The 72,089-nt window shown below is 34.9% G+C and overlaps 1 long non-coding RNA gene across 1 annotated transcript; it reads left to right on the top strand.

The window, feature by feature from the left end:
• Positions 1–21,606: 21,606 nt before the first annotated feature.
• Positions 21,607–37,705, top strand: LOC131414962 (uncharacterized). The gene is made up of 3 exons (XR_009222275.1): positions 21,607–21,728; positions 35,568–35,631; positions 36,215–37,705. It is a non-coding gene; the product is annotated as an uncharacterized LOC131414962 (long non-coding RNA).
• Positions 37,706–72,089: the final 34,384 nt, after the last annotated feature.

Raw genomic sequence — 72,089 nt, 5'->3', positions numbered from 1 at the left:
CAGCAATTCTCCCTCATTCTAAAAAGGAAAAGTATTTTGTTCTTGAAGCCGATTCAATTAAAATAAAACACACGAAAACATTAAATTCTCTTTTCCTTGGTGCCAGAGTTGCAGGAAGACTAAAGAGATACTTAACATGGGCAATATTTCGGCTGTAAAAACTAATCTGCTTTGGTAGTGGTGTGTTCAGGGGAAGCTTCAAACCCACCAATCACATTAGAGTGGCCCAAATGCACGGCAGATTCAAGAAGCACAGTGCAAACAAGAACATTTGTTAGCGATTTCCTCACTGTCAGAAGCGCTGTCATAAATACGGATAAAATATTTGAGAGGAAACTGGAGAGTGAAAAGGGAAAATTGAACGCTTCTGTTTGCTAGTATACTTACAAGCAAAGACATTGAGCAAAATGAAAACTAAATGAAAATTGATTTTAAAATTCTAGTTCCTTTTTTGAAAATTAGATCTGAATAGTAGTCATATATGTGTATCTATATGTGTGTGAGTAAACATATAACAGATGTGTTTGTGTATATGTATGTAGATATAATATGTATGTATTTATATCTACACACACATACATACATGTGTGTATATATAATATATACATGGGTCTGTCTGCGTTTATATCTACATATGCGTAAACATTTAAAGAAACTGGAGGTTAAGTGGGAGTTCCTTTTGTTTGTCGTAATGATAAAATGAAAGGAAACCAGTTTTCTTCTTTGTTATGTTGAAAAATGATGTTTTTCAGATTCTCATTTAAAACAGGACAATAAATTCTTGCTCTGATTTTTTTTTCCAATTTTTTTTTTTGTGAGGAAGATGGGCCCTGAGCTAACATCTGCCAATCCTCTTTTTTGCTGAGGAAGACTGGCCCTGGGCTAACATCTATGCCCATCTTCCTCCACTTTATATGGGACACCACCACAGCATGGCTTGACAAGCAGTGCATCGGTGCGTGCCCGGGATCCGAACCGGTGAACCCCGGGCCACCGCAGCAGAGCGCGTGCACTTAACTGCTTGCGCCACTGGGCCAGCCCCATTTTCCAAAATTTTTAAATCCAAGTGGACCATAGAGCAACCTATACATAACTATTTGTTCTCTGATAGAGAGTATGGGAGCTCTATATCAGAGAGCCAATTCACTGTATGATTTATTAAATGTTCTTTGGTAGAATTCTAAATATTTCTTTAAGATAGCATTTTGAGGTTAATGGGAAATAAATACTGTGAACTCTTTCTCAATAGCTTTGTTGAGATATAATTGACATACAACAAACTGCACATTTTAAATATAAGATGTGATGTACATATGGACCTGTAAAACCATCAACCCAATCAAGACATTGAACACATCCATAACCCCCAAAGTCTTCTTGTGCCCTCTCTTTCCTGCCTCTTCCTGCCCTAGCCTTCAGGCAGCCATTGACCTTTTATCTATCAATATAAATTAATTTGTATTTTCTATAGTTCTATGTTAACGGAATTATAGATTATGAATTTTTTAATCTGGCTTTTTCACTTAGCTTACTTATTTTGAGATGAATCCATAATGTTGGATGTGTCAGTAGTTGTTCCTCTTTATTGATGACGTATGGACATATCACAATTCGTTTACTCACCTTTGATGAAAATTTGGATTAACTCAGGCTTCTGGCTATGACACATAAAACTGCTAAGAACATCCACATATAAGTCTTTGTTATAGACATATGCTTTCATTTCTCTTGCATAACACCTTAGATGTAAAATAGCTGAATCATTTTGTAAGTGTATGTTTAACTTTTTAAGAAATTGCCCAACTGTTTTACAAAGTTGTTGTTCTGTTTTACATGCCCACCAGCAGTGCATGCGAGTTCAGTTTGTCCTCATACCAACGCTTGTTGTGATAGACTTTTTAATTTTAAGCATTCTAATACATGTGTAGTGGTACATAGTTGTGCTTTTATTTGCATTTCCTTAATGAATAATGATGTTGGATATGCTTTCATGGCCTTTTATTTCTCCCATATATCTTCTTTGGTGAAATGCCTTTCAAACATTTTGCCCATTTTTTTATTAGGTTGTATATTTTATTATTATTGAATTTTGGAAGTGTTTTATATATCCTGGATACAAAAATTTTATCATATGTATGAAATATTTTCTCCCAGTCTAGGGCTTGTCTTTTCGTTTTCTTCAGAGAATCTTTCAAACAGCAGAAATACTTAATTTTGATGAAGTTCAATTAATTTATTTTCTTTTATAAATTATACTTTTGGTGTTATTAACTGAGTTCTTTGCCTACTTAAAGGTCACAGTAATTTTTCTTCTGTACATTTTCTAGAAATTTTATAATTTTAGGTTTTAGGTCTATGATTCATATTGAGTTAATTTTTGCATACATTGTGAGTTATGGATGGAAATAATTATTTTTGCAAATGCATATCCAATTGTTCCAGCACCCTTTACTGAAACTACTTTACTTTCTCCACTAAATTGCTTTTGCACAAAAATTAATTGACCACATATATGTGGATGTATTTCTGCATTTTCTATTTTATTCCACTGGATTGTTCATCTATCTTTATCCCAGTAGCATACTGACTGCGTTACCGTGGCTTTATAATGAGATTTAAAATTAGTAGTGGATATACTTCAACTTTATTCTTTTGTTTCCAAAGGTTTTTTTTTTTTTTTCATTTCCATATGAATTTTAGAGTCATCTTGTCAATTTAACAAAAAACAATATCTATGTGTGGAATTTTAATGATATTGCATTCAATTTATAGATAAATTTGTAGAGAACTGACATATTAACACTATTGAATTTTTGGATCCCAAAACACACTATATTCTCCATTTCTTTTGGTCTTTTAAATTCAGAAATATTTTGTAGATTTCAGTGTATAGGTCTTGCAAATCTTTGGTCAGATTTATCCCTAAATATTTCTTATTTTTTTATATTATTATAAATGCTATCTTTTTAAAATTTCAATTGCCTATTAATCATTGATACTATATAGAAATATAATTTATTTTTGTATACTGATTTGTATCCTGAACCTTACTAAACTCACTTTAATTCTGGTTGCCCTTTTGTAGATTCCATCATATTATTACATATACAGTCATGTCATTTGCTAGTAAGTACAATTTTATTTCTTCTTTTCTAATCTGTGTGCTTTTTTTTTTCATGCCATATTACACTAGCTAGAGCCTCTGATGCAATGTTGAATAGTAGTGGTGAGAGCAGAAATCCTTGCATCTTTTTTTTTTATCTTAGAGGGAAAATATTCATTCTTTCACTATTAAGTACGGTACTAGCCAGAAGTTTTTCACAGATGACTTTTATCATGATGGGAAAGTTCTTTTATATTTCTAGTTTGCTGAAAACTTAGTTACTTTTTTCTATATCTATTGAAATTATCATAAAGCTTATCTTTTTTAGTCTGTTATACAGTGATTTACATTGATTGATTTTGGAATGTTTAACCCTGCATTCTTGGATAAACTGAATTTATTCTCATGATGCATTAGCTTTCTATATATTGTTGTGTTTAATCTGTTAATATTTTGTTAAAACATTTTCCCATCTTTACTTATGATTGATATTGGTCAATAGTTTTCTCTTAATGTCTTCTTCTGTTTTTGGTATCAAAATAATCAAAATAATTATCAAAATTATTGGTATCAAAATAATACTGGTCTCATAGAATGATTTGAGAAGAATTTCCACTTCCTTAATTTTCTGGAAGAGTTTATGCAGAGTTCGTATTATTTCTTCCATAAATGTTTGGTAGAATATCCCAGTGAAGCCCTCTGGGCCTGGAGTTTTCCTTTATGGGAGGCTTTTAGCTACAAATTTAATTTTTTCAATAAATATAAGGCCTTGGGGGTTAACGGTTTCTTCTTGAGTCAACCTTGTGTCTTTCAAGAAATTTATCCATTTAATTTAAGTTGTGGAATATATTGGTATAAAATTGTTTATAATATTACCATATTTTTCTTCTAATATCCATTGAATTATAGTGATGTTACCTCTATCATTTCTGATATTGCTTTTTGTTTGTCTTTTTTTCCTAATTAGTCTGGCTAGAAGTTCATCAATTTTGTTAATTTTTTCAAAGAATCAGCCTTTGGTTTTATCAATTTTCTCTGTTTTTCTGTTTTCTTCTTTTTTTCTTTCTCACTTTCTCTCCTTCTGATTTTTATTCTTTCTTTCTTTTTTTTTTTTCCTGCTTACTTTGGGTTTTGTTTGTTGTACTTTCTCTGCTTTCTTAATGCTGAGGTAATCAATTTGAGATTTTCTTCTTTTCTAAAATATGTATTTAGTGTTATAAATTTCCCTTACGTGTGGTATTAGCTGCGTCCCATAAATTTTGATATGTTTATCTTTATTTTCATTCAGTTCAATTTACTTTCTAATTTTTCCTTTAGGTATATGTTATTTAGTTTCCAAATATTTGGAAATTTTCCAGATATATGTTATTGATTTCTAATTTAATCTCATTTTTATCATAGAAAATACATTATATGACTTGAATCCTTTTAAATTTATTGATACTTCTTTTGTGGCCACAAATAAGTTTTATGTTAGAAAATGATTCCTGTGCTTGAAGGGAATGTTTGAGTGCTGTTGTTGGGTGTTCAAGTCTTCCTCACGTATAGTGATTTTCTGTCAATTTGTCCTACTAATTTGTGATAAAATTTTTCTCTTTCTGGCTGCTTTTAAGATTATATATTAAAAGTGTGATTATAGTGTACCTTGGGTAATTTTTTCATTTTTTCTTGTGCTTTGGTTTCTTTGAGTTTTTTGGACTTGTGGTTTTATACTTTTCATCACATTTGGGAAAATTTTACTAATTATTTCTTTAAATATTTTTTTATGTGCTATCTCTTGCTTTTAGGGTCTCCGATTGTGTATGTATTAGTATGTTTGAAATTTTCTCACAGTTCACTCTTTATGTTCCTTTAATTCTTTTTTTGTATTTGTGTTACATACCTTTTGCATAGTTTCTCTTGCTATGCCTTCAGGTTTATTAACCTTTTCTTATGCAATGTCTAATTTGCCATTAATCCCATTCAGAGTATTTTTCATTTTAGACATTATAATTGTCATTTCCAGGAATTTAGATTAGATCTATTTTTACAGCTGCCATTTATTTACTTAACTTTTTGAACATATGGAATATAGTTATGATAATTTTTTAATGTCCTTATCGCTAATTCTAACATCTGAGTCAGTTCTTAATCAAATTATTATTGCTTCTGTGCATGACTGGTAATCTTTCACTGAGTTCCTGATGTCATGAATTTTACCTTGCTGTGTTCTGGATGTTTTTTGTATTTCTTTAGCTTTGTTCTGCTATGTGGTTAAGTTACTTGAATACAGCCTGATACTTTTGGATCCTGCTTTTATTTTTCTGTTGGCTTTTAGAAGCACTATTCATTTTCAGGCTAATTAGCCCCCAGTACTGAGGCAAGGCATTCTTGAGTACTCCACTCAATGCTTCGTATTATGAGATTTTCCAGTCTGGGCAGTTGGAATAGGCACTGTTCTTGGCATTGTAAGAGCCTGAGCATTATTCCTTCTAATATTTTCAGATGTTCCTTTGCTAGCCTTGGGTAATTTTCTCACACATATGTAGTAATCATTACTCTACTGAATACTTGCAGGAGACTCTCTGTAGATGGCCTCTTTGATACTTTGTCCTGCAAAATCTAGATACCTTGTTTTCCCTAAAATTTTTTGTTTGTTTAACATAGATCTAAAAACTTAATATGATATAGTACATGGGTTAAGTGATATAAATAAAATTACCAAGGCATAACAAATAGATCAGATTTGTTTATTTAGTCCCGAATCACTAAAAATTTATTAAGGATATTAATATCAATTATTGTTTAGCTGATTTTTCCCAATTAGCTAAATTTATAATCTATTTTAGCAATAGTTTTCTTTTTTTGTAACTTTTTGTTTTTCATTTCTACTCTCCACAAATGAATACTCCTTGATATGTGGAAGAAAAACTATGATTTTTTTTTGACCTTATAAAATGTATTAATTGACACACTAACTGCCAAAACATTTTTCCATAGCCTCCTACCAGAAAAACTACATTAGATACACTTCTGTGGATTGACAGAAACAGATCCATATATTGAGCCTATTTTGTCATCTAATGAGAGACTTCTTTCCATCCAAGAGGGTGTCAAATTGGTTTCAATCTTGCTAAAGACAGGTTGATGTGAGACCTGTCTACAGTTCTAGCTGAGAAAACAGAAATTCATATTGAAACCATTTGGGGTGCCTTAGCATGACTTCAGTAAAACTTATTCAGTAAAATAACCACAGACAGAGTGAGGAGAATATGCTCAGGGAATATATTCACTGAGTTATTGGTGCAGCAATCCAGTAGTCTCTATGTCATGGGTTCACTCTTCCTAGCAAAAGTGGGGAGAGAAAACAGCAGCAACAAAACAACAACAACAAAATCTGATTTTGAGAGAGGTTGTGAATGTCCCTTAAGTGCTGTATTTGGGACAAAAAAAAAAAAGAAATCCAAGAAAGTAGGGAACATTCAGAAGACGTAGAGCAGAGGTCAAATCATAAGGTACTGGAAGATAATATGAGAATTATAAAGTATACATGTATTATATACCAAACATGGATTTTCAACATTTTGTAAGATTCAATGACAATGTAAAGAAGAATAATTTCAGTTGAAGAGAGCAAATGAAATGAATATAAATGGCATTTTTTTCTACACTGATAAGTAGGGCATTACATAATTCATCACGAGAACCACTTTTATAATCCACATAAATGAGTTTTATGATGATAGAAAATCAGAGGTATGTGAGAAATATTATAATTGGAGTCAAAATAATTTTGCCATTAACATCTGGTTTAGTTTACTGATAACTTAAGTTCATAGAGATGAGGAACATATGCCATTCAATAAACATTATGAAAAGTAAAAGAAAAACTAAGTTGAAAGTCATTGGAGAATAGTTCTTTGATTGTTTGCTTGGAGTAGGTATAAAACTCAGTGTAATGAATCTTGTAAGGGCAGAGGGAGAAAAGAAATGAAAAGGCATCATATTTTACCAAACAGCACCTTGATAAGTTCCAACATAAGATTTTTTTTGGTAATAATCTTATTATTGCTTTCAAAGTTTACAGTTTAGGACAGACCAGATGATACCAAGTTATGAGACGAAAACTGATGAGAAATAGCTAAGGAAATCAGAAGAGTGACAACAGTAATTGGATTGCTTTCATTGGCTGTAAAATTAGAAGACACTTTGAAAGCATAATAAACATATGAATTATGTTTTGAGAGATTCAGGCTGGAAGTTATAACACAATAGAGCCAGAGAAAAGACCTTGGGATTGAAATTAATCAAAATAGATCAAAGTTCTCTGGCATGGTTTTCCTTTTCTGTTATCAAATAATTTTCATTTATACCTTTATATAAAAGTTGATCCCAGACTTTTAATCAGGCCAAATTATATCCATCCTTAGTTCTAGTGCTTCCTATTAGTTTCTTGAATAGAAAGGAAAAGAAAATATAGGAGAGCAACCACAGACTCTGCTTTATATATTAAACATTTTAATATTGATAATTATGTTTTGAAAACTAAGACAATGTAATCATTAATTCCCACAGGTTTGAGCCCAACTTGTTGCAATTAACTAATTTGGAAACTTGAATCACATTTTTATAATGACAAGAGTCTATAATGATTTTACAATTTTATTCATTATGGTTCTTTAAGTTGCAAGCAACTAATGATAAGAAAGGACGAATAGCGTTGGTTCCTGATAGGGTAATAAATGCTAATTCTTTTCCTTAAATTCATTAACACATGCTTTAGAAGGAGTACCTATCTCAATAATTTTTCTAGGGAAAGGGGACAAAAAAATAGCTTCCTGAGAGAGGCATGCATCATCATCATTGTAGATAACAAACTAGTCCATAACTTTAAGGTAGAGGCCAAGTTCTTCATTAAATAATTCAATAAATAATCATTCTTCTAGGTGATTGGAATATAGTAGTAAAAATGTACAAAATCTCTGTGTTTATGGGGCTTACATTTTACTTTTGGAGACAGAAGTTCAATAAAATGAATCCTATAGTTCTGTATATAGAAAAAGCTACATATAGAAAACTATATTCTAGATTTCTCATATAGAAAACTATATGAGAATTTAGATAATGATAATTCTGAAGGGGAAGAACAAAGTTGGGAAGAGGCATACAAATTGTTGATGTGGGAATGGAGATTCAAATTTAGATAAGGCAGGCAGGGCAGGGCTCACTGAAAAGACCACATTTACATAAAGAAATAAAATTAGTGAAGGAATAAACCATGCAGATATCAGAGAAGAACATTCCTGAAAGAGAGAATAGAAAATGCAAAGGCCCTGAGGCAGGAGGTGCCTAGTATGTTTTTGGAACAGAGATGAGGCCAGTACAATTAAAATGGAATAAATAAGAGAGAGAGTAGCAGAAGATAAATAAGACAGGTACAAAGGTATCAGTTCTGTAGAGTTTTGAAGACAAATGTGAACTTAGACTTTCACTGTGAATGATGTAAGATACTGGAGGGTTATGAGCAGAGATGTAGCATAATCTGATTTAGTTTTTGACAAGCTTACTCTGGCAGCTGAATTGAAAATACACTGTAGGAGGCGTGGCAGAATGAAGAATTCCAGTTAGGAGGTTATTGCTGAAAACCGAGCAACAGATAAGGAGAGCTTGGACTCAAGTAGCAACGTGGGAAGCAATGTAAAAGTGATTGGATTTTAGATATATTTTAAAGATAGAACCAACATGATTTACTGATGGAGTGGGCATGGAGCATGTACAAAATAAAGCAGTCAAGAATGGCATCAAGTTCTTTGGTCTTGACAAGAGATTTTCACATATTGGCATATATACGATAACTATTCTGATTCAAAGCTGATTCAGCTTGAACTGGAAAAAAATTCCTGATTTAAGGCCTGTAAAACATACATTGTACATCTGCTTTAATCACTAAAATAAGAATACATATGTATCCTCTTACAAAGCCAGTAACACCCTATTGGTAACACCCTGTCGGTAACACCCATATTTGTACTCCTAACATAAGTTCCCTTTCACATCACGGTCATGTTGGCCTGCTAAGTTGCAACTAAATACCTCTTTGAAACTTTGTAAATGTATCTTGGGTGTGTTTAATGTACATTCTTTGTTCTAAAATATATAAGTCTGTAATGGAAACCATGTTTCTCTGGAACGTTTTCTTTCTTTGTGAAGACTGCCTTCCCAGATTATGATCCTTTCTTTGGCTCAAGTAAAGGTCACCTTATTTCTCTAATCCATAGATTGGTTATTAGTTATTTTGCGTCAATAGTCTACACATCAAGAAAAATGGAGCTGTCATCAACTGAGATGGGAAAGATTGAGAGAGAAGCAAGTTGTGGGGGAGGAGATTGGGCAATAATGATAAGAACAATTTTTCAAGATTGGACCATGTTCAAGAAAGAAAGAATGGAGAGCAATTGAAATAGTAGAATAGACTACTTCTTTGAGTTTTGCTTTAGAAGGAAGGAGATGGGTGAGACTACAACTGGAGGTAGGAATGTAGATGAGGTTGTATTTTTTTGTGTTCTAAGATGGGAGGTATAACTGGTATATATTTGCAAATAGAATATCCAGCAGAGTTAAAAATGATGATGCAGGAGAACAGGAAAATTGCTGGAACACCATGACTGACTCAGTCTTTAGGATAATCCCCAAAGTAAAATTGCCACATGTTATATTCATTACTTGCAATGTTTAACATTATAATCTAATTTACACAATAATTTGGGTAATAATATCAATACTCATATAATAGTCTAATATTAAAATAAAATTAACAGAGAACTCAGAGGGGTTAGAAAATTTTCAAACAATACTTATTCCTCTATTAGCCTTTAGGAAGCAACTTAAGTCAAGATAACTTTGAATGGCCAGTTATCTGCCTAAAATCTTTCCTAGGTTCTGAGTTAAAAAGCAAAAACAAAAACATGCCTCCATATTTGGACTCATGGAACCAATATAACCCCAGGCATAAATTAGTTAGGGTAAGCCTGGTTATGCTACAGTAACAACACAAATTGTCAGTCTTTTATCACAAAATTCATTTATGTTTTTCTCTCACAATATGTCCATTATGAGTTGACAAAGCAACTGTTGTCCACTGCATTTTCTTAGGGAGGCAGGTTATCAAAGGCTCCATCTTATACCTGTTTCCACAATCAGGATGAAGAGATTGGTACAGTGTTTCATACTGGCAATTAAGTTAAGTATTCCAGGAAGCAATACAGATTTCATTGGTTAAATTGAAAGTACAATCCTACCATGAGCCCCAATGGGAGGAAAATTAAAATCTCAAACAGTCTTAAATGATTACCACAGTTGGGGAATGTGAAGCATGTCTGCATTCCTGTACCAGATATGTAAATTTGGATTTTTGTGAAGTTGAAGATTGGGTATTGAAAGGAATGACAAATTCCATATTCTTATTGGTTGTGAGTATATTTTAATATAATATAAAATATATTTAATAATATCCAGAATCAAATCTAAAATCTCAAAAGAGAGATTTTCCTGAAACTTAGGAGTTCCAAAATAATGTTAAATTTCCATGACCCTACTCAAAATTGTTCATTCCTTTGCACCATAAAATCATCACTACCCACACCCAAATTGGAGATATAGAGGAAATATAAGAGAAACTTATCAAGAAATACAACTTGCTGCTTGAATGGGTAATTGCAATCCATTAATTAAAATATGCCCTCCCCTGAAATCCTAGATTGAAAAACACAATAACTAAACTGAAAAATTCAATAGAGAGTTTCAAAAGTAGACTCAACCATGCAGAAGAAAGATTCAGTGATCTAGAAGAAAAGACATTGAAAATTACCGAGTCAGAGGATCAAGAGAATGAAAAAGAGTGAAGAAAACATACAGGAATTATGGGACACAATGACAAGAAACAATATTTGTATTATGGGAATTCCAGAAGGAGAAGAGAAAAAGAAAGGGACAGAAAGTATATTTAAAGCAATAATGGCTGAAAACTTCTTGAACCTAGGGAGAAAAATGGACATCCAGATTCATGAGTCCCAAGAACCCCAAAGAGGTTGAACTCGAATAGGGTTACACTGAGACACATTATAATTAAATTGTTAAAATCAAAGACAAAGAAAGACTTATAAGGGCCAGCCCTGGTGGCCTAGTGGTGAAATTTAGCGTGCTCCGTTTCAGCAGCCCTGGTTTGGTTCCCAAGTGTAGACCTACACCACTCATCTGTCAGTGGCCATGCTGTGGAGGTGGCTCACATACAAAAAGAGGAAGATTGGCAGCAGATGTTAGCTCAGGGTGAATCTTCCTCAGCAAAAATAAATAAATAATTTTAAGAGTAGCAAGAGAAAAGAGAGAATTCACATATATGGGAACCTCCACGAAACTATCAGTGGATTTCTCAACAGAAACTTTTCAGACCAGCAAAGAATGGGATGACATATTTTAAATATTGAAAGAAAATAACTGTCAACCAAGAATTCCATAGGTGGCTAAGCTGTCCTTCAGAACCAAAGGGGCATAAAGACCTTCCCATACAAACAAAAGCTAAGGGAGTTCATTACCACCAGACCTGACTTACAAGAAATGCTAAGGTAATTCTTTGAATGGAAGTAAAGGAATGCTAATTAACATCATAAAAACAAAAAGGTAGTGTAAATATCACTGGTAATAATAAACATGTAGTCATAGTTAGATTCTGCAATATGGTAATAGTGTGCATAATTCACTTACAATTCTAGTTTGAGTAAAAAAAAAATAGTAAAAATAACCATAAATACAAAAATCTATTATTAGCTACAGAATATAAAAACATGTAACTTGTAACAGCAATAATCTAAAATGTGAGAGGGAGGAGAAGTAAATAAAAGTGTAAAGTTTATGAATTCCATTGAAGTTGAGTTTTTATCAGTTCAAAATAGGGTGTTATAAGTTTAAGATATTTTATGTAAACTTCATGGTAACCACAAGGGAAAATCCTGTAGTAATTACACAAGAGAATACAATAAAGAAGTCAAAGCATACTTATATCAAAAGACATTAAAACACACACGAAAAAAGACAGCTGGATAACAAACAAGGAACAATGGATCTACAAAGCAACCAGAAAACAACTAACAAAATGGCAATAGTAAGTCCTTATCTATCAGTAATTACTTTAAACATTAATAGATTAAATTTTCCAATTAAAAGACATAGAATGGCTAGATGGATAAAACTATAAGATCCAACAATATTCTTTCTACAAGAGACTCATTTTAGCCTTAAAGACACACAATGATGGAGAGTGAAGGGATGGAAAAAGACATTTCAAGCAAATGGTAACCAAAAAAAGTAGGGGTAGCTATACTTATGTCAGGCAAAATAGACTTTAAACTAAAAATGGCAAAAAGAGACAAAGAAGGTCATTATATAACGATAAAAGGGTCAATAGATCAAGAAGATATAACTATTATAAATGTTCATGCATTCAACATTGGAGCGCCTAGATATATAATGCAAAAACTAGCAGAGCTAAAAGGAGAAATAAACAGTAATACAATAATAGCCAGAGACATTAATACCCCACTCTCAACAACAGATAGTTTATACAGACAGAAAATCAATAAGGAAACAGCAGATTTGAACAATACTATAGACCAAATGGCCCTAAGAGACATATACAGAATATTCTATCCAACAACAGCAGAATACATATTCTTCTCAAGGGCACATGGAACATTATCTAGGATAGACAATATATTAAGCCACAAAACAAGTCTTAGCAAATTCAAGAGGACTGAAATTCTATCAACTATCTCCTCTGATCACAATGGCTTGACTAGTAATCAATAACAAGAGGAAAACTGGAAAATTCATGAACACATGGAAATTAAACAACACTCTCCTGAACAACAAATAGATCGAAGAAGAGATTAAAAGGGAAATACAAAAGTTTTTTGAGACAAACAGAAAAGGAAACATAACGTACCAGAACTTGTGGGATGCAGCAAAATCAGTTCTAAGACGGAAGTTCATAAAAATAAATGCCTACATTAAGAAGCAAGAAAGATCCCAAATAAACAACATAACTACACTTTAAGTAACTAGAAAAAGAACAAACTGAGAACAAAGTTAGCAGAAAGAAGGAAATAGTAAAGATTAAAACAGAAATAAATGAAACAGAGAACAGAAAAACAATGGAAAAGATTAATCAAACTAAGAGTTTGTTCTTTGAAAAGATAAGCAAAATTGATAAACCCCTACCTAGACCAACCAAGGAAAAAAGAGAAAGGACCCAAATCAACAAAATTATAAATGAAAAGTGATACATTACAACTGATACTACAGAAATTCAAAGGACCATAAGAGGCTTCTATGAACACTATATGCTAACAAACTGGACAACCTAGAAGAAATGGAAAAATTCTTAGAAACATACAACTTACCAAGACAGAATCAGGAAGAAATAGAAAATCTAAATATACCAATTACTAGTAGGGAGATTGAATCAGTAATCAAAAATCTCCCAACAAACAAAAGCCCAGAACCAGATGGTATTACTGGTGAATTTTACTAAACATTTAAAGAAGAATTAACACCAATACTTCTCAAACTCTTCCAAAAAATTGAAGAGGAGGCAACACTCCCAAACTCATTTTATGAGGCCAGCATTATCCTGATAGCAAAACCAGAAAAGGGTACTACTAGAAAAGAAAACTAGGCCAATATTTCTGATGATGATAGGTACAAAAATTCTTAGTAAAATACCAGTAAACTGAATTCAGCAGCACATTAAAAGGATCATACGCCATGGTCAAGTGAGATTTATCCCTGAGATGCAAGGATGCTTCAACATATGCTAATAATTCAACGAAGTACATCACATTAATAGAATGAAAGAAATGAAGCATATGATCATCTAATAGATGCAGAAAAAGCATTTGAGAAAATTCAACATCCGTTCATGATAAAAACTCTTAATAAATTAGGCATAGAAGGAACATATCTCAACAAAATAAAGACCATATATGACAAGCCCACATCATACTCAATGGTGAAATGTCGAAAGCTTTTCCTCTAAGACCAGGAACAAGACAAGGGTGCACACTCTCACCACTCCCAGTCGACATAGTACTAGAAGTCCTAGCTAGAGCAATCAGGCAAGAAAAAGAAATAAAAGGTATTAGAGTTGGAAAGGAAGAAGTAAAATTGTCTCTATTTGCAGATGACATGATTTTATATGTAAAAAATACTAATGACTCAACCAACAAAACTGTTAGATCTAATCAATAAATTCAGTAAAGTTGCATGACATTTTTTTAAAGATGAAGTTTTTTTTTAAAGTAAAGTTTAGACAAGCATTCCAACCTCTGAGCTCTAATATATACTCTAACTCCAAACATTTTGAATTTATGAGTTGCCAATACTAAAGGTATTTTGTTCTTCTGCATTTTAGTCACTTAGTGATCATTTATCCTTTCTTGAACAATACCAGAGAAACATAATTAGCAGTTGGCAATTGATCCCTTTCTGTTCTTAGTGAGAACATCGGTCAACAGTTCACTCTCTGTGAAGTATGACTTTTTTTTTCCCCAAGCAATAGTCCATAATTATTTCTGCTATTCCTTTATAATCAGCATACTGTTTAACCTTGAGATTAGTTATTTTGAGAGTCTGCATCTATGTGTGAATGCCCTATTTTGCAATGCAGAGGTGATACTAAAATATCTTGCTCTAAAGATTACATTATTTTTCAGTGAAAATGACAATATCCTTTTATATCTATCCTTTAAGCTCTGTGAACAATCTCATTGGAGTCTAAAATTTCTTGCTCAAACCAGGTAATCATGAATGCAGATGGAATGATTTTTTAACCAAAACATCACAATGCAAAAAATAATTGGCCAACATATATGCTTTTATATGTCATTTGCAGGTTGGGAGAAGAAATATCTCTGAAGTGTCTTCCACTACGTAGAAATCAATGACAATTGGGAGAATATTTCAAGAAATGATGATAATTTATGTAATCAATATTACAGGCACTGTTCTACATTTTGGAAAAGAAGAGCATATGTATTTCACTGATTGTAAAAATCACTATTACTTAATGAAAAAGGGAGGAAATTGACAGTCTCGAGGGAAATTTCCAAATGTTTCACTTGGAATTCCTTTCTTTTTTTGTGAAGAACAGAGACAAATGCAAACATAGCAAAAGAAATTTCAGCTGTACAACCAACTTGACAATGCCTCAGAGAAGTTTTGCACACAGTAAAGGAATTCTTAGAGAAAGAAGAGCTGCTGTAAAGCACGTGCCCTGGGGGAATTCCAGAAGTCATATTTGTCAGATGTGTTGAAACTTGCTGTGGTCTCAGGATAGATGTTGTCTGGAGAATTAAAGTTTGTGGGAGAAAGCGCAGTTAGATGGTCAGAATTTTAGGGAGTAGGGAAGAAGTTACTGTGGACATCTCAGAAAAAAAGGAGCTTGCTTTCTCTTTCTTCATCTTACTGCCTCTCTCTTTCATATTTGGCTTTCTTTGGCTTTCCTTTTTCTCTCCCCACCTTTATTGAGATATAATTGTCATATAACATTGTTTACGATATACAACAAGATGACTTGATATACATATATATTGTGAAATGATTAACAATAAGGTTAGTTAACGAATCCATCACCTCACATAAGTATCTTTTTGGGGGAGGTTGAGAACATTTAAGATCTACTCTCTTAGCAAATTTCAAGTATACAATATAGCATTGTTAATCATAATCACCATGCTGTCTATTAGATTCCCAGAACTTACTCATCACATAACTGAAAGTCTGTAATCTTTGACAACCATCACTCCTTTCCCCCACATCTAGCCCCTGGCAACCACCAATCTACTCTCTGTTTCTAGGAGTTCACTTTCTTTAGATTCCACATATAAGTGAATTCATACAGCATTTGTTTTTCTCTGAGTTACTTCACTTAGCATAATGCCCTTAAGAATCATCCACATTGTCACAAATAGCAGGATTTCCTTCTTTTTCTAATAGCTGAATAATACCATCGTATATACACACACCACATTTTCTTTATCCATTTATTTGTTGAGGAACACCTAGGTCCTTTCCATGTCTTAGCTATTGTTAATAATGCTGCAATGACCATGGGGGTGAGGATATCCCTTTGAGATAGTGATTCCATTTCCTTTGGCTATATAACCAGAAGTGGGGTTGCTGAATTATGGTAGTCCCATTTTTAATATTTTGTGAAACCTTCCATATTGTTTTCCATAGTGGCAGTTCCAATTCACATTCTTACCAACAGTGCTTTCTCCACATCCTCATCAGCACTTGTTATTTATCTCCAGTCTTTTTGATAATAGTAATTTTTTGATAACAGATGTGAGGTGATATCTCATGGTGGGTTTTTTTTTTTTTGTTTTCCTCGCAATTTCTTTTCTTTTCTTTTTAATTTTTTTGTTTATTGCAGTGACATTGGTTTAAACCAATGTCATGGTGGTTTTGATTTGTATTTCCTTGACTAATGACATTTAGTAGCTTTTCATTACATGTTAGCCATTTGTATATTTTCTTTGGAAAAATGTCTATTCAGTTCCTTTGCCCACTTTTTAAAATCAGATTATTTGTTTCTTTTGCTATTGAATTGTATGAGCTCCTTATATATTTTGTATATTAACCCCTTATAAAATATACAGTTTGTGAATATTTTCTCCCATTTTGTAGGTTGCCTTTTCATTTTGTTGATCATTTCCTTTGTTGTGCAGAAGCTTTTTAGTTTGATGTAGTCTCATTTGTTTATTTTTGCTGTTTCTGTTTGTGCTTTTGGTGTCATACAAAAAAAATCATTACCAAGACTAATACCAAGGAGCTTTTCCCCTATGTTTTTTCTAGGAGTTTTACAGCTTTAGGTGTTACATTTTAAGTCTAATCTGTTTTGAGTCAATTTTTGTGAGTGGTGTAAGGTAGGCATCCAATTCCATTCTTTTGCATGTGAATATCCAGTTTTCCCAACATCATTTATTGAAGAGACTATTCTTTACCCATTTAGTATTCTTGGCTCCCTTGTCAAACATTAGTTCAGCACATATGCATGGGTTTATTTCTGGGCCCTTGATTCTGTTTCATTGGTCTATGTATAGTTTTTATGCAAGTACCCTACTGCTTTGATTACTATAGTTTTATAATATAGTTTGAAATCAGGAATTGTTATGACTCCAGCTTTGTTCCTCTTTCTCAAGATTGCTTTGGCTATTTGGGGTCATTTGTGGTTCCATACAAATTTTAGGATTGTTTGTTATATTTGTGTGAAAAATATCACTGGAATTTTTAAAGGGATTGCCTTGAATCTGTAGATTGCTTTGGGTAGTATGGATATTTTAACAATATTAATTCTTCCAATCTGAACACAGGACATCTTTCACTTTCTTCATGTCTATACTTTCTTTCATTATTGTTTTATAGTTTGCAGTGTACTGAACTTTCACCTCCTTGCTTAAATTCATTCCTAAGTATTTTATTCTCTTTGATGCTATTGTAAGTGGGACATTTTAAAATTTCTCTCTCTAGTAGTTCATTATTAGTGTACAGAAACACAACCAATTTTTGTATGTTGATTTTGTATGCTGCAACTTTATTGCATTTGTTTATTAGTTCTAATGGTTTTTTGGTGGAGACTTCAGGATTTTCTCTATATAAGATCATGTCATCTGCAAATAATAACACTTTTACTTCTTCCTTTCCAATTTGGATGTGTTTCATGTCTTTTTCTTGCCTAATTGCTCTGGCTAAGACTTCCAGGGCTATGATGAATAGGAGTAGTGACAGTGGACATCTTTGTCGTGTTCCTAATCTTAGAGGAAAAGCGTTCACCCTTTCACTGTTGAGTATGATGTTAGATGTGGGCTTGTCAAATATGGCTTTTATTATGTTAAGGTATGTTCCTTCTATACACAGCTTTTTGAGATCTTTTATCATGAAAGGATATTGAATTTTGTTAAATGCTTTTTCTACATCTATTCAGATGATCATATGATTTTTAGCCTTCATTCTATTAATGTGATGTATCATATTTATTGTTTTGCATATGTTGAATAACCCTTGCACTGTAGGGATAAATTCCACTTGATCCTGGTGTATGATCCTTTCAATGTGCTGTTGAATTTGGTTTGCTGGTATTTTCTTGAGAATTTTTGTATATATATTCTTCAGGGATATTGGCCTGTAGCTTCCTTTTCTTGTAGTGCCTTTTTCTGGCTTTGGTATTAGGGTAATGCTGGTCTTGTAAAATGAGTTTGGAAGTATTTCCTCTTCTTCAATTTTTTGGAAGAGTTTGAGAAGGATTGGCATTAAATCTTCTTTAAATGTTCGGTAGACTTCATAGGTGAAACCATCTGCTCTTGGACTTTTCTTTATTGGGAAGTTTTTGATTACTGATTCAATCTCTATGGTCATTACTGGTCTGTTCAGATTTTCTGTTTCTTCATGATTTAGTCTCAGTAGGTTGTATACTTCTAGAAATTTATATATTTCTTCTAGGTTGTCCAATTTGTTTTCATATAATTATTCATAGTAGTTAGTCTCTCATGATTATTTGTATTTCTGTAGTATCAGTTGTAATGTCTATTTGTTCATTTATAATTTTATTTATTTGAGTCTTCTTTCTTTTTTGTCTTGATTGGTCTAGCTAAAGTATGCCAATTTTGTTTGTTTGTTTGTTTTGAAAGAACACACTCTTAGTTTCACTGATTTTTTTCTATTTTCTATTTTATTTATTTCTGCTTTAATCTTTGTTATATTTTTCCTTCTGCTAACTTTGGGCTTAGTTTGTTCTTCTTTTTCTAGTTCCTTGAGGTTTAAATTTAAGGGTTTGAGATCTTTCTTGTCTCTTAATGTAGGCATTTATTGCTATGTATTGCCCTCTTAGAACTGCTTTTGCTCTATCTCATAAGTTTTGGTATGTTGTATTTCCATTTTTGTTTGTTACAATATATATTTTTATTTCTTTTTTGATTGCTTCTTTAATCCTTTGGTTGTTCAGAAGTGTGTTATTTAATTTCCACATAGTTGTGAATTTTCCAATTTTCTTCCAATTATTGATATCTAGTTTGATACCATTATTATTAGAAAAAAATTGATATAATTTCTATCTTCTTGAATTTTTTGAGACTTGTTTTGTGGCCTAATATATGATCTGCTGTATAGAATGTTCCACGTGCACTTAAGAACAATGTATATTCTGCTGTTGCTGGATGAAATGTTCTGTAAAAGCCTGTTAGGTCCATTTGGTCTACAGTATTGTTTCACATCTGCTGTTTTGGGCCAGGTCACAGGCTGTGTTCCCTGGAAGAGCAGTGCTCCTGGCTGGACTCCATGACTGGGCAGGGCTGCAGGCTGGGCTCTGCAATTGCTGCTGGTTGTAGGGGGGCCTCAGGCTGTGCTACCCAACAAGATGGTGCTACCAGCTGAACTTTAGTTCTGGCGGGGCCGCAGGCAATGCTTCGTAGTCAGGTAGGGCCTCACTGTTGGTAGAGGTCACTGGCAGGGCTCCCTGGTTGGGTGGGGCCTCCAACTGTATGCTGCAGTTGGGTGGGGCTGCAGGCTGTGCTCTATGGTAGGGTAGTGTCACTATCTTGGCTCCCTGTTTGTGCAGTGCTGCAAACTGTGCTCAACAATCATTCAGGGCCATTGTCTGGGTTCTGCTGCAGGAATGGTACCATAAGCTGGGCTCTGAGGCTGCCCTGGGTTACTATTTGGGCTCCCTGGTCAGGCAGGGCCAGAGGCTATGCTCAGCAGTTAGGCAGAGCAGTTAGGCAGGCTCTTTGACCAAGCAGGGCTCTAAGATGGGCTCCTAGCTGTCTAGGTTTCCTGGTCCAGAGGGACTGGAGGCTATGCTCTGCAGTTGGATGAGGCTTCTGACTTGCTTTCCTGCTTGGGCAGGCCCTAGAATGTGCTCCAGGGCTGCCTGGCACCTGAGGCCAGGTTTCTTGATTGGGCAGGACTAGTGGGTATGATAAGCAGTTGAGTGGGGCTGAAACCTTGTTTCCCGGCTCTGGCAGGGTCTTAGAATGGTCTTCACAGCCAGTATGGCCCATTGGCTGGGGACCTAAATGAGGTAGAACTGCCAACTGAACTTCCTGGCCAGACAGAGCCACCACATGGCTCTGCAAATGGTTAGAGCCCCTGGCTAGGATCTCCGCTTGGGCGCTGCTACCTGCAGGAATGCAGTCCACCAAGATCTGAGTACCAGTTTCTGTAAGGCCTGCTCCCCTTCTCTGTCTCTGCCTGATACCCAGTGGTCCAGCTCTGCAAATTCCCCCAGTGATCTCTGCTAGGTGAGACCCAAGTAGTCTTTTCTGGGAAGTTCCTGCAATAATGAGGAAGGTGGATGTCCACCTTATGCTCTCTTTTTTCTCACCAGAGAAACCATCAACCTGGAGGTGGGGATGGGGCCTCTTGGTGTGGTGCTGGGCCAGCCTGGGGAAGGAATGATGTGCTCAAAGTGAAACTGCTCCTCTTACCCTCCTAATGCGGGTTTTCTCTGTCTCTCTGTGCTTCAAGAGGGTGCTTCAGCCTCAACCCTGTTTTCTGGGATTTTCAAAGTGGTGTCTTGACTGTGGGTAGTTGCTAGTCGGTCTTCTCGTGAGGGAGACTGAAGTCACGAACCACCTATTCTGCCATCGTGATGATGTCTCTCCTCTTTGGTGTTTTCTCTATTCTTTTCTGTCAACTTCCTTCTTATTTCATATTCTCATTTCTCCTATTTTTTTTCAAATTTTTTTAAATCTCTTTCTCATTTTGCTATTTATTCTTCAACCAGCTGTTAGCTTGAAATGTAAATTTGCTGTATTTACTTAATAAAACTTTATGTTAATGGTTCTCAACTCCAAGACCCAATAGTTGTAGTTCTCTTATTCAAAAAACCTCCCTGTAAAGTTAACTATATTTTGTTTTTATTGATGTTTATGATTTTCCAATGATTTTCTTCTTAGGGTCAGCAGCCCTAGATACACTCAGTAGAGACTTTTCTCTCAGGAGCTAAAAGTAAGGCATAGGAGCTAAAAGTAAGGCATAAAATCAAGCATTTTAAATAATCTTTGAATCTTGACTTTAGAAGGTTAATACTCTGTCTAAGACACTTAACCTCCCTTCTGCCTTTAGGAAAAGTAAATAAATATACAGTCGAAGAAAAAAGTGAATTAAAAAGTTCTTGGTCTATATCTTAGCTGACCTATTGGATTACAGAAGCCTTTTCTAGCCCTACCTGTGTTATCTACAGATATATGAGACAATGGGTGTGATTGGAGGATATGTCTTATGTGCATGGGAAGAATGGGCCAATACATGTATAGTGGTTTGAATAGTGTGGCCTCAAAATTAATGCCTACCCAGAACCTCTGAATTTAACTTTTGGAAATAGGGTCTTTATAGATGTAATTAAATTTAGATGAGGTGATACTGGATTAGGGTAGACACTAAATCTAATGACTGGTCTCTTTATAAAAAGAGGAAAGAATGCTCAGACATGCAGAGAAGAAGGCCATGCGAAGATGGAGGAAGAGAATAGAGCGATACAGCTACAAGCCAAAGAAAGGCCTGGACTGCCAGGACCTACCAGAAACTACGAAGGCAAGTAAGGATCCTTCCCTAGAGTCTTCAGAAGGAGTAAGTGCCTGCTGACACTTGATTTCAGGCCTAGCTTCCAGAATTGTGAAAGAGTAAATTTCTGTTGTTTTAAGCCACCAAGTTTATGGTATTTTATTACAGCAGCCCTAGGAAACTAGAGTAATGTGTTCTGCAAGTTTGTTTTATGTAAAGCTTTGGTATCTACGGAAATTGTTCATAATAACTCTCCTATCTAGACAATATAAACTTGTGTTTTTTTGTACTATTCAAGTCTACCCAATCAAGTAAACTAAAATTTATTGAGAATGAATAATATTTACATCATATTTTCGTGAGTTATAAATACTTCTTTCCACATTGCTTCTGCCAACTAAATGATATAAATTATATAACTCTGCAAATATCCAGAGCTAATCAGTAAGTGTTTAAAGGAAAATAAAAGGAGATAGGAGAGCAAAGGCAGAAGTAAAACAAGCAGGAGAGGGACAAGAGAGTAAAGCAGACAAGAAAGGAAGGAAGAAGAACGGAAAATTTTATGATAAGAACATTAATGCTGGCATTATTTGACTTGAGGATTGTCAGAACTACTTAAAAATTCTAAGATATGTAAGGGGAAGTCTTCCCACAAGGAATGAACTAGAATAAAGACTAGAAGTGAGTAGAGATATCAAGTTATATCACCAAGAGTAAATATTATTGACTACTCGTCATGTGCAAGGTACTGTGTTAAGTACTAGCCATGAATTATTACGCTTAAACCTTGAAACAAACTCTCAAACTCTCTTACTGTACTTGCAGTATGTTAAAATGTGTCTAAAATCTGAAAGGTAATAAATGGCAATATTAGGTATTTAAATTTACAAAATATACTTTGAACTTGTCAACTCACTTGTTTCCTGTCCTCATCACCAGCAACACATGGCCCTCCTCATTGGCGTCAAACACAAAGAGAGATTTGATGTATCCTGAGTCAGCCATGTCTGCAGACACAGCATCTCATTCCCAATTCTGATGCTTTGAACTGACAGGGACACTAATGTTAAAACAGTAGCAGCAGCACCAGTCAAGTAATAACATAAAAGAAATTATTATAAAAATTGACCTCAATATTTTCACCTATCATGAGTCTTCTGCAAAGAAATCTTTTAACAAATGGAAATACTAGAAGTTCTTTCCAGTAACACTTGGCTCTCCTTCTAAAGACTACAGGAAATTTATCTACCTCGAAAACATGCTCATTGTTAAATGGCAAACTCAAACTAGAAAGTTAATTTTAGGCATATGTTAACAACACTATATTATTCTTTTGATGACACTTAAATTGTATAACAACCATATCATCTTGGGGAAAAATGACTCTGACAACTGTATTCACACTGAAACCATATTGGAATAACATGGATTCTCTGAGGGGAAAATAGCACAGTTTATGAACCAAAAAGAGGAATACAAAAATGTGAATCTTTTAAAAGAGATTTTACTCAACCTCATTTACTTGAGCAAATTGTTTTTAATCTATTATACAGTGTCTTAAGCTTAAAGGATATGATTAGATACTGGCTTTAACTCACAGTAGCCATTACTATCTTTGAGTATGTTTTTTGGAAACAACGTCAAATTTTCCATACGTAAGTGTAAAACCAATTTAAGTTTTGAAAATGACTGAACACTTTGGAAGTAGAGTGTCACTTTTCATCACGGTTAGACCCAAGTCGAGCAGTTTCCAAGAAGTTTATTATAATCACTCTTTCTTTTTAAGTACCTCCTCATAACTAATCAGTACATCAAGAAGATTTCATTTCTACTTAAAGTTTAGTTATGTAAATAAATGTAATGGACAGAGATCAGACAACCAAACTATCATACGAAAATTAAAAATAGAAGTAAACTAGAAGAAAATGTTTATTGCTTATTTGCATTTTCAGAGGGCATATACTGTAGTATCTGCTGCATCACTTATTATGAGGCTTAATAATTAGCTCCAGTGTAATTAACTGTTAAATCAAGAAAATGTAGCCAGCTTTGCTGATGAGAAATTTAAACAGTGCTATGTTCTCAAGTACGAAACATTTTCTTTTCTTAAAGTAGACCAATGCTCTACTCGTCTTCATTCTTAATTTCAAAAATGCCTATCTATTTTTTAAAAAGTGATACTTTGCAATTAATTAAGGATCTTGAAAGTGTTAAGTATTAATAATAATACTTCTATGATAGAATATATTTTTATTGTTAAAACGTTTTTATAGATTAAGCTTTTTATTGATAAATCTTTAATGCTAGATATTTTGTAAGAACACTGTCAAAACTGTATACATTGATATAATTAAAATGTGGGATATTTTGTCTTCTGGATATCTTAAAAGAAAGATAGTGCCATCTATAATAAATCACAAAGAATAAAAATAAAAGAAAAAGGGCTCAAAAAATTTCTTAAACATTACACAAAAAGAAAAAAGTTGTTAGACTACATTAAAATTAAAGAAGTCTGCTTATCAAAAGATACCATTAATATATGAAAAATGAAGCTATAAAGCAGAAGATGTATTTAAGTGTATGGTAGGATGTATGTAATGTGAACACTCTAAAGTACTTGTACTTGAATATATAAAGGAGTCCTTCAAGTCAATAAGATAAAAAGATAGATGACACAATAGAAAAAAAAAGGACAGAAGATTTGAATAGGCACATCATAAAAGAGGATATCCAAATGGTCAATAAACATAAAAAAAGATGCTCGATAGCTATCAGGGAAATAATAATTAAAACCACAGTGTCATACATATTCACCAGAAAGATAGACAATTCCGTGTATTGGTGAGTAATTGGAACACATAAAATGCTGGTGGGAATCTAAATTAGTACAACCCTTTAGAGAAGTGATTGTCACCTTCTACTAAAGCATACTAAATGACTCAGAAATTCCATTCATATGTCAAAAGAAATTCATTCACATATGTAGAAAATGATGCTCAAAATGTAGATAGTAGTATTTTTCACGGTAGCCCCAAATTTCTAGCAACTCCACTGTCCATTAAGATTAGACTGGATAAATCAATTGTATTTTATTCCAACAATGAACTATTATACAACTATAAGCATGAACAAAGCTATTGCTCCATAAAATTGGATGAATTTTACAAACATAGAATTGAGTAAAAGAAGCCAGGCACAAAAGAGAACTTACTCTACGTGTGCTGGTAAAAGTCTGTTTCTTGATCTGGAGGCTGGCTACATTAATGTGTTCACATTGTGAAAAGTTATTGAGTTTATGATTTATATACTTTTCTGCATGTAATTTATGCTTCAATAAAAAGTTAACATAAACATAAAATAAAATGGAAAGAAGAAAATATTTTCTGCATCAAAAATCAAGTAGCAAAATGTTATTTCAGGGAAAATAATAAACATATTTAAAATGTTCATTTAGGGTAGATGTTAAGAAATATTTGTATTGTTCATGATAATGAGGTCAAACTCACTCTTGTGAAGAAATACACACATTTCTTTTTATGTAGTCTTTAGTTTGATAAGCAATAAAGAGGCAGAATAAATTTGTGGAAGGTCATGGCTAGAGAGTTCAACATACCTAGGAAGGAATCTTAATTTCAAAACTTATTATTAGCTGTATAATTTTAAGCAAGAAGCTAGTCAGACATTAATAAAATAGGGATAATAATATCTGCCTCGAAAGACTTTGTAAAGGATTAGAAATGATATAAGCAAGTTTAGTTTACAGTGCTTGCCACACAATACGTGCTCAATATATGACAGCTTAAAAATAGATACCTTAGAGATACCATCTTACGTATATGTAAATCAAAGTCCATGTCCAAGGATAAGAATATACAAATGAAGCCACAGAAGTAGGAAGTTTAATGAAATAAGGGAATAAAAATATAGTTTATTATTGGACCACAGGATCAAAAGAAAATTTTCTTTGTCAGAAAATTTTGACAACTTCAAGTGTCTTTGAATTATGAGAGAAAATTCTATAAATAATAGTGTAGTAATTCATTTTATTTACTTGCCTACTTTGCCACAAATATAAACTTTTTTTGTTATAGACTTCAGAACACAAAAGAAAAACAACCAAAATATCATTGAATTAGTTTTGTTGCCTCTTACAATGTTTATCATTTATATAACAAGATTTTTAAAACCAAGTACTAAAAAGTACTAAAAGATATTTATTTTACTCACAATTAGGGTAATGCAAGCAGTGGTCCTTATAGGCACTTGCACTATGACATGAATGAATTCCTGAAAATTCATGTATAATGTAAATCTATGTAAAGCAAACAGGGCTTTAAACAAGAAAATAAATGAGTGTGTCAAGAGATGTCACTCACAATGCTAGGTAAGATTTATCATCTTCCCATAGTCTAAATTGACTTAATTATGGACAATATTAAATTTTTAAAAGAAGTAATTGGAAAAATATGTTTTGTATATTAAGAAAAACCTAATTTTATGGCGCTTATATCAATAATGACAGCTCTGCTGTCTTAGCACAAAAGTAACCATAGACCATATGTAAGTAAATGGATGTCCCCATGTTCCAATAAAACTTTATTTACAAAAAGAGGAGATGGAACATATTTGGCCCACAGGCCATAGTTTACCGACCCCTACTCGAGGGCATTATAGTCACACAGCTGAAGCTGGATCACTGACACTTTTGGGTACTAGAAGTGACATACATCACATCCGCTCATATTTCACTGGTGAAAATTAGTTAGTTATATCTAGCTGAAATGAAAGCTAGAAAATGTAATATTGGGCATATTTTTACCTGCTACAATTCTAGAAAGAGAGTAGAATGAAATTTGGTAGAGATCTAATAGCATCTGCCACCTGAGGAAAGCCTGATTTTCTCCCACATGCCTGAGTTCCAATGTGGGCTTTGCACCTTACTTAATGTAATATTTATGCAACTTAACCTCTTGTTTCCTTGATATCTTCATCCATAAGTTGGGGAAAATAATAGAACCCACCTCATGGATTTAGGATAAACATTAAATATTACCACATTTAAAGCACTTTGAATGATTTGAGACAATGCCTCAAAATTGCCTTTATATCCTTAGAGGTAATGTTAATTTTCATTTAATAGATTAAGAAACAGAGGTTCAAAGATTTGAGTGCCTTGTTTAGGATCTCATAGCCAATAGGTAGCAGACCAAAAATGAAACCAGGTCTTCCTGATTCCATACTTTCACCATACCACTCTGAGCACAGAAAAAGGACATCAATGGACAAGAATGTGTTGCCAAACATAATTTTTAGAAGTTAGATGATGTTACAGTATACTTGCATGTTGATTGGAAGGCAAATATTGATGACAAAGGAATAGAGAGAGGGTAATTCCAGAGGAAAAGTCTTGAATAGGCAAGGAGAGTTGAGATCTAGTCCATGAGTAGAGAGCTTGACTGTAGATAGAAGTACAAATGTCCATAGAAGCAAGAGGGAGGAGAAAGTACATAGATACTGACGCAGACAGATTAATATGGTGTGGCGTGCAGTGGTGGGAACACGAGAAAGTTTCCTTTAATGGCTTTTGTTTTCTTTTTCCAGCTTTATAGAGGCATAATAGACAAATAAAATTATAAGATATTTAAAGTATACAACTTGATGATATATATATATCACTCCCCCCGTTGAGTTAACACATCTACCACCTCACATAATTACCTTTTTCCTCTCTCTCTCTCTCTTTTTTTCTGTTTTCTTTTTGATGGGAACATTTAAGTCTACTCTTTTAGGAAACTTCAATTATACAAGACAGTGTTATCAACTACAGTCACCATGTTATACATGAGATCCTCAGACCCTATTCATCTTATAACTGAAAGTGTGCACCCTTTTACCAGCCTCTGCTTATTTCCCCCACCCCCCGTCCCCTGGCGATCACTTTTCTACTCTCTATTCCTGTGATTTTGGCTTTTTTTTTTTTTTTACATTCCACATATAAGTGATACCACGCAATATTTGTCTTTCTCTGTCTGGCTTATTTCATTCAGTATAATGCCTTCCAGTTTATCCACATTGCTGGAAATGACAGAATTTCCTTCTTTTTTAAAAGGATGAATAATCTTCCATTTTGTCTGTATGTACGTACTGTGTTTTCTATAGTCCCACTTGTTTATTTCTTCTTTTGTTGCTTTTGCTTTTGGTGTCATATATGGCCTTTATTATACTGAGGTACATTCTTTCTACACCCAGTTTGTTGAAAGTTTTTATTATAAAAGGATGTTAAAATATGACAAATGCTTTTTCTGCATCTATTGGAGTGACCATATGATTTTTATCCTATGTTTTGTTGATTTGTGGATGCTGAACCATCCTTGTATCCCTAGAATAAATCCCACCTGATCATCATGTAGGCTTTTATTTTCTTAGTGAACCAGACAGTAGAGTCATAGTGAGGAGAAATAAGGAATGTTAGAGGTGTGAGAAAAAGGTGTAAAAGAGTTCTCTCTGAGAATGGGAGCATTTTTAGGCAATGGAAATGTGGAAGGACTTCTAGGCAGCGTTAAGTGCCAGGTAATTGGTCACATTTTTAAAGAACATGGGATGAATACAGTTTTAAGTTTTCTCCCACCCAAGTCAGCTATCAAAATGCACATGTGGGATAGACAGATAGTTGGATTTAACCATGCTTAGGGGTTAGCTAAATGGATATGTCAGGAGAGAGAAGCAAAGGAAGCTGAGAGTTCATGTAAGAGAATTAGTCTAACAATGAACTACAGATCTAAGTTGGGTAGGGAGGGATTGGAGAATATAGAAGAGTGAGGAATGGTGACAAGCTGCTACAATCAAAGGAAGTTTCATTTAGGACCTTATTTAGTGAGGTCAAAGAATTATAGTAGTCAAGGAAGAAGAAGGAGTAAACTGGAAGGATAGGGAACTGTATTCAGATGGTGGAATGTTGAAATTGAGATGATGGAAGAGGTTGATATTGACAGTGTCTGTAGTTTGTCCACGGTAGTGAGAACTGAGGAAATGTGGCAGATAAGATCACGTGGAGAGGAGATCAAGAAACCAGATGGTGGTCGAAAACTATTGGAATAAGATCATTTACATGGATATTGAAATTACTAAGAAGTATGACAAGAGTGGTATTGGAGAGAATGACAGTAAATAAGGTGCTAAAATATTCAAGGAATCAGGAGCAGTGATCAGGGGATTTGTAGATGATTGCAACAAAGAGAGATTGCAGCTATAGACTGATGACAAAAGCTATACTGTAATTCTGTGTCTCTTGAACTTTCTCTTTTTTTCATTTCTCAAGTATTCAGTGAATAAAAATAATTTGGTATGAATAACTGATTTTCATAATTGAAAATAATAGACAAGAAGCTCTGTGGAGTTCAAGATTTTCTATAGTTCAAAAAAAGTCACAATAGGTGTAATTAAATCTATCTAATGAGGGAAGATGCATTTGAAATTAAGCTAACTAGTTGACCTTCCTTTAAGAAATATTTTGATAATTACAATTAAATTGCTTAAAATTTGCATTGGTCTCAACTAAAGTTTAGTGACCAAAATCAGTGTACAATCCCTGAAGATGCATAGAAATAAAAAGAAATGAATCTTTGTGAAGAAATCACATCATATGCAAACATTGTCAATCAGGTCTTGCATCTGCAAACACCAGTTCTTTGTAGCCATAGCTAAGAAATCTACAGCATTTAATAGTTGTGGAGTTCAATGCAAATTCAACTAGCACAACTACATAAACATTAAACAGCATTACACAAAGAATAAATTTGGTGGTTAGCAAAGTCATATAGGAGTTAGAAAATGCTAAGGTACCATTCAGGGAAAATGATTCTGATTTTTAATGATTATGTTTAGTGTTTCTACAACTTAGGCTCTCTTTATATATCACTAAAATATTAGCTCATATTAATTGACCAACAGCTAGTTTGACTACACTTTAAACTGAATTGACTGAATTTCTAAATTTACTTGGTCACAGACTTAACAAAATCATAAAATGGAAAAGGATTATTATTTCCATTTCTGTGTACTTAAGCAGCAGAAAGGCTTAGGAAATTGTATTAATATAACACAACAAGCAGAAGGGGCAAATCTGAGGCTCCCTGATATTTGCAATGCCATGTAAAGACAGAAAAATAAAGAATAGGACATAAAGGTTTAGGTCAGGAGCACAGTAAAGCCTAATTGACAAAACTAAGGTAGATTGGCATTTATTACACCAGCCATGTAAATTGGTGCATAGCCGTGCCAGAAATGGATCCTGTATAGTCAAAGGAAATGACAGATCTGGCTTTGCTGTTCTGTCATATACCATGAAACTGGTGTGGAATGTATTACTAAAAATAAATACTATTTTATCAAGCTGGAAACACCTTAGGATTTAGGGGTTTATAGAGTCCATCTTTTCTGTATGTAGCTTTTCTTCTAAGTCATTTCTGGCTCCCTGACACTCATGAGAGGGTTAGACATTTTCAAAGCTGACTTCTTTCAATAGGGACAGAGAGTAGCAATTCAGAAAAAAGTCATTAAACTCCACCTTTACCCTAGATCATTACTTTTTAAAACAGCTTTGTTGAGATATAACTCACCGCATGATTCACCCATTTAAAGTGTATAACTAAGTGGTTTTTAGTATGGTCACAGAGTTGTACAATGATAACAACAATCTAATTTTAGAACATTTAAGTCAGCCTCAAACAAACTGGGTACCCATTAGCAGTCTATCACCATTCTCCCAACCTTCCAGATCTAGACAAACACTCGTCTACTTTCTGTCTATACAGGTTTACCTATTCTGGCCATTTCATAGAAATGGAATCATACATATTGTGACTGGCTTCTTCAACTCAGGAATAATGTTTTCAAGGTTCACCCATGTTGTAACATGTATTAGAATTTTATTCTATTTTTTATCTGAATAGTATTCCATTCTACGGATATTCCACATTTTATTCATCCATTCATCAGTTGTTGGACATTTGGGTTGTCTTCTCTTTTGCCAAGTGAACTATACTGCTATGAACAATTCACATACATGTTTTTGTGTGGACATATGTTTTCATTTCACTTGGGTATATGTCTAGGAGTGAAATTGTTGCATCCTATGGTAACTGTACGTTTAACATTTTGAGGCACTTTTAGATTGTATTCCAAATAATTGCAACATTTTACATTCCCACGACTAATGTATGAGTGTTCAAATTTCTCCATATCCTTGCCAACACTTGTTATTGTCTGTCATTTTGATTATAGACATCCTAGAGGGTGTAAAGTGATATCTCACTGCAGTCTTGACTTGAATTTATCTAATGAATGAGGATGTTGATCATCTTCTCAAGTGCTTATTAGCAATTTGATATCATCTTTGGAAAAATGTCCGTTCAGATTCTTTGCCCATTTTTTTAAATTGGATTATCTTCTTATTCTTAAGTTGTACAAGTTCTTTGTATATTCTGGATACTAAACACTTATTAGATATATAATTTAGAAATATTTTCTCCCATTCTGTGAGTTGTCTTTGCAGTTTCTTGGTAGTGTTTCTTTAAGCACAAATTTTTAATTTTGATGAAGTCTAATTTATCTATTTTTTTCTTTTCTTGCTTGCTTTTGGTGTTATATCTAAGAAATCACTGCCTAAAGTCATGAAGATTTACTCCTACGTTTTATAGTTTAGCTTTTACACATAGGTCTTTGATCCATTTTGAGTTAATTTTTAAATGTGGGGTGAGGTAGGGATACAACTTCATTCTTTTGTATGAGGATGCCCGGTTGTCCCAGCATCAGTTGTTGGAAAGACTATTCTTTCCTCCATTGAATTGTCTTGCTACCCTTATTGAAAAATCAATTGACCATAATCAATAGGTTTATCTCTGGACTCTCAATTCTATTACATTGATTTATATGTCTATCTTCCCACTAGTTCCACAAATTCTTGATTATTTAACTTTGCATTAAGTTTTAAAATAGGAAAGTGTTAATCCTTCAAATTTGTTCTTTCTCAAAATTGTTTTGGCTATTTTGGGTCCCTTGTGTTTCCATATAATTTTAGGATCAGCTGGTGAGTCCCTTCACACCAGCCAGATGATATTTTTAAAAGGATTGCAATGAATCTACAGATAAATTGAAGAATATTGCCATCAAAACAAAATTGTCTTCCAATCCATGAACATGGGATGTCTTTCTGTTTATTTAGGTCTTATTTAATTACTTTCAACAATATTTTGTAACTTTCAGTATACAAATCTTTTGTATACTTCTTTGCTAAATTTATTAGTATTTTATTCTTTTTATGCTATTGTAGATGCAATTATATTCTTAATTTCATTTTCAGATTTTTTATTGCCAGAGTATAGAAATAGAACTGATTATTGAATATTTACCTTGCATACAGCAATCTTGCTGTACATCTTTATTAATTCTAATAGTTTTTTTAGTGGATTGCTTAGGATTTTTTATATACAACCTTATGCCATCTGCAAAGAGAGATCATTTTACTTCCCCCTTTCCAATCTGAATGGCTTTTATTTACTTTTTTTGCCTAACTTTTTAGGGTTAGAGGCTCTACTACCATGGTGAATAGAAATGACAAAAACAGAAATTCTTATCTTGTTCCTGATCTTAGAGGGAAAGCATCTAATCTTTCATCATTAAATGATGTGATATTAGCTGAGGATTTTTTGTAAATGTCCTTTGTCGGGTTGAGGAAGTTTTCTTTTATTCTTAGCTTGTGGAGTCTTTTTCCCTTTTTTAATGTGAAAGATGTTAGAACCTATCTCATGCTTTCTATTTATCTATTGATATCTTCATGTTGGTTTTGCCCCTTCTTCTATTTATATGGTGTATTACACTGATGGGTTTTTGGGTGTTCAACCAACCTTGCATTCCCGGGATAAATCCCACTTGGTCATGGTACATAATTCTTTATATATGTTTACAGATTTGGGTTGCTAGTATTTTGTTGAGGATTTTTACATCTATATTCATAAGAGATATTGGCCTGTAGTTTTCTTTTCTTGTTATATCTTTGTTTGATTTTGGAATTGGGTAATGATGGCCTCATAGAGTAAGTTGGGAACTATTCCCTTCTCTTCTATTTTTTTTTTTTTTGGAGGAATTGGTGAAGGATTGGTGTGAATACTTTAACTTTTTGGTAAGATTCACCAGTGAGGTCATCTGGGTCTGAGCTTTCCTTTGTAGGAAATTTTAATTGTGAATTCAGTCTCTTTTCTTATTATACATTTATTCTGATTTTCTATTTTTTCTAGAGTCAGTTTCAGTAGCTTGTGTTTTTCTAGGAATTTATCCTTTTTATCTAAGCTACCTAACTTTTTGGTATACAGATGTTCATAGTATTGCCTCATAATCCTTTTTATTTTTGTAAGTTTGGTAGTGACTTTCTCTCTTTCATTCCTTATTTTTGTAATTAGAGTCCTCTCTCTCTCTTTTTTCTCTCATCATAAGTAAAGTTTTGTCCATTTAACTGGTCTTTTCAAAGAAACAATTTTTGGTTTCCTTTATTTCCTCTGTTGTTTTTCTACCCTCTACATATTTCTGTTCTAATCTTTATTATTTTCTTCCTTTTGCTTGTTTTGATTTAAGGTTTCTCTTCTTTTTCCAGTTTCTTATAATGGAAGATTAGGTTATTGGCTTTATATTTTTTTCTTTCTCTTAATATTAGTGTTCATAGCTGTATATTTCCCTCTGGGCACTGCTTTCACTGTATCTCAAAAGTTTTGGCATGTGATGTTTTCATTTCTGTTTATTTCAAAGTATTTTCTAATTTCACTTCTGGTATCTTTTTTGATTTGCTGGTTACTTAATAGAGTGTTGTTTAATTTCCACATATTTGTGAATTTCCTAAATTTCTTTTTCTTATTAATTTCTAGTTTCACCCTATGGTTCTTAGAGAACATCCTTTGTATGATGCCAGTCTTTTTAAATTTATTGAGGTTTGTGTTGTAGCCTAGAATATGGCCTGTCCTGGAGAATGTTCCCTGTGTGCTAGAGAAAAATATGTATTCAGCTGTTGTTGATGAGATGTTCTATAGATATTCATAAAGTCTAGTTGGTTTATAGTGTAGTTCAAGAATTTTATTTTCTTATTGACCTTCTGTCTAGCTGGGTTTTTTTTTTTCTATTTTTCAAAGTGAGATATTGAAGTCTCCAACCACTATTTTTAAATTGTCTATAATTCTCTTCAATTCTGTCAGTTTTTGCTTCATATAGTCTTGTTAGATACATATATACTTATTGATCTATCTTACGGATAGATTGATTTTTAATTATTATAAAATGCTCCTCTTTACCTCTAATGACATTTTCTGTTTTAAAGTCTTTTGTCTGATATTATTAGAGTCACTCCAGCTCTTTAATCATTATTTGTATAGTGCAATTATTTCTTTCTTTTACATTTTTTTTGTGTGTGTGTGAGGAAGATCAGCCCTGACCTAACATCCATGCCAATCCTCCTCTTGTTGCTGAGGAAGACCGGCTCTGAGCTAACATCTATTGCCAATCCTCCTCCTTTTTTCTCCCAAAGCCCCAGTAGATAGTTGTACATCATAGTTGCACATCCTTCTAGTTGCTGTATGTGGGACGCTCCCTCAGCATGGCCAGACAAGCGGTGTGTCGGTGTGCACCTGGGATCGAAACCCAGGCCGCCAGTAGTGGAGCACGTGCACTTAACTGCCAAGCCACGGTGCTGGACCCTCTTTTACTTTCAATATATTTGTATCTTTAATCTTAAATCTGTCTCCTATAGACAGCATTGAGTTGGATCTTATTTTTTTTTTATGTGTGACAATCTCTGTTTTTGATTTGATTAATCCACTCACATTTAATATTATTATTGATATGGTTGGATTTATGTCTAACATTTTGTTTTTTGTTTTTCATATGTCCCATATCATTTTTTTCTCTGTTCCTTCTTTATTGCCTTCTTTTACAAGAGAATATTTTCTAGCGTAATGTATGAACCTCTTTAACGATTCTGTTTAAATTTGTCATTCTAGTTTTTTATTTTAATAAACTTTACTTTTTAGAAGATTTTTAGATTTACAGAAAACATCATGAAAAATAGTACAGAGTTCCCAAATAATCCACATCCGGTTTTCTCCATTATTAGTACCTTACATTAGTATGGTGCATTTGTCACAATTAGTGAACCAATACTGATGCATTACTATTAACTAAAGCGTGTACTTTATTAAAATTTTCTTAGCTTTTACTTAATGTCTTTCTTCTGTTCAAGAATCCCATCCAGGATATAACATTACATTTGTCATATATTCTTAGGCTACTCTTTGCTGTCACAATTTCTCAGACTCTTTGTTTTCAATGACCTTGACAATTTTGAGGAGTACTAGTCAGGCATTTTGTAGAAAGTTCTTCTGTTGGGAATTGTCTGGTGTTTTTCTTAAGATTAAAATGAGATTATATGTTTTTGAGAGGAAGACTATGGAGATAAAGTGCAATTTTCATCACATCATATGAAAGGTACCCAGTATCAACATGATTTATCGCTCTTGATGTTGACCATCATCCCCTTGCTGAGGTTGAAGTTATGTTTGTCAGGTTTTTCCATTGTAAAGTTACTCTTTTTTCCCCTTCCATACTGTACTCCTTGGAAGGAGGTCACTATGCACAGCCCACATTTAAGTGGAAGTATTGCTCCACTTTCTTGAGGTTGAAGTATCTATGTAAATTATTTGCAATTTTTCTGCATGGGATATTTGTCTCTTCTCCCTCATTTATTTATTTAAGCATTTGTTTATATCAGGATGGACTTATGAACTTTATATATACTTTTTGCTGTATCCAATACTACTTTATTTTGTTGTTTAAGTTGTTGTAGCTTTGGCCTTTGGAAGCTCTTTTAGTTGGCCCCTGAGTCTCCTTGAGAAAATTCTGTAAGTATAACATTTCTTTGTTTTTGTTTTGTCTTTAACACTCTCTTACTTTATGGCACTACAAGACATTCCAGGCTTATCTTGCATATTTCCTGCTCCAGTCCTAAAATAAATCATTTTTCCAAGGAGCCATGGTTCCTTTTATTGGAAAATGGTATTAGAAATTATGATCTTGGTGCTAGGCTCACTCATTGCCACTGGTTATTGTTATTTCTAGGCCCTCTCAGCTGAGAAAGAAAAGAAATATATGTTTGTGTATTAACATGTAGATCTACACATATCGATAAATATTTCTATATGTAACCATTGTATCTATATTAAGCTAAACATGAGTTTATACTAAAGTTTCCAAGTCTAATCCGTTACTACAGGGATCATTCTAGCCTTCTCTTCTTGCTTATCTGTAAACTCCCACTACAACAAATAGAAACCTGGCTCTCACTGTCCATTTACTTAATGGTTCACTCTATTATAGATGTATAGCAGTATTAATTATATTACGTAGTATAATATATATTTTACTATTATATTATTAAAACCTCAGTTTCCCTTTAAAACAAGAACTATAATTTCTATTTTGCAGGTAAGAAAATTGAGGCTCATGGAGTGTAATTCATTTGCCCAGAGTTGCAGTACTTATGAAGCTACAAATGGGACTCACACCTGGAAGCAAGTGATTCCAAAATCTACCAAAACCTTCCAGCTCCTGCTATTGGGAATGTGGCTATGATCCTCGTTACTGGTTAATGAAATTCCACATGTGTACCATTTTAATGGAATAAGACCTGGGATGTAGAGCAACACTTCAGAGAAGTGTTAAAAAATGTCTCCCTCTTGGCTACATACATGAAGTAAGAGTATCTTAGAAGACAAAAGTAACGGAGTCAGGGGGAGATTAGCTAGGCCTGAAGGGATTAGTAGGGAAGGAAATAGATCAAGAGAAAAAGATCTAAATAAACTGTTGGATGTGAGAAACTAAATAGGTTTAGTTCTATTAAGTAAATCATACAAAACTACGGACACGACTCTTCTTGACTTAACAAAAACAACAATTTCATTTAGTTCAATCTATACATTTCTATCAAAATTTTTTAAAAATGGGCCATTTTTTCCTTTTATAACTAATCAGTGGATAAAGCCAGAACAAATGGGATTGCTTTCCAGAAAGCAATACAATTTCAGAAATATCTTGCTCCCCTACCCTTATTTAACTCTGAGGTTGATAATCTTAACATAATCTTCTCTTAAAAATACAAAAGTTTTATTTCAAATGACATTTCCTTATTCTAATTCATTCTGATGAAGATTTTTGAGTCTCGTAAAACTTTCCCAATCATGATAATCTTTTGTTCTGATTGCTGTTGCTGTTAGGATTATCATTATTGTTAGTAATAATATTAGTAGCCACTGCTATTGTCCTTATCACCATCAGTGTCGTTGTCAAGATAGTAGTATTTTCTCTTTTGCCAAGAAAGGCATCAGATAGCTATAAGAGTAAAGCAGAGTGCAAGATTTATTTTGGGAATGCTTGCTAAGCTGCTATTCGTATTTTATGCTATGACTTTAACCTCTCGGTTGCTTAGTTTCTTTAGCTGAAAAGTGTGGATTGTGCCAATTTTACAAGGTTACTAGAAAGGTCAATGTTTGCAACTTTTAAAGCTTCTTTGGTAAGAGGCTCAGAGAAGGGAAAAGTATTATTCTACACTGTTTGGTACCTTCTGTCACAGGGCTAAGCTATGAATTTAGAATCTGATTAAAACATATCATTTTTCTCTTTACCTGTCAATTGTCCTCTTATTGAATAATAAATTGAATACTGAAGTTGGCATTTACTTAAAAATTCCATCAGATTCAGCCTCCCTCTTTTCACTGACTGTTCCAATTTCATTTGCTTAAAAAAATGCATTTTTAGTGTGTCTGGACTGCAAAATACTGAATAAAATTACCATGAAAAATAAGTAGAGTCTGCATTAGATTGATGAAGTAATTGAATGATTACAGTGAGCTTAAAATATCTTCTGATAAGCATATACTTATGATTACCATAAAAACCAAATTTGAAAAAGAACTTTGTAAGCTGAACTTAAAATTTAATTAAAAAATTAAAAATTAATAAATTTCTATTTCTTCCACTGGAATAGAGGGAGGGACACATTGGCTTACTTTTTAGGTAACTTAAAAAGAATGTTTAACTGGACCCAAGCCAGTTTTATTTCACACCAAACATTTTCTTTTGGAGTTGAAAGTGTCTGGTTCTTTGAAGATTCTGAAGAGGTTTCCAAAGTAGTTGTGAATCTCTTCAGGTATTAAAATCAGATTGTTCTTTCTATAAAATGGAAACTTTTGAAGTTCATTTCAACATAGATTCTTCACATATATGTCCACATATCTGAGAATGGTTATGTTATATTATGGTATATTCACGTAATAAAATGAAACACAATTATTTTAAAAATCACATTTTTATAGAAGCATTTAAAATTTTCTTAGAAAATATCATCATAGAGTGTGAATAGAAAATTGTATACACAATATAATCCAAATCCTGTTATTGGATTGTATATATTGAAAAAAATATATATCTATGTATAACTGGAAAAAGACACAACGATCTGTTAATTTTGTTTATCAGCGGGTAGTGGAAATGCAGGTGGTTTTCACTTATATGTTTCAGTTTTGTGTATTTTATACACTAAACATTTAAATACTAAAATTAGAAATACTAAAAATCATATGGACACAAATAATTTATAAAATTATTAACATGTGAGTATCTACAATCATAGACTCCCAACTCCTGCAGACTTAGACTAGAGGAGGGAGGCAGATAGGGATAATCCTAGTGAGAAAAGCAACAAGCATGGATGATAGAGTCTACTTCTTCCAGAAATAAGCAGCGGAGAGCTTCATGGGTTAGCATCATGGTGGCTATGAGGGTATGTGGCATGGGTATGATTAAGGGGAGGACAAATGTGGTCAAGAAAATGAAATTATCTGAGAAAAATGAACACTGACATGAATGTGAAGATTTGTTGTGGTTTGTGGAGTGAGAATCTCCAGAGGGCTTTAGGGAACCAAAGAATCAAGGGATTTTAATAATGTGGATTACGTCTTTTGATCCTCTTTTAATGTTCTTCAAGGATGAAAGCAAAGGATTTGAGTTATTTTAACATCGCTTTGAGATACTGACCTATGATTTCATAAATGCAACCCTACTCTGAACTGGAACATATGGATGTTCAAGTTCCATTGATGTAATGGAGATATGGACATAGATGTTTACTTGTGTTTCTTTCTATTCTACAACTATAAAAAATATTTTTAGCTGTGTGGTTAGTGAAGATATCTTATCATACAAAGACTTATCCTAAGTCAAGCAGTCCACCAACTGCTTCATTTCAATGTCACCTCTGGCACTCCTGAAAGCCACAGCCATTTCTTAATTCACTACCACATACTCTAAGTAGCACTTTTGTCCTGACGAATGGTCCACCCTGCCCTCTGGTGGGCATCTCATAACATGACTTGCAAGAGCACACTTCCAGCCTAAAGGAGGGGTGATATATTTTGGTGGGAAAAGACTAACCAGAGATTCTCCAACACGCAATCCAAGATGAAGAAAAAGTGTCCATCCACAATGTCTTCTAATGAAAATACATATTCAGCGAGCAATTATAGGACAATAAGTGCTTGATTGCTGAATAAGAGGCATCATATGGTAGGTGCTGCGGGATTCTGATGATGGTACAAGTTTGTAAAACACTGTTGTAAGTGACAAAGAACTAGCAAAGCATTTTAAACAGAGGACTACCGTGTTCAAATATACATAATACAGTGATCTGGAGGATAGTCTGGAAAGGCATGAAATTTGGACAATTCTCTCTGTCCGACCTATATCGTGTATTTTAAAACAGTTTAGCATCTTTTAACATGCATTAAACACAGTTGGTTTAGAAAAATACTCTGTGATTTTAATTTTCTTCTGCCAGTTTGGTGAGTCTGTTACTCTCTTTAGGAGTTTTCAACTTCATCTAAAAAAATAAGATGGGTAATCTCAGCAATCACTAACACACCTTTCAGGCTTCAAATTCTCTGAAATAACAAAACTAAATGGTATGTGAACTACTAAATGTTCGTTTTCATAGAACACCTGCCTCTTGGTTTATGAGAAAACAACAATTGCCATTTCTACTTAGACATACCCTAAAAATATATTCAACAACCTGGATGATTTCTTTTGGTTTTCTTCTCATTTTTTCTGATCCATAATAATATAAGATTATATGTAATGAATGGAGGGAGAAAGAAAGAAATGATAAGAATTTGAGATAGCTCTTCAGTATAAGGATGTTCAATACCTTAGTTGCCATAAAAGTTAATGAGGATGCCAAGTTACTTTGAGGTTCAATCCCCAAAGAATATTCTCAATTCTGCCAAAAAGTAAAACCTATGCATGATAATGAGCATCTCTGAAGGAAATAAAACAATGATGATGGTAGAAGATGCATGGCTGAATTATGTGCAGAATAATGATAAGCCTTGCATCCTGTATACTTTCCTAATTGGATAACAGTGCAATCCTGTGTACTACAAATAGTGTAGAGCACTCATTAAGGCAGAGAGAAAAACAGAAGTATCTTGTCTTAGTTATAACTCAACTGCTGTGAATTCAGAAGTAAAAAAAGGCATATCAAATACGAATAGCTTTACGTATTTTTTTCATACAGGTTTCTCTCATCTTGGCAAGCTACTAGACCTGAGCTGAGTTTAATTAGTTCAATGCATCATGCTAAATTGTAAAAAGGAGTAAAACTGGGGAAAGAAAGAGAGGAAGTATCTTTCTTACTTCAATCATACAAGTTTCTCGTAAGGCGCTGTATTGAAATGCAGGAACAACAGGAATCTTTAACTTCTCTCCAGTACCCTAGAAGTCTGTCTATATATGAATTTGCTGGTGAAGGGGTCACTCAAGTTTTCTTCCAAATGTGTGTCCTCTCATATCATTTTCTGTCATCAAATCTTCTAACAATAGCTGTTCCAGTAAACAAAATAGTTGGGAAGAGGAAACACTTGGTCATATATTTCATGACTATGCAAGAACAATGGGTACAGGAGAACTGGAATAATAAACCATTACTATTTACACACTCTAGAAAATTCTCAGGCATTATCTGGAAAGAAAAATAAAAAACAGAAAGAAAAGAGAAGGAAAAGAAAAGACAAGAAAGGGAAGGGGGAGGACAAAAGGAAAAAAGAAGGGAAGGGAAGGGAAAGGAGCAGAGGAGCAGGGGAGAGAGGAGGAGGGGGGAGAGGAGGAGAAGGAGGGAAAGGAGGGGAAGATTAAACACCATCATTACAGTTACTGTCTCATGGGGAAATAAACATTACCTTCTCTTATCCAAACACCATACCAGCTTTCTCCCTATCCTACCTGTCTGCATGATTATTCTCTTCCCAATCTGTTCCATTCTAGGATCAGAGTATCAGAAAGAGCTGGGCTTTATCTAAAAAACTGATTTCCTTTGACCATAGAACTATGATCGTGTTTCTACTTTGGTGTTGGCTCCTAGAAAACGCAAAGCCAAACTTGTGAGCCTTTCCTAACAAAGTACATAGAGACTTCGAGGCTTTTTTCCCTCCTGAACTAGCCTTATGTGAATTTCCATCATATTCCCCACGTCATTTTCCTTCACCTTTTTCACCTATTTATCTTATAGTTTTACATATCTGTATGCTCCTAAATCTCTTCTGAGCAAGAGGCTAATGTATCACATAGGTTGCATTCAGCTGCAGTTTACAAAAAACTTGCTATTTGCTTATCTAAATTAGAGTACATTTTTTCGTATAAAAGAAGTCCAGAGGTAGGCAATACTGGTCTAGAATTTTGGATCCATGGCTTCCTCAGGAACTCAGGTCTTTCTACTTGGTATGTGGCTTCTGTCCTCATATGTCCAAGGTAGCTGATACTCACTAGGAGGCAAAAAGCAGGACAAAAGGCAAATATTGGCTGACTACATCTTTATTTTTTTTTAATTAGTTTATCCATAATATTTACATTTTCATCTTATTTGTTAGAATTGACTTGCATGGTGACCATGTGCTGTAAGACATTCTGGGAATGCAAGATTTGTCTCTGGACAACTTGGGCCTCTGAAAGAATTTATTAGTTGATTAGTTGTAGTAAATGAGCAAAATAGATTTGGGTAGGCAACTAACAGTATCTGCTATCATAGGTATATCAAACAAAAAATTTAAAAAATACACATCTGTGTCATATATACAGATAGATTCACACACATCTGTATACAGTAGTCTCCCCTTACTCATGGGGGATACATTCTAAGTCCCCCAGAGGATGCCTAAAATTGTGGATAGAACCTAACCATATATATACACTGTGTTTTTTCCTATAAGTACATACCTATGATAAAGTTTAGTTTATAAATTAGGCACAGTAAGAGATTAACAATGATAACCAATAATAAATAGAACAATTATAACAATGTACTGTAATAAAAGTTACCATATATCTTAGCAACCTCAGCATATGATTTTTTTTTCTTTCCTTGTTAAGTTGAGAACTTACACCTTTTCTCTTAAACGAAGCACTTTACCATGGCTTCTCTTTGGCATATCCAAATTGCCAGCATCACTACTCTTGCACTTTGGGGCTATTATTAAGTAAAATAAGTTACTTGAACACAAGTACTGTGACACCTTCTGATAATTGAGAGGGCTACTAAGTGGCAGGTAGTGTACACAGCGTGGATCTACTGGACAAAGGGATGATTCACGTCCTGGGCAGGACGGAGCTGGACCGTGTGAGATTTCATCACGCTACTCAGAGCAGCATGCAATTTAAAACTTATGAATTGTTTATTTCTGAAATTTTCTACTTAACATTTTCCGACCATGGTTGACTGCTGGTAACAGAAACCACAGAAAGAAAAACTGTGGATAAGGGGGACTACCGTATATGTATGTAATTGTTTAATTTCTTACTTTTCTTCTTTTTTCCTTCATGATAGACCCATACCTAGGATTATAAAAGGTACTTGTCTCTCCAAGAATAATCTAACAATCTTTAGATATCTGTTTGTAGTACAGATGTTTCCCGACTTACAGTGGTTTGACTTAACGATTTCTTAACCTTACAATGGTGTGAAAGCGATACAAATACAGTAGAAACTGTACTTCGAATTTTGAGTTCTGATCTTTTCCTAGGCTAGCAATATGTGGTACAATCCTCTCTCATGATGCTGGGCAGCAGCAGCCACAGCTCCCAGTCAGCCCTGCAGTCACGATCAGGAGGATAAACAGCCGATGCCCTTACAACCATTCTGTACCCAGACAAACACTCTGTTTTTCCCTTTCAGTAGAGTATTCAATAAACTATTCAGCACTTTATTATAAAATAGGCTTTGTGTTAGATGATTTTGCCCAACTGTAGGCTGATGTAAGTGCTCTGAGCACGTTTAAGGGTAGGCGAGGCTAAGCTATGATGTTTGGTATGTTAGGTGTATTTAGTGCATTTTCAATTTACGATATTTTCAACTCGCAATGGCTTTATCGGGACCTAATCTCATCATAAGTTGAGGAAGATCTGTATTCAGTTTGCATTCATGAGAGAATAAACTAAACAAAAAGTCTGTTTCATTTTAATAAAACCAACATTTATCCCACATTATTACATGTAAAACACCATGCTAGTGATGTTTGGGAATTAAGAGATTCAGACACATATCCTTTAGGGCATGAATTAGAGATAAATTAGGCATAATTTAGAGATGGGATCAGGTTCAAAGTATTTGTTCCACGGGCTGGCCAGTGGCTTAGCGGTTAAGTGCGCATACTCTGCTACTGGTGGCCCGGTCGGATCCCTGGCGCGCACCGCACCCACGCACCACTTCTCCGGCCATACTGAGGCTGCCCGACATACAGCAGCAACTAGAAGGATGTGCAGCTATGACATACAACTATCTACCGGGGCTTTGGGGGAAAAAAAAAAGGAGGAGGATTGGCAATAGATGTTAGCTCAGAGCCGGTCTTCCTCAGCAAAAAGAGGAGGATTAGCATGGATGTTAGCTCAGGGTTGATCTTCCTCACAAAAAAAAAAAAAAAAAAGTTTTTGTTCCATTTGTGATCTTTATAGAATTCTATGTAACTTCTAGAACAGTGATTTCTAAATTTAGTTTTTTTATCTATTATCTTAAGAAATGTTGAAAAAAGAAACCCTTTCAAACGCATATAGGTTGCTATAGCTACCAGAAGATTTCAAATGACTGCCCTAAAAATGATATAAGTATCGTATTTCATTTTGTGGAAAATGATGAAGGTCTGAAACACAGAAAATTATCAATTTTTTCACCTACTTTCTCCCTCTTTCACATATATCTTTTCTCTTCACTGACTGAATTGAGTTATGTAAACGCATCATTCCTACACCCAAGTCAGTATCACTTTGAGTAAATATGTGGGAAATATACAAGCCCTAAATGAATTGATGGGGAAGGTATCTTAGTATTTCTGGTTACTGTGACACACATTACAGTCTGTTAGTCCTACCATCTTTATAACAGATCTATTCTTATTTTCCTTTTATTGCATTTCATCAACTATTTATTTTGATAGTTTTGTATTGTAATCATTTTTATAGCTATCTCAGTTTCATTTTCTAATGGTGCAAGAAAAAGCAAGACAGAGAAAAAGCAAGAATGAACAAAAGAGAGGAAGAAAGTGATAAAGCATAAAAGAGAGATTTGCTAATTGTAATCTCTCCCATATCCACTTAAAGAAGTGCTCATCATCAGGGATATTCTGATTCTGACTTTGAAGTACAGAGAATCTCACCTTGGTTGTCAACAATGACCCTTTTACTGTGGCATACTTGTCCTTTTAAGAGAGTCACTGAGTTTCCAAATGGGTCAGGGCAGGCAAATTCCTCAAGCACTACCATAAATATGGCTTCCACATACCCGAAAACATGGCTAATTCTGATTTCTATCTGAAGTATGAAGACACTGGAAACACTGTATGCACAGCAGCAGAGTGGACAAAATAGAAATCAGAAATAATGTCCATAATCATCATTTTTTTGCATGTAACTGGTAAAACAAACAATATACCTTTCTGGATTCTATTACATAATTCTTACCTATTGGTAATATTCTCTACATCTACCTCACTTACTATTTTAGGGAGGAGTCCATTATTTCAAATTCTGTACTACCTCAATTTTTACCACCAAACAGGAGATTAATACAAATGAAAACTACATTCTGAGCATCAAACTTATTCCATTAGAAAATGATCCATCAAAACAAACATTTAAAAAATAAATGTGAGTCGACAATTTCGAAACTAATCAAGTATTAAAATACTCAAATCAATAGATATGAGTGGTAAATGCCTTCAAGAGGGTAAATACAGTATTGCATAATATATACTTCTTTTGACTCAAAAATTCTCTTTGAATATAAAGTTCAAAACAGTTAACTTGAGCACCAAGAATTTTTTACCCATTGTCTTGGGCTTATTGTATTCTATTTCAGTTCTTTGAAAATACGATGGTGTGCTAACAAGACCCTCCATTATCTGCCTGTTTTAATTCACTGTTTTAACTTCCATAATCACTTTGTTTCTGCACTTAACAAGTGACTATACTGTTATAGCTGTAATATTAGCAGTAACATTCAATTAACACTCACACTGTGAACTAAAATTGTACTTCACTAACACCTAACTTCTACCTTCTGCTCGCTTGCTAAATGGTCGCTAATGTAACAGCTAATCTCTTCTTTGCACTTAATAGAATATTCCTAAATTGAAAGAAACTTCACCTGTTTAGAAGTACAGAATATTTGGGGGAGAATTATGCTATGTAAGGAAAATTAATCTATCAACTAACAAGTATCTACTTATCATCAATATCAGTATAGGATTATATAAGGAAGGCCAGTGGAAGATGAGAGAAGCATACATTGTTTTCCTACTCTCAAGAAACTCACAAACTAATAAAAAAGATATCACAAACACATATTGAAACATCCAAAGAAGGAAAAAATTAAGGAAATAAGATTTGTGTAACTATTGTGTGTGTATTTTCTTCCTGAAATTTTATATTTTTACATTTTACCTTTAAATGGATTACTTATTTTCAGTTAAGTTTTAAGTGTTTGAGTTAATAAGGTGTAAAGTATATGAGGTACATTTTTTCCCTGCATTTAAACAACCAACTGTTTTAGTAACCATTGTTTAAAAGATTATTCTCTCTTCTTTAACTTTGCAACTTAGCCCAAGTCAGTTGGCCATGGTAGTATGGATATTTCTGAACTCTATTCTCCACTGATCTATGTGTCTATACAGTCCTTTTACCAAAAACACAATATCTTATTGCAGTAACTTTATGATACATTTTGAAATCAGGTAGTGTGACCACAACTTGTTTCATCTTTTTTGAAATTAAGTTATCCTAACTCGTTTGCCTGTCCATTAAAACTTAGAATCAGTTTGCTGATGCCTCAAAAGAAAATATGCTGGGATTTCAGTTGGGATTGAGTTTGATCTATAGATTAATTTTGGAAAAATTGACATCTTAATATTAACTCTTCCATATCATGAACATAATTTATCTCTCCATTAAAACAAACAATAATCAAAGTCGATCCTCTTAATTTCTTTCATCAGTGTTTTGTAGTTCTCATAAATATTTGATTTTTTTTTGATGCTCTTGGAAGAGGTACTTTTAAGATTTTTAATCGCAATATTTCATTGCTAGTGTATATAGCACAATTGATTTTGTAATATTTATCTTTTATCTTGTGATTTTGTTAAATTCGTTTACTAGTGCCAGAAGCCTTTATGTAGAATCTTTAGATTATCTATATAGACAATCATGTTTCCTTTGGCAATAAAAGAGATTTTTTCCTTCTTTTCCAATCTGAATGCCTTTTATTTCTTTTTCTTCTTTTATTGCACTGGCCAGCACTTCCCTTATGATTTTGAACATGAGTGTTCAGTGACGAAATCCTTGTCTTTTTCCTGATTATAGCTGAAAAGCATTCAGTCATTTTCCCTTACATATGATATTAGAGGTAGGTTTTTTTTTTTTTTTTTTGTGAGGAGATCAGCCCTGTGCTAACATCCGCCAATCCTCCTTTTTTTTTTTTTTTTTTGCTGAGGAAGACGGCCCTGGGCTAACATCTGTGCCCATCTTCCTCCACTTTATATGGGATGCCGCCACAGCATGGCTTGCCAAGCAGTGCGTCGGTGCGCACCCGGGATCCGAACCAGCGAACCCCAGGCCGCCGCAGTGGAGCGCGCGCACTTAACCGCTTGCGCCACCAGGCCGACCCCGAGGTAGGTTTTCGGTAGATGAAATTTGTCAGGTTAAATAATTTTCGTTTGATTTTTAGTGTTTTTTTTTTTTGCTCTGTTAGTATGGTGAATTACATTGATTGGTTTTTGAATGTTGAACCAATCTTGCATTTTCAGTATAAACCACACTTGATCATAATATATTATCCTTTTTAGAGATTTGATTTATTAATATTTTGTTATGGATTTTGTTTACTTTGTCTATATGAGGGATTATGGTTTGTAGTTTTTATCATTTGTAATGTCTTTGCCTGGTTTTGGTATTAGGGTAATGCTAGCTTCAAAATATGCATTGAGAAGCGTTTTATTTTGTTCTATTTTCTGAAGAGTTAGCATAGAATTAGTGATATTTCTTTCCAAAATGTTCGGTAGAATTCATTACTGAAACAACATGGGTCTTTCATTTTGGAAGACTTTTAACTATGAGTTCAATTTCTTTAATAGATACCACATTATTCATGTTATCTATTTATTCATAATTATGCTTTGTTAATGAGTGCCTTTCAAGGAATTTGTCCATTTCTTCCAAGTTGTTGAATTTTGGTCCATGGTGTTTTTCATAGTATTTCCTTATGATCTTTTTAAATGTCTGTGGAGACTTTGGTGATGTTCCCTCCTTCATTTCTGGTATTGATAAATTGTATCTTCTCTCTTCTTTTCTTGGTCAGTCTGATGAAATGTTTTATCAATTTTTTTAATCTTTCCAAAGAACGGGTTTGGTTGGATTTTCTCTCTCTCTCTCTTTTTTTTTTTTGCTTTGAATTTCATTGATTTCTACTTTGCTTATATTATTCTATTCCTTCAGCTCATTTTGCTTATTTGGGTTTTAGTTACTTTTCTGTTTGTTTGTTTCTTAATGTCAAAGCTGAGAGTCCAAATTTAATTTCTTTTTCTTTTATAATATAAAATTTACATCTATACAGTTTCTTTAAGCACTTCTTTAGCTGAATCCTACAAATTTCAATATATTGCACATTTTGATATATTTTAAAAAAATTTTCCCTTGAAATTTCCTCTTTGATCAATTACTTATGTGTTGTATAATTTCCAAATATTTGTAAAATTTCTAAATACTTTTCTGTTAATGCTTTTTAGTTTAATTCTGTCATGATTGAAGAATGTGCTGAATTTGATTTATATTCTTTTAAATTGGTCATTTTGTTCTTTAGCCTAGAATATGATTCATTTTTTAAATATTCTATGTATACTGTAAAACAATGTATATTCCACTTTTGTTGAGTAGAGTGTTCTAAAGATGTTGACTAGGTCAATTTAGTTGGTGGTGTTCAATTTTTCTCTATTTTTATTGATTTTCTGTCTAATTTTCTATCAATTACTGGGATACTTATATTGAAGTCTCCAATTATCACGACAAATTTGTGTCTCCATCCTGTTCTATCCATTTTGCTTCATGTATCTTTTGTTATGTATCCTTAGGAAATTGATTTCTTTATCATTATGAAATGATCCTGTTTTTCTTTAGTAATTTTCTTCATTCTGAGGTCTATTTTCTCTGATTTTAACAGAGTTTATTCAGCTTACTTTTCATTAGTTTTAGTATGGTCTATCTTCTTTTATTTCAGATAGTTTTGTGAATTACAGTTTTAATTATCATTTTCAATATTAGTTCTCGTCTGTTGTTTTTAATTTCTTTTTTCAGAAACTCTAAATATATGCATGTAGAATTCTCTTTGACTATCTTCCATACTAATCATGTTCTATTTTATTCATTTTCTCCTTTTTATTCTCTTTGGCATTAAAATTATCTAATGTATTAACTTCCTTTTATTTTTTTGTTAAATAACTTTATTGAGGTATAATTTACATAAAATTAAATGCATCCATTTTAAGCGTAGAGTTCATAATGTGTTGACAAGTATATACCTCCATTTAACCACAGCCCGTCATGAGATGAACATTTCTATCATTCCAAAATGTCCCCTCACACTAATTTATCCTCTATAACCTCACTTCCAACCCTGCTCCCAAGCAACAATTGATCTGTTTTCTGTCACTATGTATTAGATTTGCCTGCTCTAGGGTTTTGTATAAGTGAAATCATATCACATTTTCTTTTTTGTGTCTGGCCCTTTTTACTAAGCAAAATGGTTTTGAGATTCATTCATGTTGTTGTACATATTAGTAATTGGTTTTTACAATGGGTAGTATTTAATTGCGTTAATATGGTAAAATATCTTTATACAGTCAGTTTTTGTTAAACATTTAGGTTGTTCCCAGTTTTGGATTTTGAGAATAAAGATGCCACGGACATTCATGCACAAGTATTTGTGTGATACATGTTTTTGTTTTTCTTGTTTACATAAGTACAAGGGAATTAGTGGCTCTCTTGTAAGTACATATAACAAAATTCCCAAACTGTTTTCTAAAGCACTTTACCATTTTCCAACCCCCTCAAAATATAAGGTAGTTCAAAATGCTCGAAATTCTAGTCAACACAATGTCATCAGCCTTTTAATTTAGGCCGTTCTGATGAATGTGTTGTAATACACAACACATGCAAATTATTTGTAATGCAAATTTGCATTCTGATGAAAAATGATGTTGAACATACTTTACATGCTTGTTGGACACTTATATATCTTTTTTTCTTAAAAATTTGTTTAAAATTTTTACCCATTTTTATTGCATTTTTTTATTACCAAATTGCAGACATTCTTTATATGTTCAGATACCAGATTCTTTGTTAGATATAACTAACTATTGCAAATATATGTCTCAGTCTGTAGCTTGTCTTTTTATTTTATTAATAAAGTATTTTAAAGAGCAAATGTTCTTAATTTTTATAATGTTCAAGTAATCTAATTTTATTTTATGATTTGTGCTTTTTGTGTTTTATATGAGAAATCTATACTTACCTCAGGGTTACAAAGATTGTCTTTTACATTTTCTTTTGACATTTTATAATTTTAGCTTTTATATTTAAGTTAATAATCCATTTTGAGTTAATTTTTGAGTGTGTTGTGAAAAAATGGCTGAGGACCATTTTTATCCAACTGGCTATTGTTCCCAAGGTATCTGTTGAAAAAACAACTTTTTCCCAATTTTATTGACTTAGCCATCATGTCAAATATGAACTGACTGCTATTCAGTTCCACCCTTAAGTAGGGTTGTAGAGCAGCAACAGTTCATTTTCAGCTTGTATTCATTTATCGAACCAACTAGTCCATGAACTAAACTCAATTTTTTTCCTTTTTCTTCAGCTGGTCGTGGGAAATTCCTCTGTCGCTTTAACGGTGAACTGAAGAAGTACAGAAGAATAGTGGTGGATGACATAGGGTTTGGAATATATACATTCATGCAGTGTACTTATGATCTTCAACCCTGCATGTGCCTGATTCCAGATGTGTCTTAGGACTTTGTGGGTCTGACCGACCCAGCTCATGAGGGGAAACTTGGTTGCATGGTTGCTTGATATTTTATGGTTAGATTCTTTATCTTTACCAGGGTGAGTATCATACCTGCTTTTTTTTTTTTTTTTTTTTTTTTTTTACCTATTACAGAGGTAATACATCTTCTTTGTAGAAAAACTACAAAATACAGAAAAGTGTACAAAATTTAAAAATCACCCTGTAATACAATCATCTAGAGATGAGATACTGTTTTTTTGCATTTACTTATACATGTCTATATCCACATATAATATATGTCCATAGATATATATGTATTTTTTTAAAACAAAATTGGAATCTACTATTTGCTTTTTTACTTGTTAACACTGTATCAGGTCATTAGTCTTTTACAACATATATTTAATGACTGCACCATGTTTTAATGAATGCACATGGATAAACCATGATTTGTTTGACAGTTTTTCTGTCCATGGACATTAAGGTTGTTTCCAATTGTTGTTATAAACAGTATTATGATTAATGTCCTGGAAGCTGAATCTTTGTGCATGTTCTTTTTTTTTATTGTGAAATTTTTGTTGTACATTATTGTTTATCAGTCCCTCCACCCCTTGGGGCCCCCCACGCCCCTAGCCGCTGGTAACCACCAAACAGTTCTATCTGTCCGTGTGTTGGTTTATCTTTCACATATGAGTGAGATCATGCCCTGTTTGTCTTTCTATTTCTGGTTTATTTTGCTTAACATAGTACCCTCCAGGTCCATCCTTGTTGTTGCAAATGGAATGATTTTGTCTTTTCTATGGCTGAGTAGTATTCCATGGTATATATATACCACATCTTTTTTATCCAATGATCAGTCGAGGAATACTTGGGTTGCTTCCATGTCTTGGCTATAGTGAATAATGCTGCGATGAACGTAGGGGTGCATAAGCCTCTTTGGATTGTTGATTTCAGGATCGTTGGGTAGATACCCAGTAGTGGGATAGCTGGATCATAAGGTATTTCTATTTTTAATTTTTTGAGGAATCTCCATACTGTTTTCCATAGAGGCTGCACCAGTTTGCATTCCCACCAGCAGTGGATTAGGGTTCCCGTTTCTCCACAGCCTCTCCTGCATTTGTTGCTTTTTGTCTTGGTGATTATAGCCATTCTAATGGGTGTAAGATGATATCTTAGTGTGGTTTTGATTTGCATTTCCCTCATGATTAGCATCAGGGAAGATGATGTTGAAAAGATGTTGAGCATCTTTTCATGTGCCTATTGGCCATCTGTATATCTTCTTTGGAGAAGTGTCTGTTCATTTCCTCTGCCCATTTTTTGAACGGGTTGTTTGTTTTTTTCTTATTCAGTTGTGTGAGTTCTTTATATATTACGGAGATTAATCCCTTGTCAGATATATGGTTTGAAAATATTTTTTACTAGCTGGTGGGTTCCTTATTCATTTTGATCCTGGTTTCATTTGCCTTGTAGAAGCACTTTAATCTGATGAAGTCCCACTTATTTATTTTTTCTTTTGTTTCCCTTGTCTGAGTAGACAGAGAATTCAAAAAGATCCCTTTATGGCTGATGACGAGTAGTGTACTATCTATATTTTCCTCCAGGAGTTTTACAGTTTCAGGTCTCACCTACAGGTCTTTGATCCATTTTGAGTTAATTTTTGTGTGTGGTGAAAGAAGATGGTCTACTTTCATTCTTTTGCAAGCGGCTGTCCAGTTTTCCCAGCACCATTTATTGAAGAGACTTTCCCTTCTCCACTGTATGTCCTTAGCTTCTTTGTCAAAGATTAGCTGCCTGTAAATATGAGGTTTTATTTCTGGACTTTTAATTCTGTTCCATTGATCTGTGTGTCTATTTTTGTACCAGTACCATGCTATTTTAATTACTATCACTTTGTAGTATGTTTTGAAGTCAGGGATTGTGATGCTTCCAGCCTTGTTCTTATTTTTCGGGATTGCTTTAGCTATACAGGGTCTCTTTTTGCTCCATAAGAATGTTAGTATTCTTTGTTCTATTTCTGTAAAGAATGTCCTTTGGATTGGGATTGGGATTGCATTGAATCTGTAGATTGCTTTAGGTAGTATGGACATTTTAACTATGTTTATTCTTCCAATCCAAGTGCATGGAATATTTTTCCATTTCTTTATGTCATCATTGATTTCACTGAATAATGTCTTATGTTTTCATTGTATAGGTCTTTCACTTCCTTGGTTAAATTTACTCCTAGATACTTTATTCTTTTTTGTTGCAATTGTAAATGGGATTGTCTTCTTGAGTTCTCTTTCTGTTAGTTTGTTGTTGGTATATAGAAATGCAACTGATTTCTGTAAGTTGACTTTGTACCCTGCCACTTGGCTGTAGTTGTTGATTATTTCTAATAGTTTTCCAATGGACTCTTCAGGGTTTTCTAGATATAAGATCATGTCACCTGCAAACAGCACGAGTTTCACTTCTTCATTGCCTATTTGTATTCCTTTTATTCCTTTTTATTGCCTAATTGCTCTGGCCAGAACCTCCAGTACTGTGTTGAATAAGAGTGGCAAGAGCGGGCACACTTGTCTTGTCCCTGTTTTCAGAGGGACGGCTTTCAGAGTTTCCCCATTGAGTATGATGTTGCCTGTGGGTTTGTCATATATGGCCTTTATTATGCTAAGGTACTTTCCTTCTATACCCATTTTGTTGAGAGTTTTTATCATAAATGATGTTGGATCTTATCAAAAGCCTTCTCTGCATCTATTGAGATGATCATATGGTTTTTGTTCCCCGTTTTGTTAATGTGGTGTATCACATTGATTGATTTGCAGATGTTGAACCATCCCTGTGTCCCTAGTATAAATCCCACTTGATCATAGTGTATGATGTTTTTATTGTATTGCTGTATTCAGTTTGCCAATATTTTGTCGAGGGTTTTTGCATCTATGTTCATCAGGGATATTGGTCTGTAGTTTTCCTTCTTAGTATTGTTTTTGCCTGGCTTTGGTATCAGGATGATGTTGGCCTCATAGAATGTGTTGGGAAGTGTTCCATCTTCCTCTATTTTTTGGAATAGTTTGAGAAGGATAGGTATTCAGTCTTCTTTGAATGTTTGGTAAAATTCTCCAGAGAAGCCATCTGGTCCTGGGCTTTTATTTTTTGGGACGTTTTTGATTACTATTTCAATCTGGTTCTATTCAGGTTCTCTATTTCTTCTTGATTCAGTTTTAGGAGGTTGTATGACCCTAGCAATTTATCCATTTCTTTTAGATTGTCCAATTTGTTGGCATGTAGTTTTTCATAGTATTCTCTTATAATCTTTTGTATTTCTGTAGTATCTGTTGTAAGTTATCCTTTTTAATTTCTAATTTTATTTATTTAAGACTTCTCTCTTTTTTTCTTGGTGAGTCTGGCTAAGGGCTTGTCAATTTTGTTTATCTTCTCATAGAACCAGCTCTTTGTTTCAGTGATCCTTTCTACTGTTTATTTTTTATTTCAATTTCATTTATTTCTTCTCTGATTTTTATTATTTCACTCCTTCTTTTGACTTTAGGCTTTGTTTATTCTTTTTCTAATTCTGTGAGGCATAGTTTGAGGTTGTTTATTTGTTTTTTTTCTTGTGTGTTAAGGTGTGCTTGTATTGCTATGAGTTTCCCTCTAAGGACCGCTTTTCCTGCATCTCATATGAGTTGGTATGCTGTATTTTAATTTTCATTTGTCTCCAGATATGTTTTGATTTCTCCTTTAATTTCCTCAATGATCCATTGGTGGTTTAGTAGCATGTTGTTGAGTCTCCACAGCTTTGTCACTTTCCCAGTTTGTTCCTTGTAGTTGATTTCTAACTTCATGGCATTATGGTCTGAAAAGATGCTTGTTATGATTTCAATCTTCTTAAATTTATATAAGCATGCCTTGTTTCCCAACATATGGTCTATTCTTGAGAATGTTCCATGAGCACTTGAGAAGAATGTGTAATCTGCTGTGTTTGGATGGAGTGCCCTGTATATGTCTATTAAGTCCATCTCATCTAGTTTTTTGTTTAGGTCCATTATTTCCTTAATTATTTTCTGTCTGGATGATCTGTCCATTGATGAGAGTGGGGTGTTAAGATCCCCTACTATTATTGTGTTAATATCTCCTTTTAGATTTGTTAATAGTTGCTTTATGTACCCTGGTGCTCCTGTATTGGGTGCATATATATTTAAAAGTGATATGTCTTCTTTGTGGAGTATCCCTTTTATCATTATATATTGCTCCTCTTTGTCTCTCATTACCTGTGTTATCTTGAAGTCAACTTTGTCTGATATAAGTATGGCAACACCTGCTTTCTTTTGTTTGCCATTAGCTTGGAGGATTGTCTTCCATCCTTTGACTCTGAGCCTGTGTTTGTGTTGAGAGCTGAGATGTGTTTCCTGCAGGCAGCATATTGTTGGGTCTTGTTTTTTAATCCATCCCACCACTCTGTGTCTTTTGATTGGAGAGTTCAGTCCATTTACATTTAGGGTAATTATTGATATATGGGGGCTTGTTGTTGTTATTTTATTGCTCTTCTTCTGGTTCTTTTGCATTTCTTTTGTTTCTCGTCCTGTGTGTTTCGAACTACCAATTCAGTTGGGTAGTTCTGTATGGGGGTTCTCTTAGTTTTCTCTTTCTTTATCATGTGTGATTCTGTTCTGATTATTTGGTTAGTGGTTACCATGATGTTTGTATAAAAAATCTCATGGATGTGATAGTCCATCTTTTGATGGCCTCTTATTCCCTTAGACTAAGTCAATTTGATCCCTTTCCTCTTCCTCTTCTAAGTTATTGTCACATCTTATTCCTTCTTGTGTTGTGAGCTCGTGTTTAACATGATGAGGTTATATTTATGCTTGGTGCTTACCTTCCCTTGATCTTTAGTTTTATATTTAAGTGTTTGCTAATCTATTTTGATAGAGGACTGCAATGTTTCTGGTTTTTTCAACCTATTTTCCTCCTTGCTCAAAACTTTGAATCCGCTTTCTCTTTTTTTCCTCAGGGATGAGGGCCTTCTTGAGCACTTCTTGTAGTGAGGGTCTTGTGGCAATGAACTCCCTTAGGTTTTATCTGGGATAGTTATTATTTCTCCATCCTATCCGAAGGATATTTTTGCTGGATAGAGTATTCTTGGCTGAAAGTTTTTGTCCTTCAGAATTTTGAATATATCGTTCCACTCTCTCCTAGCCTATAAAGTTTCTGTCGAGAAATTGGCTGAAAGCCTGATAGGAAATCCTTTGTATGTTATTTTTTTTTTGTCTAGCTGCCCTTAATAGTTTTTCTTTGTCATTGACTTTTGCCAGCTTTACTACTATATGCCTTGGAGAGGGTCTTTTCGTGTTGATATACTTAGGAGATCTATTTATTTCATTCACTGGTATTTCCAGCTCCTTCCCCAGGTTTGGGAAGTTCTCAGATATTATTTCTTTGAACAAGTTCTCTGCTCCTTTTTCCCTCTCTTCTCCCTTTGGAATACCTATCATCCTTATGTTGGATTTCCTAATTGAGTCAGATATTTCTCAGAGAGTTTCTTCATTTCTCTTTAGTCTTAGTTCTCTTTCCTCCTCCATCTGGAGCATTTCTGCATTGCTGTCCTCAATATTGCTAATTCTTTCCTCCATATTGTCAGCTCTGATGCTTAAGACTTCCGGATTTGTCTTTATCTGCTCTAATGGGTTTTTCATCTCTAAGATTTCTGATTTTTTTTTTATAGTTTCAATGTCTTTTGTGAACAAACTCCTGATTTCATTGAATTGTCTGTCCGAGTTTTCTTGTATTTCATTAAGCTTTTTTATGATGGCCATTTTGAACTCTTTCTCATTAAGGTTATATATTTCTATGCTTTCCAGGTTGACTTCTGGGTGCATGTCATTTTCCTTTTGGTCTGGAGATTTAATGTAGTTTTGCATGGTGTCTGTCAGTGTTGGCTTACTTTTCCTCATAGTGATAATATATGGTCGCAGTTTCCTCTTGCTGCTGCTGGGTGGGGGTCAAGGGCGGTGTATTCTGGCCCACCTCAATCCGCGGGCACTATCATCAGGCCCTGGCTGATCTGAGGCATGGCTGAGTGGAGGCTGGGGGGGGGGAAGCATGGGAACAGCTGGCACTGGATCATGGGAACAACTGAGACTGGAGCGCAGCTAGGCTGAAGCAGCTGCGGCTTGGGTGCGGGTGGGTTGAAGCAGCTGTAGCTGAAGTGAGATGCAGCACCACTGGGCCAAAGAAGCTGGAACTGGAGCGTGCTGGGCCAAAGGAACTGGAACTGGAGCGCCACTGGGCCAAAGAAGCTGGAACTGGAGCATGCTGGGCCAAAGAACCTGGAACTGGAGTGTGCTGGGCTGAAGATGGAGGAGCTGGAGCACTGCTGGGTCAAAGAAGCTGGAACTAGAGTGTGGTGGGCCAAATTTGCTGGCGCCAAGTCAGCTGGAGCCTGAGCACAGGCCAAGCCAAAGCAGCTGGAGCTGGGGGTGGGGAGGTCAGGCCGAAGGAGCCGGGGGCGGGGCACAGTCCAGTCAAAGGATCTGAGGCAGTGGCTCGGTGGAGCCGGGGAAGGTGGGGCGGTGGCTTGGTCCAGCTAAAGCAGCTGGGGCTGAGGCATGGTGAGGCCTGAGCCGCCGCTGCCTCTGGTGCGGTGGTGAAGGCTCGCCCCACTGCTGGTCAGGCCTGGGCCCCTGGGAGCTGCTGCCTGTGGGGATGCAGCGTGGTCACACTGCCCCTGCTGGTGGGGCCTGGGCGCTTGGGGGTCGCTGCCTCTGGGGAGGCGGCTGAGCTGAAGCGCTTCTGTGCTGAAGCGCCAGTCAGATGGGCCGGGTGGGGAAGGGGCTCTTACTTTCACCTACCCTATCTCAGAGGTCTCTCACCTCACTGTTGCTCTCTGCTCTCCTGAGAGGCTAGCTTGTTGAAACTACCCTCACAACAGTTCTGCTCCCTCCATAGGGGGATCCCCATGGGCTGTGAGGGGTCTTGGAGAGCAATGGTTTTCACGTGGTGAGCTGCCCCTCCCCCTCCTCTGAGAGCCTCGTGGTCTCAGTCTCTGGGTCGCAGCCCTTGGGGTAGAAGGGAGCTCCTCTTACCTCCTTCCACTTACTCTGGGGAATTCCAGCACCTCAGTCCTTGGATGTACAGCTGCCTGTGTACCTTAGACATCCCCTGTGTTGTGTGAATAGCTTCTGTTGGAATATGAATGTCCTTTTTGTTGTGTCTTAGACGGGGAGAGTTCAACGGGGGAAGCTAACTCTGCCATGGTGCTGACATCACTCTCATACCCGTTTTTGAATGGTGTATATCTCTGCTGCAGATAACACATCTTTGTCCCAGACCTCCATAGGCCTATGTTGTGATTTGATTATATAGTTTGCCCTAAACCTAGAGCGTTTTTCCCCCCTACATATATGCTACAACTGTGGTTCTCAACAAGGGAAAATTTTGTCCTCCAGGAGACATTCGGCCATGTCTCAAGACATGTTTGATTGCCAGGACTGGGGATGGGGGGATGCTAAGGGAATCTAGTGGATAGAGATCAAGGATGCTGCTAAACATCCTACAAGGCAGAGGACAGACCCACAATAAAGAATTATATAGTCTGAAATGTTTATAGCATTGAGGTTGAGAAACACTGCTCTAGTACTGTATTAGTTATGGTTCTCAAGAGAAACAGAACCAATAGGAGATATCTATATCTGTATCTATATCTATATCTATATATTTATATATTTATCTAGTTATTATAGGAATTGGCCCTGCAGTTAGGGATAAGTCCCACAATCTGCTGTCTGCAAGCTGGAGGACCAGAAAAGCTGGTGGTGTAATTCAATCTGATTCCAAAGGCCTAAGAATGGAGGGGCCAATGGTGTATGTCCAAATTTGAGTCCAAAATCTTGAGAACCAGGAGCACCAATGTCCTAGGGCACGAGAAGATGACTATCTCAGCCAAGCAGAGAGAACAAATTTGCTCTTCCTCCACCTTTTTGTTCTATTCAGACCCTCAACGGATTGGATGATGCTCACCTTCATTGGTGAGGACAATCGTCTTTACTCAGTCTACTGGTTTCAATGCTAATCTCTTTCTGAGATGCCCTCACAGACACACCCAGAAATAATGTTTACCAGCTACCTGGGCATCCCTTAGTCTAGTCAAGTTCAGACATAAAATTAACCATCACAAGTACCATGAGGACTACTGGTCATTTCACCCAAGTATCAGCATCATTTTCACTGCAGCCTGGACAGACTAAAGAGCCTTTTCCTGTTATGAGCCCAACTTAAATTTGGAAGTGCTTCATGTTACTTCATAAATGAATCAGAGCAGTATTCTCTTTTTCTGAAGTGTGGAGTATGATGCCTCCAGAACCTGAAGAGATCTCCCCAGTGTTTTGCTTCCTTCTTAGATGTGGCAAGTGTGAGTTGCAATAACTTTTTCCTTTATTTTGGAGAGATTTTCCTGACCACTTGACCCCTAAAAACTTCAGACCCCTGAAACACTGTAGGGTTTATCTCTCACTTCTGGAGCGTATGTGTCTTATCAAGGCATCCAATATGCTTGCCACATCTTTCTCATCTGGTTTAATTAACTTAATGTCATCAAAATAGTGGGCCAATTTTATCTTCTGTGAAATGTCCAGATGGTCCAGGCCCCTTCTGAGTTTATTAAGGCAGAACAATTAACATAGCCTTAGAGCACAGTGTTAAATGTATGCTCTTGTTTTCCCCACATAAATGTGAACTGCTTTTGATCTATTCTCTTGAAAGGGATGAAAAAAATATTTTAATCTGATCATGGGTGGCTGCGTGCCTGAGGCTGAGTTAATCTGCTCTCACAAAGATACCATATTTGGCATAGCAGCTACGATTGAAGCTACTACTTGGTTGAGTTTGTGATAGTCGACTGTCATCTGCCAGGATCCATCTTATTTTGTAGGTGCTAGATTATGAATTAAATGGGGATATGATGGGATCAACCCCTTGCATCGTTTAGATAATTAAGGATGGAACTAATCTCTGCTATTTCCCCTGGAAATTGATATTGCTTTGTAGTATCTGGGCTCAGAATTCTAATTATCCAATATCTTTATTATCTGTCCATCTATTTTGCTCTTAAGAACACCATGTCCTATTAATTACAAATATATCATTAGCTTTCTGCAAATCAGCATGCCCCCAGCCCATGCCCCTCTGTCACCCATTAAAGTAATTATGACCACCTTGCTTCTGATGATTAAACACTACAATATGGTCTCTATTAATTCTAAATCCTATTACTCCCATTGCTATTAGGAAATCCAGTCCTGTGACAGTATCTCCTATACTCAATCCTGGCCTAGAGAGGACAGTTGCTCATGAGCATCTCCACAATGCTGGTTCCCTTATCACACTGGTAAGTGAAGTGTCCTTTGGGTCCTCCCAGAGACCGATGATGAATTTTCCAGCCTAGGTAGTATATCCACTCTAGCCTGCCCTACTCTAAGCCTTTTGATTTCTTCACCTTTATCTACCACAACAATACTGACATTTCTACTTCACTTAATTTGGCCCATCCCTCTTTCCAAGCTTCCAAGAGTATCTTAGTAGCATGTTAGTACCATTTTCTAAGGTCCTTTGGAACTAAAGGTATTAACTTCTGTATCATGAGAGAGTGTTCTCATTTTAATAATCTCTTCCCTATCCAATGTCATGCTTCACCTCCCTTGGTCTAGAACATTCATGATCCAGCTTTATTCATACTCTCCTGGCTCTTGTCATATATGTTTGCTAGGACATTTAGCAAATTTAGTGTGTTTTCCATTTCCGTCCTTGGCAGACCAGCAGTTCTCTAGCTAGGTTATATTTTAATTTGACCCCAGTTATTTGTCTTATGCCTAAGAGAGGAGATAAGGAGGAAAGGAAGACTATGTCATAGGGATAGAGAATAGAAAACTAAGGAGACATCTGCATTGTCTTCAAGCAAGGGAGATCACCGGCCTTCACCAGAGAGTATTGGGTCATTTTTATTGGCCCAGAGAGTTCAGAGAGATACGGAATTAAAGATTCTTGAGTTAATCTACCCAAATATGTCCATCCCAAGACTCAGGCCCTACGAGGACCCTGGGCTTGGCATATCATATCTGATATAGTTGAGAATTCAGATGTCAGGATTTCTAATTCACTTATATATTTAATTCCTGGGCCCGTCCTCAGATTTTTCTGTCCTCTTACTGCAGGAGATGAAAAATTCTTTACCTGCTAGTAAGAATAACCTCTGACTTTCAAACATCACCTTAAATTGGTGAGCAGTTGCCCTTAGATTTTTATTGTTTTCCTCTAATACATTGATTGTACCGAGTGATTGCCAATAATTCCATAGTCCTTATAATTTCTTTTTTTCTCAAGTTTCTCAAAAAGGTGATACATCATATCCACCAGTACATTCCTTTCTATGAATATGCCATCCCAGTTCCCCTCAGAGGAAAGCTTAAACAAGTGTACCACTACAGCAAGCGAGGGGCTAGTAGTACTCTAGTTTCTGTCAGCAATAAGGCCCTCATTGCCAGTCAGCCTGCTGATGACCCAGCTAAGACCAATCCTAATATCAACTATCCTTGACTTATTTCTTGGGAACACAGTCTCTGTGATAGAGATTTATATACACAATGTTTATTGATAAATGCTTTTGGAGACAACACCTGGGAGAAAGTGAGAAAATCAGAGTTGTGCAAAGGGAGAATCTGAACTGAGATGAAGATTCAATAGTGGCCTCAATCAACTCCACCAGGGAGCTCAGGAGCTAGAATGGTTCTTCAGAATTGTCCAGAATGGAAGCAAGGTGGAAAATCTTTACACCTCTGCATGGACTAATTATCAGATGTGGGCTGTCACTGGGGCAAGGGCATAACTATGGGTGAGGCAAGTCCCTTCAGTCAAAAATGAATTCCCAAAGAAGGACTCAGCTGCAAGTGATCTACAGCCAACATTCCTATTAGCAGAGGAAACAAGGTCCTGGGTCCTGAAAGGGGGCTCGAGTGGCAGACAGTGAAACTTTCGTACATACTTTTACCCCTCTATCTAGAGATACCTTGAAGGAGACTGTTTTTACAGCATCAAAATCTACTCTCAACTCTTTTGCTTACCTTAATCCCAAATCCTACTTTAGACTGCTATGCTGAATTCTCTAGGGCAAAGACTCCTTGCTGCTGATGTCAGCATCTATTCTCCTCCTCAAAGAACTCCCATTTTGTTTGGTCTGGATATCTTATTATTTGCAATAATGACTATATTTTCCAACTTTCCTTGAATGTGGCTGTAGATGTGGCCATGTGATCAAATAGATGAAAATTGGATGTAAGTGGAAGTGCTATTAGGCAGCTTTCAGGAAATATTATTTCCTTCCATCCTCCTGAATATAATGATTGGAATTTTATTGTAGGTCATGAATTAAAGGCTAAACCCTAATGACAGAGAATAGAAAGCTACAAGTAGTTTGGGTCCTAGAGACCTTGTAGCTATCATATATCATATATTTATAGGAGAAAGAAATAAACAGTGACACTATTTAAGCAACTAAATTTTGGGTCTCTGTTATTCAGCTAATTCTAACTGTTGCAGTCACTTGTCATTGTATTATTTAGTTATGGGGCATTATATTTCTGAAGAGTATTGTATCCCACAAAATGCCTGGGGCAAAGGTAGGAGAATGGGTCCTAGAAGGAAACTAATGATGGGAATTCAAATCCAAAGGAAGGGGATATTAATGCACTAGAGATTTGAAAAAGGTTAGTCTTTCATAGAAAAAGGGGATGGAATCACTACATGAAAGCAACAGTTGGAATTCAGATTTATCCATAAATATATCCTGAACAGCTTGCACATCTTTTTTTCCCTCTAGGAACAGACCATCCTTTTTTCATTTTACAGTATAATTCCTTTTAGATATTCCAAATAATCCTGCTTTGTTTTAAGGGGCCAAGGGACAGATAAAGTGGTCTTTCTACATAACACCATTCTGCTGGGGAAAACTTGGCAATTAGAAGTGGTAATCTTGAAACTTAAGACAACATCCAGCAACTAAGTAAGCAGAGGCCCAATAGTTTAAAGCAATATGGAGAACAGTTGAGATATGGATGGACTTACACTCTTCTCTGAATATACTAGCAGTGACACTCAATTCATGCTGCGCATCAGGATCATCTGGGCTGGCAGGGAGGAGGTTTGAAAATACTGATGTCTAGGCCCCATGGCAGAGCAATTAAATCAGAATCTTAGGAGTGGAGATAAGGCCTAGAGTTTTTGTTTTGTTTTGTTGTTAAACTCCTAAGGTGATTCTAATATGCAGCATTAAAGGAAGCTAACACTTCAAGGGTGCTTTGAAGGTATCAAGTGGGCAGTTATTTGGGTTGTATGCCTCAGCAAAACAACCACAGCTTTTGAAAATGTATCCCTTGAAATAGCTCAGCTATTTTACTACTAGCTGAGTAGTAAAGTATTTAATATAAAATAATATTTAATATAAAATTTGTAATCATTTTTTAATCTCAAGAATAAATTATTTTTCATCTAAAGAATGCCCCTAAATTTTTTAATCTAAAGAATAAAAAATAAAAATAGTAAACATGAAAATAACCTAGACCTTAGACGGAATAAAAGTTGTGCTATTTTGAAATTCTCTCTAAAATTTTTTAGGGGTTTAACCTGGAGTCACCAGAGTTGGCCTCTGGACATTTTGTGATTGACCATCTCATTTCAAACACAAATGGCCTACTCATTCAGTTTAGAATGGGTTATGCTTTTACTCTCAATGCCAGTTTTGCTTTGGCTGGTTTCATTTTCAGTGTCTGGGTTGAGGACAAGGTCTCTTATTGTTTGTTTTTCCTCCATCAGCTCACATTTAGGACAATTACAGCACAGCTGGGCAAATATGCTGGCATGCAAGTGTCTTTCCGTTTCAAAGCTCCATTGTGAAGAAGCAGCCCAGAGAGTCAACAGAAAAATTAATTACAATTGAAGAGAGCAATCTACATCATATTCAAACACTATTTTCAAACCTTGACAAAAATAAGACATTCACGGTTAATTATTTATTATTGTTAGGTTTATTTTGAACTTTTTTCTTATAATTCCTTATAACTCCTGGATCTGTAGAGCCGTTATTCTAAGCTAAATCCCCTCAGTCCTGTGGTTGGTTAAACCTTGGACTAAGGAGAACTGAATATCAACAAAATCACAGTAGAAACATTCTGTGCATGTGTGCGTATGCAGGTTTGTGTTTATTCATATTGATTTTCCCAGGACCTTCTGGCTTGTTCTATAGACGACTGTTCCAAGTGGGAAATTTGGTAATGCCTTTGTCAATATATGCAAAGAAATAATATTCATGAAGCCAAGAAAGAGCCTTGTAGTGAGATATGACTCAGGCCCCCTCTATTGGTGTTGTGAAGCCCAGAACAGATCATTCCTACTGTGTAGGGAATTGTACTCCATAGCGAAGGGCAGGGGCACATAGGCATTGATAACACATGCTAATTACAAGCTGACTTCCTAGGTCATGGCAAGGACTTCTTCGTGATGGCTTCCAAGACACTGGCTGGAGAAGTGCTCATAACTCCATTACCAACTGCAGTGGGGAAGTGCTAGGTGGGTACACGCATGGGACAAAAGTAACAAGGAGAAAGATGAGAGGAAAGGAGTTCCTGTGACTCATTCACAGAGGACTATTCTTATGGTAAAGTTGTTTTTTGGCATATTACTGAATATAGTTGTTTCTCAAAGTAAAAAGCCTGAAGAATGAAAATTCTGAAAACAAAAGTGAGAACAGTGAATGGTGAATTTCTGGAATAAGACCTGCTTGGGAGAGAAAGATCTAGGAATATTAGTGGTATTTAACATGTTGTTTAAATTGATTTCAACTTTTATGACTAGCTAGAGATTAGCTGTCTTTCAGGAGTAATGAGTCAAAGGGACAAAAATGCAGCCATGTCTGTCAATATCTTACTTTATGAATATATGCAAAACTTGTCAGTAATCTGGATAACCTAGAACATTTACTTTAAAACCATGTTCTACTGGCTTACCTTAAAATGCCTCTGATAGGCAACCTCTAAATAGGGTAATAAATATGAAAAGTGAGAAAGAATATGTATGTATATATATATATAGTCATAGTCAGAATGGTGATACAGTAACAAAAACAAAAAAGTAAAAAGTTGTAAGAAAATTCGAAATGTAATTTTATGGTAACAAATTTGAAAGTTTTTTTTAGCATGGGAGGCTTTCTGAAAATGAAAATGAATGTAACCACAAAAAATAAAGAATATAGTCAGGCAATAATTTCACTAGGGTAATAGAAGCAGCTGGACGACTCTCACAAGCTTGTGTTACCACTTCTACCCAATTACCTTCAACTGTGCTCACATCCTTACCTTCTGGCCTATTACTATGAACTCACTATCCATGCTGATTTTTTAAGGTCAACCCCTCTGCTTGTGCCCAAGATGGGATCATCTATCTCTTACTCGTTTCTTTAGCAATTTCCTCTCTTTCTGATACAATATCAAATTTTTCTAACCCATTATCTCTTGAAACTGCTTCAAATCAAGATTTACCCTCACTTCTCCACTGACACTTTTGTTAGTAAGCTTAACAAAACCCTCCATTTTGCTAAATTCAGAGCTCAATTCCAAGTGCTTATCTTATATGACTTACCAGCAGTGTTTAACACATATGGTCCTTCTCCTCCTTAAAATATATTCTTTTTGGGCTTCCAGTAAACCTACTTTTTTTCTGTGGCCACTATCTTTCAGTCTTTTTTGCTGTTGTCTCTTTTCTCCTTGATCTCCAAATGCTTAAGGCTCTCTTAACTTAATGAACTGAATTGCTACTTTATCTGTCTACTTTCTCAGACCAAAGATCTTGCAGTCATTCTTGACTCCTCTTCTTCTCCTATACTCTACATCTAATCCATTGGCCTTACCTTCAAAGTATACCTAAAATTCAACTCAACTATATCTTACCACTCTATTGCTAGCCCCTCTGACCCAAGAATCATCTCTTTAAACTTAAAGTTCTCAATAGTTTCTCTGCTTCCACTCTTGTCTACCTTCAACATAATGTCACAGAGCAGCCAATATCATCTGTTTAAACTAAAATCAAATCATCTCACTTTTCTGCTCAAAAACTTCCAATGTTAGAAAAATAGGTAGACAAACTCAGAAAAATATTAGATCTTTACCGGAATAGGTTAGCAACCACTTAAATACCAAAATCAAAGATTAAAGGAAGGAATTCACCAAAAATAAATTTAACCTCATCACTGTAAACACACAGCCACAACATAAGATAGAATAAGGTATAACAAGAACAACTTAGAAGGGGAAGAGGAAAGTGATTGAATTGACTTAGTATAAGGAAATAGGAGGAGGCCATCAGATAATGGACTATCTCATACACAAGATTTTTTACACAAACCTCAAGGTAACCACTAAACAAATAATCAAAACAAAATCACATATGATAAAGAGAAAACTAGAAGAGTCATAAGACAGAACAACCAAACTGAATTGGCAGTCTGAAACAAATGGGACAAGAAACAAAGGAAACGCAAAAGAACCAGAAAACAAGTGACAAAACAGCAACATTAAGCCCTCATATATCAATAATCACTCTAAATGTAAATGGAATGAACTCTCCAATCAAAAGATACAGAGTGGCAGGATGGATTAAAAAGCAAGACCCAACAATATGCTGCCTCCAGGAAACACATCTCAGCTCTAAAGACAAGCACAGGCTCAGAGTGAAAGGATGGAAGACAATACTCCAAGCTAATGGCAAACAAGAGAAAGCAGGTGTTGCCATACTCATATCAGACAAAGTAGACTTCAAGATAAAACAGGTTAAGAAAGACAAAGAAGGGAAATACATAATGATAAAAGGGACACTCCACCAAGAAGACATATCATTTTTAAATATATATGCACCCAACATAGGAGCACCAATGTACATAAAGCAACTATTAACAAACCTAAAAGGAGACATTCACAACAACACAATAATAGTAGGGGATCTTAATACCCCACTTACATCAATGGATAGATCATCCAGACAAAAAGTTAATAAAGAAATATTAGACTTAAATGAAAAACTGGACGAGATGGACCTAGTAGACATATACAGAGCACTCCATCCAAAAACAGCTGACTACACATTTTTCTCAAGCACACATGGAACATTCTCAAGGATAGACCATATGTTGGGAAACAAAGCAAGCCTCAATAAATTTAAGAAGATTGAAATCATAACAAGCATCTTTTCAGACCATAATGCTATGAAACTGGAAATGAACCATGAAAAAAAAACTGGGAAAGTAACAAAAATGTGGAGGTTAAACAACATGCTACTGAACAACCAATGGATCATTGATGAAATTAAAGGAGAAATCAAAAACTGTCTGGAAATAAATGAAAATGAAAATATGCCATACCAAACCATATGGGATGCAGCAAAAGCAGTCCTGAGAGGGAAACTCATAGCGATACAAGCCCACCTTAACAAACAAGAAAAAGCCCAAATAAGTAACCTTAAATTACACCTAACAGAGCTAGAAAAAGAAGAACAAACAAAGCCCAAAGCCAGCAGAAGGAGAGAAATAATAAAAATCAGAGCAGAGATAAATGAAATTGAGACCAAAAAAACGGTAGAATGGATTAATGAAACAAAGACTTGGTTCTTTGAGAAGATAAACAAAATCGGCAAACCCTTAGCCAGGCTTACTAAGAAAAAGAGAGAAAAGGCTCAAGTAAATAAAATTAGAAATGAAAGAGGAAAAATTACAATGGATACCATGGAAATACAGAGGATTATAAGAGAATACTATGAGAAATTATATGCCAACAAATTGGACAATCTAGAAGAAATGGATAAATTCTTAGACTCATACAACCTCTCAAAACTGAACCAAGAAGAAATGGAGAATCTGAATAGACCAATCACAAGCAAAGAGATTGAAAGAGTAATCAAAAACCTCCCGAAAAATAAAAGTCCAGGACCAGATGGCTTCTCTGGTGAATTTTACCAAACATTCAAAGAAGATTTAATACCCATCCTTCTCAAACTATTCCAAAAAAATAGAGGAAGATGGAACACTTCCTAAATTATTCTACGAGGCCAACATCACCCTGATACAAAAGCCAGACAAAGACAATACAAAGAAAGAAAATTACAGGCCAATATCGCTGATGAACATAGATGCAAAAATCCTCAACAAAATATTGGCAAACTGAATACAGCAATACATTAAAAAGATCATACACCATGATCAAGTGGGATTTATACCAGGGACGCAGGGATGGTTCAACATCTGCAAATCAATCAACGTGATACACCACATCAACAAAACAAAGAATAAAAACCACACGGTTATCTCAATAGACACAGAGAAGGCATTGGACAAGATACAACATCCATTTATGATAAAAACTCTCAACAAAATGGGAATAGAAGGAAAGTACCTCAACATAATAAAGGCTATTTATGACAAACCCACAGCCAACATCATACTCAACGGGGAAAGACTGAAAGCCATTCCTCTGAGAACAGGAATGAGGTCGGGCTGCCCACTCTCACCACTCATGTTCAACATAGTACTGGAGGTTTTGGCCAGAGCAATTAGGCAAGAAAAAGGAATAAAAGGAATCCAAATAGGTAACAAAGAAGTGAAACTCTCACTATTTGCAGATGACATGATTTTATATATAGAAAACCCAAAAGAATCCATTGGAAAACTATTAGAAATAATCAACAACTACAGCAAAGTTGCAGGGTACAAAATCAATTTACAAAAATCAGTTGCATTTCTGTATGCTAATAATGAACTAACAGAAAGAGAGCTCAAAAAGATAATACCATTTACAATTGCATCGAAAAGAATAAAATACCTAGGAATAAATCTTACCAAGGAGGTGAATGACCTATACAATGAGAACTACAAGACATTATTGAAAGAAATCCATGATGACATAAAGAAATGGAAAGATATCCCATGCACATGGATTGGAAGAATAAACATAGTTAAAATGTCTATATTACCTAAAGCAATCTACAGACTCAATGCAATCCCAATCAGAATCCCAATGACATTCTTCATGGAAATAGAAAAAAGAATACTAAAATTTATATGGGGCAACAAAAGACCCCGAATAGCTAAAGCAATCCTAAGAAAAAAGAACAAAGCAGGAGGCATCACAATCCCTGACTTCAAAACATACTACAAAGCAGTAGTAATCAAAGCAGCATGGTACTGGTACAAAAACAGACACACAGATCAATGGAACAGAACTGAAAGCCCAGAAATAAAACCATACATATATGCATTTTTGACAAAGGAGCCAAGAACATACAATGGAGAAAGAGAAGTCTCTTCAATAAATGGTGTTGGGAAAACTGGACAGCCACATGCAAAAGAATGAAAGTGGGCCATGTGCTATTGCCATTCACAAAAATTAACTCAAAATGGATCAAAGACCTGAAGGTGAGACCTGAAACTATAAAACTCATAGAAGAAAACATAGGCAACACACTATTTGACATTGGTCATAAAGGAATCTTTTCAGATGACATGCCTACCCAGACTAGGGAAACTAAAGAAAAAATAAACAAGTGGGACTTTATCAGATTAAAGAGCTTCTATAAGACAAATGAAACCAGAATCAAGATGAACAGACAACCCACCAGCTGGGAGAGAATATTTGCAAAACATACATCTGACAAGGGGTTGATCTCCATACTATATAAAGAACTCACACAACTGAACAACAAAAAAACAAACAACCCGATCAAAAAATGGGCAGAGGAAATGAACAGACACTTCTCCAAAGAAGATATACAGATGGCCAATAGGCACATGAAAAGATGTTCAACATCATTAATCATTAGGGAAATGCAAATCAAAACAACACTAAGATATCACCTCACGCCCGTTAGAATGGCTATAATCACCAAGACAAAAAAACAACAAATGTTGGAGAGGATGTGGAGAAACAGGAACCCTCATACACAGCTGGTGGGAATGCAAACTGGTGCAGCCTTTATGGAAAACGGTATGGAGATTCCTCAAAGAATTAAAAATAGAGATGCCCTATGATCCAGGCATCCCACTACTGGGAATCTATCCAACAAACCTGAAATCAACAATCCAAAGAGCCTTATGCACCCCTATGTTCATTGCAGCATTATTCACCATAGCCAAGAAGTGGAAGCGACCTAAGTGTCCCTTGACTGACAATTGGATCAAGAAGATGTGGTATATAAATACAATGGAATACTACTCAGCCATAAAAAAAAGACAAAATCGTCCCATTTGCAACAACATGGATGGGCCTGCAGGGTATTATGTTAAGTGAAGTAAGCCAGAAGGAGAAAGACAAACACTGTATGATTTCACTCGTATGTGGAATATAAACCAACACATGGACAGAGAAAACTGCATTGTGGTTACCAGGGGCAATGGGGGTGGGGGGTGGGCACAAGGGGTGAAGGGAGTCATATACATGGTGATGGAAAAACAAAAATGTACAACCCAAAATTTCACAATGTTAAAAACTATTAAAACATCAATAAAAAAATAATAAAAAATAAAAGAAAAATAAAAAAAACTTCCAATGTTATCTTATCTCTCAGAGTAAACAGAAGGTCATTCCTATGACCTACAGAGTTCTAAATGCATGTTCCTTATTTTTCCTTTGACTCCACCCCCTTCTACTACGTCTGAGCCCCTCTCCTTGGAATGATCTTCTCAAGATATTCTGATGCTCATTTCATCACCTTCATTAGGACTTTACTCAAATGTCAGCTTTTCAGAAGACTTTCCTGGTCATTCTGCCTAAAATTACAATCCCCTGTAACTTCTTATCTTACTATTCTCTTCTTTATTTTTTTTCTCCTTAGCGGCCATCACTACATAACAACACATATTTTCTTGTTGATCTTATTTATTGTCTATTTCTTCCACAAAAAATATCAGCTCTATGAGGGTAAAGATTTGAATATATTTAATACAATGGTGCCTGCAATCAATAAACAAATTTTTAAATAGGTAACTGTGTAATGCTTTGAAAAATTTATCACCAAACCCAATCCAGCAAAAATCATTGGGCATACCCTGTATTACAGATGAGTTTTATGAAGTAAACTTAAACATAAAAAAGATTGAAGCTACAACGGTTAATATTATCAATTAGTCTTCATACCAAAATCTTCTCAGCACAGAAGATAAAAGTACAAACTAAACTCATATATGAATATAAATCAAATACTCCTGTCATAGGCAGAATAACCAGCTGCCACTAAAGATATCCACATCCTAATCCCCAGAACCTGTGAATATATAACCTTACATGGCAAAAGGAATTTTGCAGTTGTCATTAAGGACCTGGAAATGGGGAGATTGTTATAGATTGTCCAGGTTGGGCCAATCTAATACTGTCATCCTTAAAATTGGAGACCTTGCCCAGTTATGGTCAGAGAGATAAAATGCTGCTGGATTTGAAGGTAGGGGAAGGTACTATGAGCCATGGAATGTGATTGGCTTCTAGGAGATGGAAAAGGCAAGAAAATTGATACTCTCTTAGAGCTTCCAGAAAGGAACACAGCCCTGCTTACACTTTGATTTCAACCCCAGGAGACTCAGCCAGACTTCTGATCTACAGAACTGTAAGATAATACTCGTGTGTTGTTTTAAGCCACTAGTTTTATGATCATTTGTTACAACAGCAATGGAAAACTAATACGACTCAAATACAAAATCAGCAAATTAAATTCAACATTGTAAGACATCTATATATTAGTATATTTAAAAGTATCCTAGGCAATTTAAATATGGACTCAGGACTGAAAAATACTGGTTTAAAATACCCCAAAAATGAAAAGAATGATGATGTGCTTGGAGTTTAGTGCGTATGGAGGAAAGTGGCATAAGATCAGAAAACAGAGAAGTGGCAGATCATGTACAGTTTATAAGCCGTGGTACGAATTTCAGATTTTTCTTCTCGGTGCGAAGGGAAAGAGTCCATCAACAGGAGGTTGTTCAAATAAACTATGGTGCATCTGAACAATGGAAAACTACACTAGTATAAAAAATGAAGAGATTCGCTATGAAATGGTATGAGTAGAGCTCCAGGATACATTGTCAAGTGAATAAATGAGACCACAGTAGAGAATACATAATATGCTACTTTTGTATGTAGGGACACAGGTGAAATGAGAACATATACTTGCTGTGTAAGTCTGTGTAAAGAAACAATGCAAGATATAAAGAAAAATATGTGATTTTTCACAGTGAAGGAGGAAATATGATGAATAGGACAAGGGTGGGATCAGATTTCTCAAAATTTATTTTATTTTATTTTGACTTTTTAAACTTGGAAAACTGCTACTCTTTAATGACAAATAAAAAATTATATTTATTTAAATAAATAAACAGAATATTTAAGAAGAAAGCAGAAAATTTTCCCTAACAGATATATAACATTTGAATATATAAAGATAACATATTCCTGGATGTCATTCATGCTTTGTTTCAGTTTTCTGACTTGCTTATTTAATGTGATCTTTATGTACTGGAATTTAGTTTAGACAGTGGCACTTGTTACAGCCTTAGATCATCAAATAAACACATTTTATATTTGATAATTACTCTGATAAATGGTTTCAGATGGTGACAATAAATGTGTTATAATCATAATAGCTATGATTAGTTCATGTTAATATAAC

This window comes from Diceros bicornis, chromosome 15 (genome assembly GCF_020826845.1).
Source record: "Diceros bicornis minor isolate mBicDic1 chromosome 15, mDicBic1.mat.cur, whole genome shotgun sequence".
In the NCBI taxonomy this organism is placed as follows: Eukaryota; Metazoa; Chordata; class Mammalia; order Perissodactyla; family Rhinocerotidae; genus Diceros; species Diceros bicornis.
The sequence above is the reverse complement of the archived record's forward strand: the minus strand, read 5'-3'. Positions and strand labels throughout refer to the sequence as shown.